Here is a 72,089-nt window from a genome sequence, read left to right as displayed (position 1 = left end):
TTAACTAAAACACAGGTTGAGCCACATGAATCTCTGCTCACCTTTGCAAAGAGTAAGAGAAACAAGCAAAAAACACCTTGGAAGAAAAATCTCTTTGACAACTGAATACTTTTCCTTCCACTGACATATACTTTATTTTATGGGTGACCAAAATCACATGCATCAAGCACTAAAAAGAAACGTGTGGGCTGCATCAAACTTAAAATTTTCTGCACAGCAAAGAAAACTACCTTTCAAATAAAAAAGCATCCTAGATATTAGGTGAAAATTTCAGGCAATAATATAATTTATGAGGGGTTGTGAAATGTGTACATACAGAAAACACTTCAAAGTGCAAAAAAATCCAATCTAATATTTGGCAATAAACCCGAATAGACAATTCTGCAAGGAAGACATAAAATTCAACAACAGGTAAGAGAAAAGGTCCTCAAGGCCCAGAGTGGTGGCTCACACCAGTAATCCTGGCACTTTGGGAGGCCGAGGCAGGTGAATCACCTGAGATCAGGAGTTTCGAGATCAGCTGGCCAATATGGTAAAACTCTGTCTCTACTAAAAATACAAAAATTAGCTGGGCATGATGGCGCATGCCTGTAATCTCAGCTACTCAGGGGGCTGAAGCAGGAGAAAGGTTTGAACCCGGGAGGCTGAGATTGCAGTGAGTCAGATCGCGCCACTGCACTCCAGCCTGGGCAACAAGAGTGAGACTCCGTCTCAAAAAGAAAGGGTCTGAGGACCCAGACTTGCCAGGGGCAGCTTTTGGTTGCGAGGCATTGGCTGAACCTCTGTCCAGTCCCAGGGGTGGACAAAAGGCCATGGGTCTCCCATCCTGCCGGGTTCTAGGGCCCTAGAGGTTGCAGAGCGCTCCCTGTGACCCGACCCCTGAGGTCGGCTCCTTTTCCCTGGGTAGCCCCAGTACATGCCCCGCCCTCCTCTGGACCTCAGCTTCACCATCCGCAAAAGGAAGCGGCCTGGCTGCAGCTGGGTGGGGGGTCCCTCAAGCTCTGTCCCTCCAGGGTAGGCTGTCTTGGCCCCACTGCAGAGGGGACCCAGAGAACCACGGAAAGCTGGGGGCTGGAGGGGCAGTCCCACAATGGCAGCAGGGCTTCCCTGACCTCGCAGTCGGCATCCGTCCTGTGAGAGCTTAAGGGCCTTGCTGGGGGCTCAGACACACGCGGTGCCTACCAGGGCTGCCTTGGTCACTGGGATCCCCAGAAGGCAGGCAGGGGCCCCGGGGACCACTGCTACCCCCACTCCATCCCCACCCCTTCCGCGAGGGGCCCTGCGGACTGAACCCAAACCCACCCCTTCCTGGGGAGAGGGACCCTCATCCGCCTGTGTGACACCTGCGGGAGGGGCTGTGCTGGCCTCTCCCAGGGATCCCTCACCCACAGCTGAGTGTCAACTCCCCCTTTCCCACCCCCAATCTGAGTCGCCGCCCTCATCCCTGCACCTTCCAGGATCAGGCCCTTGACTTACCCCTCACCATCTGCCCAGAGCAGCCCTGAGGGCCAGAAAGGCCCAGATCGCCCTTCTCTCCCTGTCCCATGGAGGCCCAATCAGTCCAATGAGACCCAGGTGCCCCTAGAGAAGGGAGCAGGTGGTCAGGGGGACACAGAGAAGAGTCAGGTAGGTGGGGGAGAAGGGCCAAGACACAGAGAGGGACCAGGCACAGGATCTGTGAATGGCCCTCCCTGAGTAGGGACCCCAAGGCCTGGCTGCTGGAGGCCTGGAGCGGAGCAGGGGCCCTCCGCGTCCCACAGGTTTCAGGGCTGAGGCTGATTGGAGCGACACCTGGCTGTGTGTCTGTCATTCACCTTCACTGCTTCATCCCTCCACACGCCCATGGGAAGGTCCTTTGGAGTGCCTGTTGTGTGCTGGGCTCAGTGCTACATACCATGGATGCAAAAATGAATGGGAGAAGCCCCCTCTGCTCACCAAGTTCCATGTGAGTATTCTTAACAGTGAGACCCCGAGAATTATGGACAAATTCATACATGAGTGTAAGGAATAGCTTTATTCTGGGAGAAAACCTGGTAGCTTTCATCACCTTTTTTTTTTTTTTTTCTGAGGAGTTTCGTTCTTGTCACCCAGGCTGGAGTGCCGTGGTGCCATCTCGGCTCACTGCAACCTTCACCTCCTGGGTTCAAGTGATTCTCCTGCCTCAGCCTCCCGAGTAGCTGGGATTACAGGCATCCATCAGCACGCCCAGCTAATTTTTGTATTTTTAGTAGAGACGGGATTTCACCATGTTGGACAGGCTGGTCTTGAACTCCTGACCTCAGGATATCCACCTGCCTCGGCCTCCCAAAGTGCTGGGATTACAGGCATGAGCCACCACACCTGGCCTCATCACATTTTCAAAAATGTCCATGGCCCATGAAAGGCTTAGCAACCTTAGACCTAGAGGGCTCTACACCCAGCTGTGTGAGCCTGGGCAGGCTACTGCAACTATTGTGTTCCTGTATGTGAACCACAAGCCCACTCCATGGAGTTATAAAGATGACATGGCCTGTAGTGCAGGCCTCACAGGGTGGAAATGAGGCTCAAGGGAAGAAAGGAATTAGAGGGTGCTCCTGCCTGGCTCTTCCTCAGAGGGATGATGGTGAGAACAATGGTGATAGCTACAGAAATCTGAGTCCTCAGGATGATCTATGAGGTAGGTGTGGTTTCCATCGCATTTTACAGATGAGAAAACAGTCTCGGGGGCCCAGGCTGCATGCCGGGTGACACACCTAGTGAGTGTGGAACTGAGCCTGAATCTAAAATCAGAGCTGTCTGGGGGCAGTGGGAGCACTGTGCCAGCTGGCTCAAGCCAGTCCCCTGTGGTACAAGGGCAAGGTGGCTGAGGCGTAACTGGGGGAGGAGAGGAGAATCTCACTGTCTTTGTCCCTGACCTGGCAGGTGGGGATCTTTAAGGTGGCCACCCAGGAATGAAACTTCCAGAGAGCCCAGATGAGGGTGCAGAGGCACAAGGCGAGTGAGCCTGTGGCATGGAGGGGCTGCTGGGGTTCAAAGGACAGGGATCCTCCCTCCCAGCTGGAGGCCTCCACACCAACACAGCAGGGGCTTCCTCCCCAGCCCTGCCCTCCTGTGGCCAAAGGCCCTGAAACACCTCCATTCGAGAGACCAGAGCAAGGGCCTGGGAGAGCTGGGCTCAGTGTGGATGTGGTGGATGTGGGAAAGGGTGGGCTGGGGGTCACATTACCTTGTGACTTGTTAAAATCCCACCATAGAGGTAACTAGGGGGTGCTTGGTGGCCCTGGAGGGATTCTGAGATTCTCATGTCCCACAGCTGAGTTTGTCTTTCCCCACCTTGTGAAGCTTGATCTCTCCTTTGTCCCCCTAGGAAGGAAGCCAAGAGCTCACCCTGATGCTCAGTCCCTCAAGCACACCTGAGTAGAGCACACAGAAACCAGGACTAGTCGAAGTAACGGGAGACTGAGTTTTCACATGAACATGGCATTTCCTATTCCTAGCAACATTATCTGAAGATAAATGTTAGATGTCATCAGGGACAGTTGGAGTGATATCCCCCAACTCTGCCTGCAGGCTTCTCCTTCTCAGTTTCCTACCAGACCTGGGTGTTGCATGTGGCCGTGCCAGGGTCTAAGTGCAAAGGAATGAGCCCTGCTCCACTCCCACCGTGTGTGCGTCCATCGAGTCAGTGGCTGGTCATGCTCACACCAGCCCCCGGCAGTGGGACTCTGTGCTGGGGTTCAGCACCTGGTGAGTGCTGAGCCTCACTACCCTCGCTGTGTGGGAGATCTCCAGCTAGGGTGACCGGCGCCAGGCTAACAACAAGGTTGTGTCTGAGTTCTGATGTGGCGGTGGACCTTGTCCATCTGCTATGGATTGGAGCATTTCTTTGGCTTGAGGTGGTCATGTTATTAAATACAATACAGTATCTTCCTGATTCTTCCCTGCTTTGACCAAGTGCTGAAGAATGACCCCAGCACTCGCAGATGTTGACCTACACTGTTCTATGTGGTGCCATACACTTCTCAGAATCTGTGAGCTGACCAGAAGCCTGTGGGCTTTCTATGTGTATTTCACAGTAATGACCATGCCGGTGTCTGTTCCCTGTACCTTTTGCTACCCTGGGTTATGTGACCACTGGGCCCACTTTATGATGATGGGCAATGCTCGGCACGTTTTTAGGCTGTCACAGTTCCAGGTGTACTCACAGATGCTAGAACTCCCTGGTGTGGGAACACCTTATCCCATGCCTGAGTGATGATACCGTTGAGTAACAGAGCATCAACACTGGAACCCATGTCTGGGTTCCTGTTTTCCTCCTCTATTCAGGTGTCAAAATCTGGGTTTATTCTTTTATGCACCATCTCCATCTAAGGAGTAGGAATATTAAACTGACCTTCAGGTACAGCTGTGGTGAGGGAGGAAAGAGGTGATTTATGTGAAGTATATGGCGGTGTTGGTTTTTTTTTTTTTTTAATTCGAAAAATGACATGATTGAGGTTTAAGGGTCACTATAGGACAGGAATTCAAGAAAAGTGACACTTGTACTGTGCTGTGCATGTGGGTTCACATTTCCTGGGGGAAACACACACACTGACAAACACATTCACAGTCACTACACATCAACTCACCCCTAGTTGCTTCCCAACCCTCCTGCACACAAACCCACACCATCTAAATGATAGGCTGTTTCCAGGGACTCTAGTGGATGGTCATAGTTCTTTACTGGGACTTCTGTTTCTCACACCACACCTCAGAGCCTCACTCCTATCAGGAAGCTGAAGCCAGGAAGGGTCTCTAGACAAAAGCAGGAGAGAGAGTCCCTGCTTTCTCATCACTTAGATTTGTTGTCAGCAAGGGGGCGCTCTTAGAATATGTCCAGTGTTTTTTTGGCTGTGAACTCCACCTGCAATGGGAGAAAGGAGAACACCCTGTGGATCGGATCATGGCTGTGTCCTGTTTGCACAGGTCTTTTATTCACTTGGTGACATTAGAGAACCAGATGGCAAAAAGTGGCCGAGGTGCTGGCCCCATCGTAAAGCACAGAGGATGCTTGTGGAAAAGGCAATGGGTTTTCATGGAATGTTTTGCAAGTCCCTGTTGACTGGAAAATACAAAATGTTTTCTCAAGAAGAAAAAGTTGCTGCTGAGAAATGTGCTCATTACCAGACAGGTTGTAAGTGATGCTGTCATTTTCGACTCCGTCATCCATCAGTCCTCAGTTGGTCATGGACTCTAACTAAAGGTCACTAAAGGTCACTAGAGTCCATGACCAACTGTGGCCTGATGAACGATGAATATCAAGTGCAAATGATATTCACTTGATATTCCCCCTCACCAAGAAAATTGTATTTGTCATCTATAATGTACACGGTCAGATTTTTTTATTTTACTTTTTTATTTTTATTTTAGACGGGGTCTCGCTGTATCACCCAGACTGGCATGCAGTGATGTAATCTTGGCTCACTGCAACCTCCACCTCCCGGGTTCAAGGGATTTGCCTGCCTCCGCCTCCCAAGTAGCTTGGACTACAGGCATGCACCATCACGCCCAGCTAATTTTTGTATTTTTAGTAGAGATGGAGTTTCACTATACTGGCCAGTCTGGTCTCAAATTCCTGACCTCAAATGGTCTGCCCACCTTGGCCTGTACTGGGATTACAGGCGTGAGCCACTGTGCTCAGCCATGATCAGATTTTCCTATCTTCATTTCGTTAATACAGAAAGAAGCCCCTGAAAAAACATTTCTTTTCCAGACAAGGAAATGCAACTTACCGTGATAGGTGGCACCTCCTCCTCTGGATTTATCACCTGCACACTCCTCCTGTAGGTCTAGGAGAACATAGAGTGACAGTTGGTGCATTGGTGCTGTTGAGGAATCCCACAAAAGGAGCCTTGGGGGATATGGACCAGGGCCGGAGTATATGGAGGTCGGTTGTTGACAAGCATGGACCGAGCTGCTGCTGGGCCATTCTCCTTGGTGGTGAAGGAAGGAAAATGAGAGCGTCAGAAAGAAATGAAGACAGAACCTTGGCTTTCTAGTGAGGGCGACTTCATCAGCATGAAATAGTCACCTGAAGAACTGGTCTGTAATCTCAGCGTTTTGAGAGACTGAGGCAGGTGGATCACTTGAGGTCAGGAGTTCGAGACCAGCCTGGCCAACATGATGAAACCCCGTCTCTACTAAAAATACAAAAATTAGCTGGGCATGTTGGTGTGCACCTTTAGTCCCAGCTATTCAGGAGGCTGAGGCAGGAGAATGGTGTGAACCTGGGAGGCGGAGGTTGCAGTGAGCCGAGATCGCGCCACTACACTCCAGCCTGGTGACAGAGTAGTACTCCATCTCAAAAAAAAAAAAAAAAAAAAAGAAAAAGAAATTGAATAATAATTAACTTTTCAAAACAAAAACAAAAAACACTACGTCCTGATGGTTTCACTGGTAAATTCTACCAAATTCTTAGCAAGAAAAATTGAGTCTTACTATGCAAGCAAGTAATCATAAAATCCTAAGTATTCCTTAGTTTTGTATTTTAAAAATTATGTTTACAAAAATGATACAGGAAGGTTTATAATATCCGTATTCATACTTGCCCAAACTGAAAGCAAATATCTAAACATTTAAGATGTCCTTTACTATTAAAAATGAACCAGCCAGGCGCGGTGGCTCATGTCTGTAATCCCAGCACTTTGGGAGGTCGAAGCGGGCGATCACAAGGTCAGGAGATCAAGACCGTCCTAACTAACACGGTGAAACCCCGTCTATACTAAAAATGCAAAAAAATTAGCCGAGATCGTGCCACTGCACTCCAGCCTGGGTGACAGAACTAGACTCCGTCTCAAAACAAAAAAAAACAACAACAAAAAACAGTGAACCAAGCCTGGGCAACATGGTGAAACCCCATCTCTACCCCCCACCCAAAAAAAAGAAAAATTAAGTGAGCATGATGGCACATGCCTTAGTCCCAGCTAGTCTCGACACTGAGATGGGAGGATCACCTGCCTCAGGGAGCTCAAGGCTGCAGTGAGCCATGATTGCACCACTGCACTCCCGGGTGACTGAGTGAGTCCCTGCTTCCAAAAAAGTGAACCAAACTTTAAGTCGTCAATATATTTTTACTTGTGTAGTTGTACCACTATTAATTGACTTAATACATTTAAATTGGCACACATAAAATAAATGAAGAACATGGTATAGCATTTATTGAGTTATGTCTCTAATATGGGGCACTGAATAAATAAACTGAAATAATTTACCCAAATGAACTTAATGATTGAATTTTCACACCACCTTCATGTTCACCAGGGAGAATTTTTTTCCCAGAGGCAGATTTTTTCACCCACTACTTGAGGTAGCAACTGATCTTTGAAGCCAATGTGGACAACTTCTTGCATCTTCATTTCAAGATGCTAGGAAATGTCTTACAATAAAGACAGCGCTTGACATCTTGCTGGCAGAGGACCACAGAGAAATTAGTAAAAACTTATTCACAGATCAAACTTTTGATCCCGTTTTTCACTGTCTGCTTTTCAATGCCACCTGAAACAGAGTTGGACTCTAGGAAGATCTTACAAGGTTGGTTGCACTTAGAGCCAGACTGACTGTGCAGGCAGATACATTTATTTAGATGAGACAATATAGAAAGGCAGCAGATCTAAGTCACCAAGAATGGCCTGGGTTCAAATCCTACTTAGAATCTGCACGTATCTGGGAGAGTGATACGAACCCATCTGTGCCTCAGTTTCCTATTCTGAAATGTGGAAATATTAGTATGGTCTATGCTATGGCGTACGGCTAAAATGGATGAAATACAGATAAAGCCTTAAGAAGACTCATACTTTGTAAATGTCCAAGAGTGTTCAATCATTCAATGTCTGGAAGAATAATCCAGATACTCAGTAGTGGCTGAATACAGTGAGGGAGCTTGCATGGCTCCTGGGCAGGGGAGGATGGAAAATGACTTCACCCTTTGTGTGGGCATGATGCTTTCCAGCTCATGGAAGAGATCTGTGATTTCTTGTGATCCCTGCATCAGCCCCGAGGGATGCGTAGAGCAGGGGCTACAACTTACATTTTCCAAATCAGCGAGTTAAAATGTAGACATTTTGAGTGACTTTCCCAGAGTTACCATGGTGAGGAGTAATAGATCTGGGAAAAGAATGTAGTTGCTTCCCTGGGTATAGAGACCCCTGAACACCTGAGTCCTCTAGATCATGCCCTGGACTCTGAACTGAGAGCTATTCTCACAAGATTTGTCAAATCCTGCTGCTCCAATATTTCTTTGGGATGGCTGATGCCCTGGAAGAGGTGGCAGGTGGCTTACTGCACTTTACCGACCTGCTCTATTGTCCCTGTGCTGTCACTTTTATTAGTTTTATGGCCCATACGACAAACATTTAAAGTCTCTTAGTTATGATGCATGGTCTGAGATTTTATCTAAATCCACTATTTCCACCCATCAGGTGATTCTCATCTGCTGGCCTGGAGCTGGCATGCCATACAAGAGGACACACAGCGTATAATGGAGCTGCTTACATGCTCCAGTCCTGCGCACACTCATGCATTGCTTCTGCTTTCCCAGCTCTGACAATCCCAATTCTGGCTTCCAAACCAATTCTGTACTTCCCTCTTAGTTCTCAGACTTGCCTGAACTGTTTTACATTTTAATCAATATTTTAGTGACCGTGACTGAGCTGTGACATTTCATACGCCACGGTATATTTTTATCCCTTTAAATATTTCTTAATAGCATTGAACTTTATTTTTCTGACTTTTGGGAACATTTCTGGGCTAGGTGTGCTGGCTCATAGGTATAATCCTAACATTTTTGGAGGGCGAAGCAGGAGGATTGCTTGAGGTCAGAAATTTGAGACTAGCCTGGGCAACATAGTGAGACCTCATCTCTACAAAAAAAGTTTTAATTAGCCAGGTGTGATGATGTGCTCTTCTAGCCCTAGCTACTTGGAAAGCTGAGGTGGGAGGGTCACTTGAGCCTAGGTGTTTGAGGGTGCAGTGAGCTCTGATCTGCCACTGCACTCCGGCCTGAACCTGTCTCTTAAAAATAAAAAGCATTACTGGGTTACAAGTATCTCCATTTTATTTCTTGTTAATCCTGAGGCTTAATTACTGTAATATACTAAAGGAAAGTTAAAAAAAGGTAGTATGCAAAGAAGCCCATATGCACCGTTTTATAAATTCTAGTTTTATATGCCATATAGCTAGAATTTACCTTGATCTACTGAGTCTTATTTTTTCAAACCTTGAAAAACTCAATCTATGCTTCTTAGAACCAGCCTTCTGTTATATAACTCAAGTATCAGTCCTATATTACAGCTAACTCAAAATTTTGTGATGATCAAATAAAATGCAAGAGTAGTCTATATACTACATAATGCTCAATACATTACAAAGGGTTGGGGGGGTGGTGGTTGGTGCCCCTAACCCTTGCATTGTTCAAGGGTCAACTGCACAGTATCTGGGGCCATGACAGCATTGCTGGGTGCCCCTCCCCTCCACACTTCCAGAGCACACATGCAACGTCTCTTATAGACCATGTCAGTGAGCCCCACTGCAGGTCCCAGAAACCCGATTCGAATGGTGTCAGACAAGGGGAGAAGTATTACCTTGAATAACATGGAATCCAGGCGTGGGGTGCTCAGGGCCACCTGAAGCCAGAGGCCCGGTCCCTTTTCTCTTTGCCCTATCTTTGACCTCACATTGACTGGCTTCCCTCATGGAGGCAGACAGCTCCGGCAGAGCAGGGCCTCGCTCTGGCACTCAATGCCATCCAATGAAGGAGGAGGCTGAGACTGGGATCCCAGGGGACATAGAGAGGTCTTCTCTGCGGACCACACAGAGGCCCATTCCTGATGACCAGGACCAGGACCCAGGCCTAACTGCCTTCCTTGGGGCACTACCAGACGATGGGTGGTGCAGGCCTCAGGCCTAGGACGGCAGCTGACACCATCCCCTCACCCATCCCCTAACCCCCAGACCAGGGACAGTGAAGATTCCTGAGTGAGTACCACCCAAGAACCAAACAAAAATTCCAGCAAGGAGAACATATTCAGCAGAACTCTGGGGAGATGTGGCAGGAAGCAAGTCCAAGGCCTCTGGTGTAAGGGATTACAGAAACCCAGAGGTCTCCCCATCCACCCTAAGGCCACCTGGGCTGCTCCTTAGGACCAATTGACTGAGGAAGAAGAGATCTGAGCCTGTTTACAGCTGTGTCTGCATGACGTGCTGATGACACCTGAAGGTGGCCAGCTGCAGCACTGCTGCCCCACTCAGGGTGCCCTGAACGACAACAGGGAAGGTCGGCTTTCCTGGGGTAGAAAACTGAGGGGGATATTTCACTGATCTAACTTGGTCTGGGTTGAGAGACTGCAAGAAATACAGACCACAGTGACTCATGAGGAGTTGCTGGAGGTTTGGCTGGATAATCAGGGACTCAGAAAGATCAACGATCAGATTTGAAAATTAAAGGAGCCAGGTACAGTGGCTCATGCCTGTAATCCCAGCACTTTGGGAGGCCGAGACGGGCGGATCACTTGAGACCAGGAGTTCAAGATCAGCCTGGTTAACATGGTGAAACCCTGTCTCTACTACAAATAACAAAAATTAGCTGGGCTTGGTGGTGCATACCTATAATCCCAGCTACTCGGGAGGCTGAGGCAGGAGAATTACTTGAACCTGGGAGGTGGAGACTGCAGTGAGCTGAGGTCACGCCATTGCACTCCAGCCTCCAGCCTGAGTGACAGAGCAAGACTCTATCTCGGAAAAAAAAAAAAAAAATGAGTAAAAGAAAAAGAAAAAGAAAATGACAAGAACGAGTGGGAAGAGGCATAGGGCTGGGCCTCTCAGAATGGACATTATGAGCAGACACTGACATTCCATATGAACGCTCACCACATGGCACGAGAACACTCTCTGCAGAGGAGGTTTCAATAATCAGGTGGACAAAATGACACATTCCATAGATGTCAGTCAACCTTGTGCCCCAGTCATCCCTGTGTTTGCCCAATGGACTCAGGGACAGAGGGCCAGTCATGGTGCCATGCATAGAGGCTGTGCATGAGCTCATCAGCATGGCTGCCATGGCTTAGATGTGGTTTGTCCCCTCCAAAAATCATGCTGAAATCCAATCCCCAATGTGACAATGTTGGGAGGTGAGGCCTGGTGGGAGGCATTTGGGTCATGGGGCCAGATCCCTTGGGAATAGATTAATGTCCTCCATTGGATTGGATTTGTTCCCTCAAGAGCAGGTAGTTACAAAAAAAGAGTCTGGCTTCCTCAGTTTTTCTCTCTTGCCTCCTCTCTCTCTCACCATGTTGTCACTTTGCCTGCTCCCCTTCCGTCTTCTGTCATGAGCTTAAGCAGCCTGGGCCGCTGACCAGATGCAGCTACCCACTCTTGAACATTCCAGCCACCAGAACTGGGGACCAAATAAACATCTTTTCCTTATAAGTTACTCAGCCTTGGGTATTTTGTTATAACAACAATAAATAAACTAAGACAGAAAATCTCCCTCTTTCCAAGGCTGACTTGGCCACCACTGACACCAAGTACCCAGTCTGCCAGGAGTAGAGACCAACATGGAGTCCCCTATATAGCACTAATGCTGGGACCAGCCAGACTCCTGCTGGCAGATTGATTCCATTGGCCTCTTCTACCATGGAAGGGGCATGAATGCTGGATGTGGATTTTCCATCCCTGCTTGTAGTGCTTCTTCCAGCATCACCATGTCTAAGTTCCTGTGATCCTTAGCCACCACGGTGGCATTTCCCACAGCATTGTGTCTAATCGGGGAACTCATTCCACTGTAAAAGAAGTGCAGCATGAAATTAACTGGTCTCACCATGTACCCATTGCCTGGAAGTGGCTGGCTTAAGTAAAAGTGGAGTGACTTGCTGAAGACTCAGTTATGGCATGAATTGAGAGACAGCACCCTGACATATGGGAGTTCTGTCTTAAGGATGCAGTCTGTGTTTTGAATCAAGACCACGATGTGACACAGTGTTTTAAGGGTGCCTGGGATTTGTTTTTAAACAGGTATGGCAAGACAGGCAGACACAGAAATGACTGGTATAAAGAAAAAAGCTTGTTATACTCACAGATTTCAAGAAAAGGGGACATACTGTGCCACACAGGGCCATACAGGGAGGCACCAGGGTGGTCAGGAGGCAGAAGGCAAGAGTCTCTATTGTGGTTTCCCTTGGGAAGGAACAGGGGAAGCAAAGCAAGCAGGTTTAGGCATGGCTAGTTTGAATAATTTTGGTGGGCTCTGGGGCACAGGGACAGACAACTAGATACCTAGTTGTCTGGTACCTGGAGTTGGAATGATGAGGGCAGGTGGATAGTGGCCCAGAGTGTGAGAGCCCAGTAAAGAAAGTGCTTCAGGCTATGAGCTCTGGATTGGTTGGTTTGCACATGAAAGGCACACTCTTTGCCATCTCTAGGAATTTGCTAACCCTGGGAGGGGTAGTGCCTATAGGGGTGCCCTGCAGTTCCCCCTTCCTGTGGTGGCTGAGGCGGATATGGCTTGGCTTCTGGGGTTAGAATAAGCAGTGACCTCATAGAGCAGTAATTCCCACTGCCCGGCTGCAGACCACTGGTCTGCTCCCTGGTTGAAAATTGCCAGAAAGGTCCCCCAACCAAAAGCAGTCACCACCTCACTCCTAGAACAAGAGTTACTCAGCTAGCTTGACCATAGGCACTTGTTCACCATGAGTGCTTCCTCCTGGGTCCTGGAATTTGGCCCTACATCTCAGGGCCTTTCTTTGGTCAACTTCCCTCTCATTCTATGTGTGAGCCTTGTGTCTCAAATCTCAGCAGCCTAAATATCACAACCTATGGTAGAATAGGTGGGAAATGAGGGTGGCCCCTGCAAGAGCAAAGCCATTACAGTTAGCCCAATTGTTAGAAATGCTCGTTCCCTGGTGCCACAAAGAAATAGCACTGGAACATAAATTTAGTTTTCTCAGCAAGGCAATTTTTACTTCTATTGAAGGGTGCGACTCATGAATAGAGTAATGGCAAGAGCACACCTGGACAGGGAAGGGAAAGGAGTTCTTATTCCTGACGCAGGTAGCCCCTACTGGTGTATATTTCCCCTATTGGCTAGAGTTGGACCACACAGTCTAAGCTAATTCTGATTGGCTATTTTAAAGAGAGCAGGGGTATGAGCCAGAGTGGCAAGGTGAGTAGTTTGGCAGAAAGGACAGTTAGGAACAGGTAACTCAAAGTGACTTAGGTCAGAGCAGGTGACCAGGGGTGACTCAGGTCAAAGCAGGTGACTGGGATGAGTCAGGATGGAGCAGGTGACCAGGGGAACAGATGTGAACTACTGATTGGGACTGGCAGGAAGGTTGTTTACTGAAACTAGAAGCAAGGGGGAGAAGAGAACTAAGAAGTTAAACTTTAAAATGGAGAATCAAAGAATAAAAGAGTTGAACATACAGACATACTGACATACTGATTCTTGGAAGAGAAACTTGGGGTCCACTATATTTAACACTTGGTTGCCAAAACCCCCTTATCACAGCAATAGGCTGCTGACTACCAAACATTCATCTCCTTTTCCATGATATATTCTTTTTTCTTTTTCTTTTGTCTTTTCTGTTTGTTTGTTTGTTGTGAGACAGGGTCTTGCTGTATCACACAGGCTGGACTGCAGAGGTACATTCATAGCTCACTGCAATCTCAAACTCCTGGGCTCGGTGATCCTTCTACCTCAGCCTCCCAAGTAACTGGGACTGCAGGTAGGCAGCACTATGCCCAGCTAATTAATATTCATGTAGAAATGGGGCCTCACTCTGTTGCCTAGGCCAGTGTCAAACTCCTGGCCTCCTCCAGCATTTACCTCCCAAAGCACTTGGATTATAGGCATGAGCCACCATTTCTGGCCTACGTTGTATACTGCCAAAGAAGGCATCTGTTTAGCCTAGGACTCAATTTTCCAGATCCCTAAAAGGGAAATGGGGGAAAGATGATCAATTCAGACTTAAATTCCCTGGCTGACACTTCTACAGATGAGCTCCTGCTGCATCTTCAGGCAACTGCCTCCCCACCTTGGAGCTGATCCTACGGAACTGCTCCAGCCCACCTACCTGCCCCTGGGCAATGACAGACCCTTCTGTGGACCAGCGCCTGCTCACACACTCTGGCAAGCATCTTGGCCACCTGCAGGCTGGAGGTCACAGCAAAGCCGAGGTCTTTTGGAAAAGTCTGAATTTCGGTCTTGCCTGGAGTCTCATTCCCAAGCTCTTAGTTCCTTCGCTGACCAGCTTCCCTCAGCATGAGTAAGTAGCTGCTTTCTGAATCTGCTACTTGTGAATGGCTTAACAGTTTTTTTTTTTTTTTAATCCTTTTCACAAGTTAACTACTCTTTACGGTTTAACAGCTCTGAAATGTTTCCTGCTTAAATTACTGGTGTGGTTCATCTCCTGACACCACCCTGATTGACAAATACCTCAGCATCAAAAGATGGTGTGGGAAAAGGGGTCATCTCTAAACTGTTGCTATAATTGACCTAAAACCCAAACCCAAATGAAAATATCTTCTTCCAAAGATAAGTGGAAGATGGGGAATGGGAGGTACCATCAGGGTGGTTGTTCAGGGTGTGTAGATGCCCTCACTCACCTGTGGCCCTGTGTACAAAGATAAAACCTAAAGAGAACTAGGGGTAGAGAGATCACTAATTCAAACATAAATTCCCAGGTATAGATAGAAATCAATTATCACCAGCTAAAGAGAGAAGTCCTCAGCCAAGCTTCCCACTTCTCCACAGTAAATAAGGCTCATAGTTTTGGAGTGATCTTTATCAAGATTTCTTGAGAAAACTGCCTTCTGGTAGGACACAGTCTAGTGTTTTGCATCTGGCTCTCTTGAGGCTTTTGGGCTCAGCCTTTCCACTCCATTCCACGTCGTCTGGGTTCGAATGGATGAAGCCTCCAGGCATTGCATCTTGCAGAATGCAGACAGCCAGCTGCCGCAGGGAACAACAGAGGGCCAGCGCTGTGACCAAACCCCAAATGTGGGTCAGCTTCACCCTAATTGGGTTAAAATGGGGATAGATATCAGCCAGTGAGAACACAGGCAGCTTTCTTTGGAATGGCCATTTCAGGGAGGGGCAAAGAGTGGCTGCAGATGGTCTCTCCTCTCCAGTGAGCAACGTGGACTACAAGGTCCGCAAGGATTTGTGAGATTTGATCTGAGGATAACTACCTTAGAGAAGCCTGCCCAGCAGGGTATAAAAGAAATCAAGAATTTCTGGTGGACCCAGAAGGTGCGACAGCTTGGGGCCAAATGAAAGTACTCTTGCAAATGCCTCAGGCCTAACTCTAGTTAAAAGTGATCAGACATTGGGAGGCCGAGACGGGCGGATCACGAGGTCAGGAGATGGAGACCATCCTGGCTAACACGGTGAAACCCCATCTCTACTAAAAAATACAAAAAACAAGAATTGTATTTCCTGAGATTTGACAAGATATGTCTTTAGAAACTGCTCTTAGTTAATACATGTTGAATTCAGTGAAAGAAAACAGCATGTCATGCATTATTTGTGTGTCTTATCTTGCTTTTAGCATTTAGGGCTCTATATGCATATCTTCCTGAAAGTGCTACTGGGCTTTCAAGTACTATTTTTGAGATTTTACAAAACGTATTTTTAAAACATGATCAACGTCAAAGCATGTTGAGTACAGTGAAAAACAGCACCTCAAGTAGTTTTTAACACAAAGCTTGCATATACCTACCAGGGCTAGGTATTTGCATTTTCTGTGTGAGCCTACATTGCTCACAGTTATTTCTTCTCATATTTGAAAAGATATATGTTTGAAAACTGCTCTTAGTCAATACACATTAAATGCAGTGAATAAAACAGCACATCATACATTATTTGTGGGCCATATCTTGCTTTTAGCATTCAGGGCTGTAGAAGCCTATCTCCCTGGAAGCACTAACTGGGCTGTGAATTTTTTAAAAATTATTTTTAGCTCATGCTAAACGTCTTTTTAAAAAGTGATCAATGTCAAAACATGTTGGATTCAATGAAAGAAAACCACATGATCTAGGTTTTTGGCACAAAGCTTGGATTGATTTATTAGGACTACATACTCACATGTTGTGTGTGAACCTACTCTGCTCAGAATTGTGTTGTCTGAGATTTAACAAGATGTTTCTTTAGAAACTGCTCTTCATTAACACATGTTGAATTTAGTGAAAGAAAAGAGCACGTCATAAATTATTTGTGTGCCATAAATTGCTTTTAGAATTTAGGGCTGTATATACACATTTTTATGGAAGCACTAACTGGACTCAGAAATGTTTTTTCTGGGCTTGTACAAAATGTGTTTTTGAAAAGTGATCAATGTCAAAACATGCTGAATTCAGTGAAAGAAAACAGCACATCATCTTTGCTTTTGCACAAACCTTGAGTTTACTTTTCAGCTCTGGAAGGTGCATGTTCTGCGTCAGCCTACTGTGGTCAGAATTGAGTTTTCTGAGATTTGACAAGATGTGTCTTTGAAAACTGCTCTTGATTAGTACATATTGAACTCAGTAAAAAAGCACATCTTACGTTATTTGTGCGCCATATCTTGCCTTTAACATTTAGGGATACATGTATATATCTTCCTGGAAGCACTAACTGGGCATTGATATGTTTTACTTTGAGATTCTACAAAAACTGTTTTTGAAAAGTTATCAACGACAAAACATGTTGAGTTCAGTGAAAAAAACCAGCACATCATCTAGTTTTCTAACATAAATCTTGTGTTCACCTTTTAGGGCTAGATATTCACATTTTCTGTATAAGCCTACTATGGTCATAATCGTGTTTTCTGAGATTTGACAAGATGTCCCTTTAAAAACTGCTCTTAGTTAATAGATGTTGAATTCAGTGAAAAAACAAAGCACATCATACATTATTTGTATGTCATATCTTGCTTTTAGCATTTAGTGGAGTATATGCATGTCTTCCTGGAAGTGCTAACTGGGCTCCAAAATGTTACTTTCTGAGCTTGTAGAAAATGTGTTATTTAAAAGTGATCAATTTCAAAATACCTTGAATTCAGTGAAAGAAAACAACACATCATCTAAGTTTTTGGGAGAAAGTTTGCATTTAACTTTTAGGGATAAATACTCTCATGTTCTTTGTGAGTCTACTGTGCTCAGAATTGTGTTTTCTGAGATTTGCCAAGATGTGTCTTCAAAAACTGCTCTTAGTTAATATACTTTGAATTCAGTGAAAGAAAATAGCACGTCATACATTATTTGTGTGCCATATCTTGCTTTTAGCATTTGTGGCTCTATATGCATATCTTCCTGGAAGCACGAACTGGGCTCTGAATATTGTGTTCCTCAGCTTGTACAAAACATATTCTTGAGAAGTGATCAATTGAAAAACATGCTGAGTTTAGTGAAAGAAAACAGCACACCATTTTGTTTTTTAACAAAAAGCTTGTGTTTACCTTGTAGGGCTACGTATTGACATATTTCTGTGTGAGCCTACGATGTTCAGAATTGTGTTTTCTGAGATTTGACAAGATGAGTCCTTGAAAACTGCTCTTAGTTAATGCATGTTGAGTTCAGTGAAAGAAAACAGCACATCATACATTATTTGTGTGCCATATCTTGCTTTTAGCATTTAGGATTGTATATATATATATCTTTCTGGAAGCACTAACTGGGCTTTAAAATGTTTTTTTTGCCAGGGAGCTTGCACAGAACGTGTTTTTGGAAGGTGATCAATGTCAAAACATGGTGAGTTCAACGAGAAAAACACAGCACATCATCTACATTTTTGGCGCAAAGCTTCATTTACCTTTCAGTGCTAGATACTCACATTTTCTGTGTGGGCCTACTATGCTCAAAATAGTTTTTTCTGAGATTTAAGAAGAGGTGTCTTTGAAAACTGCTATCAGTTTATGCATGTTTAATTTAGTGAAAAAAGACAGCACATCATACATAATTTGTGTGCCATAAATTGCTTTAAGTATTTAGGGCTGTCTACGCATATCTTCCTGGAAGCTCTAACTGGGCTCCCAAATGTTATTTTCTGAGTGTGTACAAAATGTATTTTTAAAAAGTGATCAATGTCAAAACATGTTAAATTCAGTGAAAGAAAACTGCATATCATCTAGGTTTTTGGCACAAAGCTTGCATGTATTTTTTATGCCTAGATACTCGCATGTTTTGTGTGGGTAAACTGTGCTCATAACTGTGTTTTCTGAGATTTGACAAGTTGTGCCTTTTAAAATTGCTCTTAGTTAATACTTGTTGAGTTCGGAGAAAGAAAACAGCACATCATACATTATCTGTGTGCCATATCTTGCTATTAGCATTTATGGCTGTATATGCATATCTTCCTGGAAGTGCTAACTGGGCTTTAAAATTTGTGTGTGTGTGTGTGTGTGTGCTTGTACAAACCATATTTTTGAAAAGTGATCAACGTCAAAACATGTATCGTTCAGGAAAGAAAACAAGGCAACATCTAGGTTTTTGACACAGAGCTTGCATTTACCTTTTAGGGCTAGACACTCGCATGTTCTGTGTGGGCCTGTTAGGCTCACAATTGACTTTTCTGAGATTAAAGAAGATGTGTCTTTCAAAACTGCTCTTAGTTAATACACGTTGAATTCAATAAAAGAAAATATTATGAGGTCAAGAGATTGAGACCATCCTGGCCAACATGGTGAAATCATGTTGTGTGCCATATCTTGCTTTTAGCATTTAGGGCTCTATATGCATATCTTCCTGGAAGCGCAAACTGGGCTCCAAATTTTTTTTTTTTCTGAGCTTCTACAAAACACTTTTTTTTTTTTTTCAAAAGGGATTAGTGTGAAAACACGTTTACTTCAGTGAAAGAAAACAGCACATCATCTCGGTTTTGGGCCAAACAGTGTGTTTACTTTTTAGGACAAGATACATTAACTGTGTGTGGTTACTATGCTCACAATTGTTTCTTCTGAGATTTGACAGGATGTGTCTTTGAAAACTGCTCTTAGTTAATGCATGTTGAATTCAGTGAAAGAAAACAACACATCATACATTATTTGTATGCCATATCTTGCTTTAAGTATTTAGAGCTGTATGTGTATATCTTCCTGGAAGCACTACCTGGGCTCCAAAATGCTGTTTTTTGACTGTGTACAAAATGTGTTTTTGAAAAATGATCAATGTCAAAACTTGTTGAATTCAGTGAAAGAAAACAGCACATCATCCAGGTTTTTGGCACAAAGCTTAAAATCTCTTGTGTTCATGAAGAAAACTGATGATAATTGTGTTACATATGCATTGCATGTCTTATTCCATGATGTACACTTTGAATCTAGTGTGGACCTAGATAGACTTGCCTCATTTTCCCATGGGAACATTGAGTTTCTTTTTCTTTTGTTTTTGGACAGAGTCTCACTCTGTCACCAGGCGGGAGTGCAGTGGCATGATCTTGGCTCACTGCAAACTCTGCCTCTTGGGTTCAAGTGATTCTCCTGCCTCAGCCTCCCTAGTACCTGTGCGCCACCACACCCAGCTAATTTTTGTATTTTTAGTAGAGACGAGGTTTCACCATGTTGGCCAGGATGGTTTCAATCTCTTGACCTCGTGATCCGCCTGCCTCGTCCTCCCAAAGTGCTGGGATTACAGGCGTGAGCCACTGCGTGTGGCCACAATTGAGTTGCTTAACACTATTATCTTTTATAAAAATCTCTGATGTTCATTCAAGGATTCCCAGGTGAATCCAGAATGGAGTGGTGCATTGAGAAAAGAACATCTTTTATTAACTAAAGTGGTTTTCAATTTAAAGTGTATTCATTAAAAGCCTTTCTTATAGCCTAGGTCTCTTGATCACATACACACATTACTGTCATGAATATTTAAACTTAATGTGTTTGCACACAGATTTAGTTAATAAAACAAGTTCATACTGGTGAAGGATCCTAGTGATTAATAAGCAAATCTTTTATGAGAAACAGAGCATGGCACTGAGATTCCTGAATGATTAAAAACATGTAATACTAAACCACGAAAACTTAGCAGAGAAAATAAGACATTATCATTAATTCAGCTCATTCTAGTGAATCACAATTATAAGACTTAGTATGTCTCTGAGGGGAGGTGGATGTGGGACTTCTTTTATGAAAAATAATCTTACAAAAGATATTTTAAATGTTATTATTATTTAAATCGTAAGAGATGAAACATTTATTTTCAGTTATTTCAAGTTGGGATTCTACTAGTTTACCTGTAGAAGTGGTGAGAACAATCTATAAACAGCATGTACAAGAAGAAGAATGAAGACCACTGCTGTGGAGGTAACTTTCTGTAAAGGAAGAGGGATTGTGAAAGTTGGCAGGAAAGGAAAAAGTTACCTAGGTGACTTAGAAATTAAAGACAAGGAATCTTGATGAAACTTACTTCAGATGGCTTTAGTATACTTCCAAATAAAAATACCAAATAAAAATCAAGTAGGGTTTGCCTAAAGGGAGTCCATTAATGCTGCACCTGCTTCAATTTCTTACACCTTTCCACCTCTGTTAACAACCCTACCATCTACCCAGACCACTGGGTAGGAAGCCTGGGGGTCATTTCATATTCTCTCCTATTCCTCACTCACATCAAATCACTCCCTATGTTGTATGTCTGTGAGTCCTCTCCATGCCCATATCTTTCAGGCCTTTTATCACCTCCATCCATGTGGCCATAATGTCCTAAGTGCTTCTCTGGTCCCAGTCTTCCCACATTCACCTGGGCAATGACGATTCTAAGCACAGGTGTGGTCATATGACTTCTCTGCCCCATACATCTCTATAGGCCCCACCCCTTGACCTGCGCAGGTGTATCTTTCCTGCTTCATCTCCTGCTGCTCCAATGACACCGAGCTGTTAGTTTCCTAAACACAGCCAACTGTCTCATGCTTTTAAGTCCCGATCAGATACATCTCAGAATGCACTGCATCTGATTTATCTTTCTGTAAGTCAGTTGTTAGCACAGAGCCAGGAATGTAGTAGCCATTTAATATTTTCAAGAAATAAAAAATAAAATGGATGCATTTCAGAAAAATATGTTTCCTAATCTCTGAAATGGGTGAGTGGATTGTGATGACATTTGAGATGAGTTCTAGATATCCTTGAGTTACATTAATGACTTTCATCGTGTTCCCCTTCTAGACAAGGAAGAGCTACACAAGGTGGGAAGTGAAACTCTATTTTTTTAGAGAGAGAGTTTCATTCTTGTTGCCCAGGTGGGAGTGCAGTGGCTAGATCTCGGCTCACTGCAATGTTTGCTTCCCGGGGTCAAGCAATTCTCCTGCCTCAGCCTCCAGAGTAGCTGGGATTACAAGTACTTGCCACCATGCCTGGCTAATTTTTGTATTTTTAGTAGAGACAGGGATTCGCCATGTTGGCCAGGCTGGTCTTGAACTCCTGACCTCAAGTTATTCATCTGCCTTGGCCTCCCAAAGTACTGGGATTATGGGTGTGAGCCAACGCACCCGGACGGGAAGTGAAACTCTTTATGATGGTGCCCTGTGTGACACAGCTACAGCTCAACTTCCCCAAGCTGTTGGTAACCCAGACCTCTCTGGTGGGGGGCTGGTGGTGCGGGGAGGAACCAGGGGGAGGACCCATGTTCTTGGTTCCTTGAACTCCTGTGACTCACGAACTTTTGATCTCCCTGAGTGGTCCCACAGGAGCTTTGGAGGGATATGTCCTCCTCCATCCTACCATCTTGGGAAGGGCTTTTATGGAAGGACGTTTTCTCATTTTTCTTCCTTTTACTTGAGGTTTTATTCTTGAGGTGGGAGACTCTCTAGCCACAGTCCTGTTTATTTTGTGTCTTCTATACTCTGCAAGGCTGAGATGATCCTGGACCTTCATAAGTCTCAGTAACTGGGTTTCTGCATCATTGCAGCTCCTGTAAGCACAGTTGTGTGGCCCTCTGGTGTTATGGCTGTGGCTGCTGCCTGGGTCAGGACCAGTAGGTGCCCTGACTAAGGGAGTGAGTGTGTTACTACATGCACAGTATATGAATGAGATAGCTAGAATTGTTTCCCAATCGTCATGAGCACAACAGGTGGCCCCATTATCGACCATGGGAAGGCTCCCCATCCTGAACTGACCTTGGTCTCCTTCTCCATGCAGCTCCGTGTCCACTGGGCTTTTCTTGTCCTCTGTCACCAACATGGGTATGTTTATTGTGTCACAAGCTGGCTGATGCTGTGTACCTCTGTTAGCCTCTAAGGAGGTATATCAGGTCATCCCAGTAGGCAAACAGATCTTCTCTTGCATATCTGAGGGTAGGGACACAGCTGCAGGTAATAAGAGCATCCAGCAGCGACTTCAAAAGCAGCCAATGTTATAGGTATAAATGGACAACCTTACCAGTTTCAAAGGAAGCATCCAGGTCATCCCCAGACCTCTGTAGACTTGTAGCCAATGTTGTTTCCATCATGTCTTGTCCTCTCTGCCAGCAGCCTGACATCAGCTATTGCTAGCCCATCGTCGCCATTTGCACACTGTTGTGCACATCGATCACTTCTTCTCTTTTCTGATCTAGATAAAGTACCTCCCAAACATTGGTGTGTCCTTGCATGTACTGTAGTCCCCACAGTCAGCTACCGCCACGTGGTACCCTTACAGATGTTGAATATGTCCCTTGCATGGCTGCTATGAGCCATGGAATATGATAATGTCAAGTCCCTTGGACTCCTTGAACTCCTCCATTCTGTCTTCCTGACTCCTCACAAGGCATCCAGTCCTCCGGCCATGAGGTGGCTGTTCATGCTAGCAGTATCCAACAGAGAGAAAGCCCATTAAGGAGAGGAGGAATGGGTTGAACACTAATCACTCTAGCTCAGCTGTATGAGGGAGCTGTAACAGTGGGACGGACATTAGGCTAAAAACCAAGCGACATGTTCAAGTTCTGTCTCATTTCCCAGGGTGTGTAGCTTGCAGGAGCTCAGAATTTCCAGAGCTCATGGTTATGGTGTTGTCAAATGCACAAAACGATCTCCATAGTTCTTATCTGCTTTGGGACACTTGCTGATGAGTGATCCAGAATTAGCAGAGGTTGACCAGGTTGTCTTACATGGTGCCTTTCGTGCTGTGAATGTGGAAGCAGACTAGAAGCACATGGACTTTCCATGTGCTCTTCACACTGATGAAGATGCCAAAGTCTGCATAACAATGCACCTACAACTACTTTGGTTTATGGTAGCACTGAGGCCACCTTATCATGCTAAACAGTATTTTGGACCTCTGTAGGCTCGGGCACTTCTAGCCAGGTACTCTAGAAGCTGGAGCTTCCTGTGCAGTGACTAATGATTCCATTGCTGAGGGATAAGCACAGTTCAGTAGGCCAGAGCATCAGCACTGAGGCCATACACCAGGTTTATATTTTGGCTTTTTCACGTAGGAACCTGTGACTGGGACACATTGATCTCTGCACCACAATCTCTTTATCTGTGGAGTGGGGATATTGGGCAAACCTCCAGGTATGACTGAGATGAGTGTTGAAAGAATGAATGTATGTTAAATGGGCAGTGGTGATAGGTGTTTATTGTTTGTACGAAGTTGACACTGACAATTGTGCTGTGTAAATGAGACATGTATGGGCAAACACACACACTGATCTCCACACGTGCACATATTCAGTTACTCTACTTAGACTCACACGCAGACGTCCCCTGAAACTCAAGCACATAATCCCACACTGCCTGACGGGAACCCAGCTGCTTCCAGGGATGGCAGAACATGGCCATTTTTTTGTATCCAGAATGTGAGTTTCTTTCACTGCCCCTCAAATCCTCTTTCTCACCAAGAAGCTGGAATCAGGCTAGCTCTCCAGACTAAAGCCAGAAAAAAGGCTTGACTTTTCTCATTATCTGGATTTTTTTTTTCCTTAGCAGTTGAGCGATGCTAGAATACAGATCATTGACTGCTTTTGAGGCCACCGGCAATAACAGAAAACTTGTATCACATTCACTGTATCTGTGGCAGAAGGAAATGACTTTGGAAGGACACTCTGTGTAGAATATTATCTCAAGAGCAATCAGCTGTGGAGTAGGAAAATTGGAGGATTGCAGCACCGTGAAAGGCCAGAAGAGAGATGGAAGGAGGCAGGTACCAGTCATGTCAAATGTTATTGCAGGTAAAAGTAAAATAAAATGTGTACAGATCCTACAGCATTGTTGATCTATTGTGTTGAAAAGCACACATTAGGAAAATTGTGTGTTAGCGATCATAGTACACTGTGTTTTCTTTTTCTTTCTGCCTGTCTTTTTTTTTTTTTTGAAGGAGTTTCACTCTGTCACCCAGGCTGGAGTGCAATGGCATGATTTCGGCTCATTGCAACATCCACCTTCCAGGTTCAAGTGATTCTCCTGCTTCAGCCTCCCAAGTAGCTGGTATTACAGTTGCTCGCCACCAAGCCCAGCTAATTTTTGTATTTTTAGTAGAGACGGGGTTTTGCCATGTTAGCCAGGCTGGTCCTGAATTCCTGACCTCAAGTGATCCACCTGCCTCAGCCTCCCAAAGTGAGAGAGAGAGAGAGAGAGAAAGAGAGAGAGAGAGAGAATATAAGGAAATTTCCTCAATCTGATAAAGAGTATCCACTAAGATTCTTCTGCTACAATTAAGCTTAATTCTGAACGACTGAATGATTTCCCCACTAAGATCCGGAACAACACAAGGACACCCGGTCTTATTCAACATCATATCATCAACTTAGCCAGTGGAATAAAGTGAGAAGCAGAAAAGAAAAGGTATAGATTGGAAAGAAAGAAATAAAACCACCTTTAAATTCAGATGACATGACTAAAAATTCTGTAAAATCAATTTTAAAGCTATTAGAATGAATAAGTGAGTTTAACAAGGTTGTAGGAAACAAGGTCAGTATTTTAAAAATTAGTTATATGTCTACACACTGGCAATGAACAGCTGAAAACTGAAATTTGAAAAACATTACTATTTATAGTAGCTCAAAAACATCCCCAGTGCATGGCACAGAGAGGGACAACAGAGAATGCCTGATAAATATTTATTGACTTACTGACTGAGACTAGAGAGGGTCGTAAGGGCCGTGTTGAAGTTCTTGTAGATGATTATAACAAGTTTAGGCTTTTCTCTGAAAGCAATGGGAAGTCAATAACTGTTTTTAAATTGCCGAGTAAAATTGCATCACTTGCTATGATATTGAACATTGTTCTAAGTCCTACAAGCAAGGGCAACTGGGATAACTGTGAGAAGGGTGTTTCAGAATGATTTTGTTTAACATAGATTACTATGTACTTGACTTTGTTCTAAGATTTTTATAAATGTTAAACTCGTGTACCATTCAGAACAACTCTAGAGGTAGATTCTGTTATTATCTGCACTTTGAAGAAGAGGAGACTGAGGGTGAGAGAGGACACATTTTGCAGGTCATGCAGCAGGAAGATATGAGGCTGAAAGGAGGAAGTGGCTGGATAGCATCAGCAAGACAGCATAGATCCAATGACCATCTCAGACTTTTCACCAAATTACTAGAGAGAAATCCTGAGGAGTCTGACCACCTGCTTTAAGTGGTTGGAGGAATGATGACTTTTGTTCAACAGTGTCACATAAAGGCAGAGAGAAGGGTATCTGGCACATAGCTGGTATAGAATTAAAGGAAAAGTGAATATATAATTACCATAGTATACCATAGTATCACTATATTTACAGAAGGGACCAATTAACTCTTTTGCTTTATGGCTTCATAGGCATATATTGTGTGCATTAAATTCACCAATTTTCAGTGTTTTGAATTCTTTGAACTTTAGTAAATATATATAGTCATAAAATCCTCATGGCAAGCAGGTTTTAGAGACAAATATCCAAATTTTCTTTGCAGTCAATCCCCACCCCAACTCCAACCACAGGCCATCTGTCATTACAGTTGAGGCTTTCCTAGAATTTCGTGTGAATGAAATTATGAAGCCTGGAGTTTTCTTTCTGTCTGGCAAATTTTATGTAGCATGATGTTGGACATTCATTCATGTTGCTGCAGGTATCAACAATTCAGTCGTTTTTACTGCCAAGTAGTATTCTATTACATGTACATATTACATTTTATTTTTCCATTTATAAGTTATTGGAAATTTAGATGATTCCCACTTTTAGGGCATTTTGAGTAACATGGTTATGGAAATTCATGGACAAAACTTCATGTATAAATATTTCACTTAAGTAGATAACTAGGAGTGGAATTGTTGGGTCATATGTAAGTGTATATTTAACTTTATAAGTAATGGTCAAACTCTTTTCGAAACTGGATGAGGATGAACTACGATCCTTCAGGATGAAATGAAGAAACACTGGATAGTAACTTGAAGCCATATGTAGAAATGAAGAACTCAGGTAAATGTAACTACATGAGTAAATACGAAGCCAGTATTACTGCATGTTCTAATCTGTAATACTTTCTTTTTTTAACTATCTGATTGAAAAGACAAATTCATAGAACAATAATTATAAGACTATGTTAATGGTCACACAATAATAAAGATGCATTTTGTGACAATAACAACATACAGTGGGGACAGAGCTGTATAGGAGCAGGGTTTTTATATGCTATTGAAGGTAAGATGGTTTCAATTCAAACTAACATGTTATAAATTTGGGATGTTAATATGATAGCCAATAAGAAAACAATTAAAAATATATAGAACATAAAGTTAGGGGAAAAGATTTACACTAAAAAGTTAATCAAACACACAAAAAAATCAAAATTAGAGGCAATAAGGAATAAAAATAAAAATAAGACATAAAAAACCAAGTAGTACAATGCCAGATATAAGTCCTTACTTATAAGCAATAGCTTTAAATGTAAATGGATTAAAGTGACCAATTAGAGTACAGAGACTGACAGAATGATTTAAAATATTATCTAACTATATGCTGTCTACAAGTCTACAAGTCTCACTTTAGATTGAAAGACATGAAAGCACTGAGAGTGAAAGGACAGAAAAAGATATTCCATGCAAATGGTAGCCAAAAGACAGCTGGAGTGGCTATACCAATGCTAGACAAAATGGACTTTATTTTTCTTCCCCCTGCCCCAACTTTCTTAAGGTATAATTTACAAATAAAAATTGTATATAGGTGTGGCTGGAAAGATGGCTGGGTAGAAACAGCTCCAGTCTGCAGCTCCCAGCAAGATCAAGGCAGAAGGCAGGTGATTTCTGCATTTCCAACTTAGGTACCTGGCTAATCTCATTGGGACTGGTTAAACAGTGCATGCAGCCCATAGAGGGCCAGCTGAAGCAGGGTGGGGCATGACCTTAACTGGGAAGTGCAAGGGGCCAGGGAACTCCCTCCCCTAGTGAAGGTAAGCCGTGAGGGACTGTGCCTTGAGAAATGGTGCACTCTGGTTCAGATACTATGCTTTTTCCACGGTCTTCACAACTTGCAGACCAGGAGATTCCCTTGGGTGCCAACACCACCAGGGCCCTGGGTTTCAAGCACAAAACTGGGCGGCTGTTTGGGCAGACACTGAGCAAGATGCAGGCGTTTTGTTTTTTTTTTTTTTTCGTGCCCCAGTGGTGCCTGGAATACTAGTGAGACAGAACCGTTCACTCTCCTGGAAAGGGGGCTGAAACCAGGGAGTCAAGTGGTCTAGCTCAGTGGATCCCACCTGCACAGAGCCAAGCAAGCTAAGATCTATTGGTTTGAAATTCTCACTGTCAGCACAGCAGTCTGAAGTCGACCTGGGATGCTTGAGCTTGGTGGGGGGGAGTAGGCAGTTTTCCCCTCACAGTGTAAACAAAGCCACCAGAAAGTTCAAACTGGGTGGAGCCCACTGCAGCTTGGCAGAGCTGCTGTAGCCAGACTTCGTCTCTAGATTTCTCCTCTCTGGGCACAGCATCTCTGAAAGACAGTCAGAAGCCCCAGTCAGGGCCTTATAGATAAAAGTTCCATCTCCCTGGGACAGAGCACCTGGGGGAAAGGAAAAGGGCGGATGTGGGCACAGCTTCAATAGACTTAAACTTTCCTGCCTGCTGGCTCTGAAGAGAGCAGCAGACCTCTTAGCACAGCGCTCTGCTAAGGGACAGACACCTCCCAGCAGGGGTCAATAGACACCACATACAGGAAAGCTCCAGGTGGCATCTGGCAGGTGCCCCTCTGGGATGAAGCTTCCAGAGGAAGGAACAGGCAGCAATCTTTGCTGTTCTGCAGCCACTGCTGGTGGTATCCAGGCAAACAGGGTCTGGAATGGACCTCCAGCAAACTCCAGCAGACCTGCAGCAGAGAGGCCTGACTGTTAGAAGGAAAACTAACAAACAGAAAGGAATGGCATCAACATCAACAAAAAGGACATCCACACAAAAACCCCATCCAAAGGTCACCAACATCAAAGACAAAAGGTAGATAAATCCACAAAGGTGAGGAAGAGCTATCACAAAAAGGCTAAAAATTCCAAAAACCAGAGCACCTCTTCTCCTTCAAAGGATCACAACTCCTTGCCAGCAAGGGAACAAAACTGGATGGAGAATGAGTTTGATGAATTGACAGAAGTAGGCTTCAGAAGGTGGGTAATAAGAAACTACTCTGAGCTAAAGGAGCATGTTCTAACCCAATGCAAGGAAGCTAAGAACCTTGAAAAAGAGTTGCTAACTAGAATAACGAGTTTAGAGAAGAACATAAATAACCTGATGGAAAAACACAGCAAGAGAACTTTGTGAAGAATACACAAGTATCAACAGCTGAACTGATCAAGAGGAAGAAAGGATATCAGAGATTGAAGATCAACTTAATGAAATAAAGCATGAAGACAAGATTAGAGAAAAAAGAATGAAAAGGAATGAACGAAGCCTCCAAGAAATAGGGGACCATGTGAAAAGACAAAAACTATGCTTGATTGGTGTACCTGAAAGTGACAGGGAGAATGGAATCAAGTTGGAAAACACTCTTCAAGATATTATCCAGGAGAACGTCCCCAACCTAGCAAGACAGGCCAACATTCAAATTCAGGAAATACAGAGAAAACCACAAAGATAGTCCTGGAGAAGAGCAACCCCAAGACAAATAATTGTCAGATTCACCAAGGTTGAAATGAAAGAAAAAATGTTGAGGGTAGCCAGAGAGAAAGGTCAGGTTACTCACAAACGGAAGCCCATCAGACTAACAGCAGATCTCTCTGCAGAAACCCTACAAGCCAGGAGAGAGTGGGGGACAATATTCAACATTCTTAAAGAAAAGAATTTTCAACCCAGAATTTCGTATCCGGCCAAACTAAGCTTCATAAGCGAAGGAGAAATAAAATCCTTTACAGACAAGCAAACGCTGAGAGGTTTTGTCACCACCAACCCTGCCTTACAGTGCTTCCTGAAGGAAGCACTAAATATGGAATGGAAAAACCGGTACTAGCCACTGCAAAAACATACCAAATTGTAAAGTCCATCGACACTATGAAGAAACTGCAACAATTAACAGGCAAAATAACCAGCTAGTATCATAATAACAGGATCAAATTCACATATAACAATATTAACCTTAAATGTAAATGGGCTAAATGCCCCAATTAAAAAACACAGACTGGCAAATTGGATAAAGAGTCAAGACCCATCAGTGTGCTGTATTCAGGAGACCCATCTCATGTGCAAAGACACACATAGGTTCAAAATAAAGGGATGGAAGAATATTTACCAAGCAAATGGAAAGCAAAAAATGATAGGAGTTGCAATCCTAGTCTCTGATAAAACAGCCTTTAAGTCAACAGAGATCAAAAAAGACAAAGGAGGGCATTACATAATGGTAAAGGGATCAATGCAACAAGAAGAGCTAACTATCCTAAATATATATGCACCCAATACAGGAGCAACCACATTCACAAAGCAAATTCTTAGAGACCTACAAAGAGACTTGGACTCTCACGCAATAATAGTGGGAGACTTTAACACCACACTGCCAATATTAGACCACTGAGACAGAAAATTATCAAGGATATTTAGGGATTGAACTCAGCTCTGGAACAAGCAGACCTAATATACATCTACAGAACTCTCCACCCGAAATCAACAGAACATACATTCTTCTCAGCACTACGTCACACTTATTCTAAAACTGATCACATAATTGGAAGTAAAACACTCCTCAGCAAATGCAAAAGAATAAAAATCATAAAAAACAGTCTCTCAGACTGCAGTGCAATCAAATTAGAGCTCAGGATTAAGAAATTCACTCAAAACTGCACAAAACTGAAGAACCTGCTCCTGAATGACTACTGGGTAAATAACAAAATTAAAGTAGAAATAAATAAGTTTTTTGAAACCAATGAGAACAAAGACACATTGTACCAGAATCTCTGGGACATAGCTAAAGCAGTATTTACAGGGAAATTTATAGCACTAAATGCCCACAGGAGAAAGCAGGAAGTATATAAAATCAACACCCTAACATCACAATTAAAGGAACTAGAGAAGCAAGAGCAAACAAATTCAAAAGCTAGCAGAAGACAAGAAATAACTAAGATCAGAGCAGAACTGAGGGAGAAAGAGACATGAAAAAATTCTTCAAAAAATTAGTGAATCCAGGAGCTAGTTTTTGAAAAGATTAACAAAATATACCACTAGCCAGACTAATAAAAAAGAGAGAAGAATCAAATAGACACAACGAAAATGAAAATCAGAGATCACCACTGATCCCACAGAAATACAAACTACCATCAGAGAATACTATAGACACCTCTATGCAAATAGACTAGAAAATCTAGAAGAAGTGGATAAATTCCTGGACACATACACCCTCCTAAGACTAAATCAGGAAGAAGTCAAATCCCTGAATAGACCAGTAATAAGTTCTGAAATTGAGGCAGTAATTAATAGCCTACCAATCAAAAAAGCCCAGGACCAGACAGATTCAAGGCTGAATTCTACTAGAGGTACAAAGAGGAGCTGGTACCATTCCTTCTGAAACTATTCCAAACAATAGAAAAAGAAGGACTCCTCCCTAACTCATTTTATGAGGCCAACATCATCCTGATACCAAAACCTCGCAGAGACACAACAAAAAAAGAAAATCTCAGGCCAACATCCCTGCTGAACATCGATGTGAAAATACTCAATAAAATACTGGAAAACCAAATCCAGCAGCACATCAAAAAGCTTATCCACCATGATCAAGTCGGCTTGATCCCTGGTGGATCCCTGGGATTCAAGGCTGGTTCAATATAAGCAAATCGATAAACATAATACATCACATAAACAGAACTGATGACAAAAACCACATGATTATCTCAATAGGTGTAGAAAAGGCCTTTGATAAAATTCAACACCCCATTCATGCTCAAACTCTCAATAAACTAGGTATTGATGGAACATATCTCAAAATAATAAGAGCTATTTATGACAAACCCATAAACAATATCATACTGAAGGGCAAAAGTTGGAAGCATTCCCTTTGAAAACTTGCATAAGACAAGGATGCCCTCTATTAAGCATAGTATTGGAAGTTCTGGCCAGGGCAATCAGGCAAGAGAAAGTAATAAAGGGTATTCAAATAGGAAGAGAGGAAATCAAATTGTCTCTATTTGCAGAGGACATGATTCCTTATTTAGAAAACCCCATTGTCTCAGGCCAAAATCTCCTCAAGCTGATAAGCAATTTCAGCAAAGGCTCAGAATACAAAATTAATGTGCAAAAATCACAAGCATTCCTGTACGCCAATAATAGACAAACAGAGAGCCAAATCATGAGTGAACTCCCATTTACAATTGCTACAAAGAGAATAAAATACCTGGGAATCCAACTTACAAGGGATGTGAAGGACCTCTTCGAGGAGAACTACAAACCACTGCTCCACTGCTCAAGGAAATAAGAAAGGACACAAACAAATGGAAAAACATTCCATGCTTAAGGATAGGAAGAATCAATATTGTGGAAATGGCCATACCAAAGTAATTTATAGATTCAATGCTGTCCCCATTGAGCTACTATTGACTTTCTTCACAGAATTAGAAACAACTACTTTAAATTTCATATGGAACCAGAAAAGAGTCTGCATAGCCAAGACAATCCTAAGCAAAAAGAACAAAGCTGGAGGCATCATGCTATCCGACTTCAAACTATACTACAAGGCTACAGTAACCAAAAAAGCATGGTACTGGTACCAAAACAGAGATATAGATGAATGGAACAGAACAGAGGCCTCAGAAATAACACCACACAACTACAACCATCTGATCTTTGACAAACCTGACAAAAACAAGCAACGGGGAAAGGATTCCCTATTTAATAAATGGTGTTGGAAAAACTGGCTAGCCGTATGCAGAAAACTGAAATGGGACCCCTTCCTCATACCTTACACAAAATTTAACTCAAGATGGGTTAATGGCTTAAACATAAGACCTAAAACCATAAAAACCCTAGAAGAAAACCTAGGCAGTACCATTCAGGACATAGGCAAAGGCAAACACTTCATGACTAAAACACCAAAAGCAATGGCAACAAAAGCCAGAATTGACAAACGGGATCTAATTAAACTAAAGAGCTTCTGCATAGCAAAAGAGACTATCATCAGAGTGAACAGAAAACCTACAGAATGGGAGAACGTTTTTGCAATCTATCCATCTGACAAAGGGCTAATACCGATAATCTACAAAGAACTTAAAGAAATGTACAAGAAAAAAACAACCCCATCAAAAAGTGGGTGAAGGATATGAACAGACACTTCTCAAAAGAAGACATTTATGCAGCCAATAAACATGTGAAAAAAAGCTCATCATCACTGCTCATTAGAGAAATGCAAATTAAAACCACAATGAGATACCATGCCAGTTAGAATGGCAATTATTAAAAAGTCAAAAAATAACAGATGCTGGAGAGGATGTGGAGAAATATGAATGCTTTTACACTATTGGTGGGAGCATAAATTCATTCAACCATTGTGGAAGACAGTGTGGTGATTCCTCAAGGATCTAGAACCAGAAATACCATTTGACCCAGCAATCCCATTACTGGGTATATACCCAAAGGATTATAAATCATTCTACTATAAAGACACATGCATACGTATTCCAACACTGTTCACAATAGCTTGGAACCCACCCACACAATAGCTTGGAACCCACAAAAGACTTGGAACCCACCCAAATGCCCATCAGTGATAGACTGGATAAAGAAAATGTGGCACATATACACCATGGAGTACTATGCAGCCATAAAAATGGCTGAGTTCATCCATAAAAAATGGATGAGTTCATGTCCTTTGCAGGGACATGGATGAAGCTGAAAACCATCATTCTCAGCAAACTAACACAGGAACAGAAAACCAAATATCACATGTTCTCACTCATAAGTGAGAGTTGAACAATGAGAACATATGGACACAGGGAGGGGAACATCACACACCAGGGCCTGTTGGGAGGTGGGGGGACAGGGTAGGGATAGCATTAGGAGAAATACCTAATATAGATGATGGGTTGATGGGTGCAACAAACCACCATGACACTGTATACCTATGTAACAAACCTGTACATTCTGCACATGTATCCCAGAACTTAAAGTAAAATTAAAAAAAATTATATATACATATTTATAGTATATGGCATACTGTTTTGATATACAAATTATAAATACATTAAATATATACATTACATATATGTGTGTGTATATATACACACACATATATAACTCATCCACATATATATACACACACACACACACACACACACACACACACACCCCTTGTGAAATTATTAAATCAAGCAGGTTGGCATATCCATCACCTTACATACATATCATTATTTTGGTGTGGTGAGAACATTTAAAATCTATTCTCTTAGCAATTTTCAAGTATATAATACATTATTATTAGCAACAGTATAACCTTGCTGTACAATAGATTTCCGGAACTTATTCGTCTTGTCTAACTGAAGCTTTGTACCCTTTGACCAACATCTCCCCTTCTCTCCCCTGCCTGCCCCCTGACCCTCACAACCACCGTTCTACTCTCTGCTTCTGTAAGTTCAGTTATTTTAGTGACTATTAAGCCCCAAGACATTACTGCACACGACTGTAGACTTTACAAACACTATACACTTAGGCTGGCTACACTACATTTATCAGAAGCTTTTTTTCAATTACAAACTTAGCTTACTGTAACTTTTTTATTGTGTGAACTTTTAATTTTTAATTTTTTTAACTTTTGATTCTTTTGTAATAATACTTAGCTTAAAACACAAGCACATTGTATAGCTGTACAAAAATATTTTCTTTTTTATATCCTTATTCTGTAAGCTTTTTTCCATTTAAATTTTATTTTTAACTTTCAAATTTTTTTCGTTGAAAACTAAGACTCAAACACACACACATTAGCCTAGGCTTACAGAGGGTCAGGGTAATCAATATCACTGTCTCCCAGCTCTACATCTTGTGCCACTGGAAGGTCTTCAAGGGCAATAACATGCATGGAGCTGTCATCTCCTGTGATGATGATGCTTGCTTCTGGAATACCTCCTGAAGGACCTGCCTGAGGATTTTTTACAATTAATTTTAAAACATAAGTAGAAGTAAACCCCAAATAACAATAAATAGTATAGTAAATACATAAACCAGTAATGCAGTAATTTATTATTGAGCATTATGTACAGTACATAATTGCATGAGCTAGACTTTTGCTATGATGGACAGAATAGTACGTTTGTTAACATCAGCATCACCAGAAACATGTGAGTAATGCATTGCACTACAATATTAAGACAGCTATGATGTCACTAGGTGATACAAAATTTTCAGCTCCACTAAAATCTTGTGCATCCGCTGTCATACATAACAGTCCGTCATTGGGCAAAATGTCATAATGTGTCAAATGACTGTGCATCACATTGTCTGTATTCATTCATCCATTAGTGGACACTTTGGTTGATTCTATCTCTCAGCTAGTGTGAATAATGTTGTATTGAACATGGGCATTCAGATATCTCTTTGAAATACTGATTTTATCTTCTTTGGCTATATGCCCAGTAATGGGATTGCTGGATCATGTGATGGTTTTATTTTCAATTTTTTGGGGAAACTTCACATTATTTTCCATAATGGCTGTATTAATTTACATTCCCACCAACAGTGTGCATGGGTTCCCTTTTGCCCACATCCTCGCCAACACTATGTTTCATCTTTTTGATAATGGTCATTTTAATGAGTGTGAGATGATACTGTTGTTTAATTTGCATTTCCCTAGTGACTTGTGATGTTGGGCATTTTTCCATATACCTGTTGATCATTTGTATTAGACAAAACATACTTTAAAGCAAAACTCTTACAATAGAAATAAAGGACATTATATATTAATAAAAGGGCCAATTCATCAATGAGATATAACAATTATAAATATATACACACCAAATAAAGGAGTCCCAAAACATGAGGCAAACAGTGAACAAACTGAAGTAAGAAATTGACAGTTCTACAATAACAGTTGCTGATTTCAATATTCTACCTTCAGTAATGGGTAGAACAGCCAGACAGAAGGTCAATAAGGAAATAGAGGACTCGAACAACATTAAAAACCAGCTAGACCTAACAGACCTCTCTAGAACGTGCCACCCAACAACTTCAGAATACACATTTTTTCCAGTGCACATGGAATATTTTCCAGAATGAGGCATGTTAGGCTACAAAAGAAGTTTCAACAAATTAATAAAGATCAAAATTATATGAATTATATTCTCCAAACACAATGAAAGGAGGTAGAAATCGATACCAGAAGCAAAACTGGTTAATTAAAAAAGCATGCAGACAGTAAACAACACACTCTTAAACCAACGATGGGTCAAAGAAAGAAATTACAGGGGAATAAGTCATTCTGGGAACGAATGAAAATGAAAACATAAAATACCAAAAGATATGGAAAGCTTATGGAACGACTGTGAGTATGCTCCACAGAGGGAGTATAGGTGTCATGAGCATGCAGGATGGGAGAGAAAGTGTGTATGCATTTCCATAGACGCTGTGCGTGACTCCACATTTCTCTGTTGAGAGAATGCACTAGAATACATGTGTCTCAGTAGGTGGGGAAAAGGGCCAAGAGAAGGGCGTCCGCAGGCTCATTTGTGATAAAAGAGTGTGTGTATGTTGGCCGCGGGGCAGAGCATGGATGAGAGAGACTGAGATGAGGTATGAGAGTGTGTGTGAGAGAGACTGGAGGAGAGACTGTAAAAGTGTATACAAGAGCCTGTGACAAAGGGTGTGTGTGTGTGTGTGTGTGTGTGTGTGTGTGTGTGTGTGTGAAAAAGAGTGGGTGTGTCTCTTTAAGGGAGAAAAGGCTAGAGACAAAGGAAATGTGTTTTTGAGAAAGTGAATTCCTTTATTTAATAGTTGTGTGTGTCACAGAGAAAGAGGTCTCCCATGGGAAGGGTCCCAGCCATGTCCCATCAAATCTAAACTGCTCTTGCCCTGTCCCCAAACCTCAGCCCCCAGGGCTCCATCTGGCCCCATCCACATAACTGGCTGTACCACAGACCTCAAAGTTAGGAAAAGGTCTTTTCGACTTCCTTCAATCCCTAGCTCCCTAGAGCTATGCTGCACCATTTGGTAAGAACTAGTGGCATGTAGTTTCTTAAATTAAAATGAATTAGGATTACAAATTCAGTTCTTAATTATGCTAAGAGAACTAGGACAGATGCAGAAAGAAAAACAATATTGCATGATCTCACATGTGAAATCTAAACCTACAAAAGTCAGTTATACAGAAATAGAGAATAAAACAGTGCTGACAGGGCAGGAGGTGGGGAGAGGGAATGGGGAGATGTAGGTCAGAGGATACAAAGCAGCAGCTATGGATGATGAACAAGTCTAGAGATCTAATGCACAGCAAGAGCACTACAGGGAATACAAGACCAACAAGTCTAGAGATCTAACGCACAACAGGAGTACTAGAGGGAATATGGCTGCACTGCATTTGAGATGCCTGCTAAATCTTAGCGCTCTTGCCACAACACCCCACCCCACCAATGAAAAGGTGGTAACTGTAAGATGACAGATACTTTAACTTGATTCACTATAGTAACTATTTCACTATATGTATCCCATAACATAATTTAAATACACACGATAGCATTTATTTAAAAAACTTCAGCTCCTCCTCTGCACTATCCACATTTCAAGTGCTGAACCGAGATGTGTAGCTAGTTACAACAATTTGTGTGGCACAGAGAATGTGTTTCCATATTTCTCAACATTAGATTGGATACCATGTCAGAGACCTTTACTTCTCTGTAAAAAAAATAAAAAAAAAAAATTAAAATTAAAATCCCTGACGCTCTCCACCCTACCCCATATATACTCCACTTCAGCAGAAGAGCTCCAGAGACCTTCAGCATCAGAGCCAGGGCTGGAATACTGTTGGCTGGGGGGATTTTCTGACTTTAGCTCCTCTGGACAAAGATGCTCAATTCATAAACACACACACACACACACACACACGCATGCACCCCTCCCCTCCATTCCAGACATGGTCCAGAGCTGTCCACGCAGAGTCTGATGACGCAAAGCTCAGGAGATGTTTTCTATTAAAACAGCGAATGAAAGAAAGAATGGAAAAAATAGGGTAATTACACGTACGAATGCATTCACCTTGAAATCATCATCCACTTGTGGTGGGGTGATTGATTGCCAGTGAGGTAGGCATCTTGGGGCCCCATCTTTTAACGTGTAATAGGGAAAACATGCCATTACTTGCCAGATCCTATTGAGAGCAACTGTGGTCAGAACCCTCCAGAAAGAGGAAGAGGAGATGCAGGGTCCTTGGTGCAGTAACATGCTTCTTAGGTACTAAGAGAAAAGAAAGAAGCAACTGAGGAAATGGTACGGTTTCTAGGCCCTTACTGATGTGGTGACTGTTCTCTGGCTACTTACCTTGTCTCTTTCTGTTTCAATCACCTCTTAAAGGCCCCACCTCTCAACACTGCCACACTGGAGATCGAGGCCAGCACGTGAAATGTGGGGGACACATCCATACAATCAGGACACAGTGTTCATTTCAGCGACAAGTATGCAAAATAAACATAGTAATTTCAGTTTTTGTTTGAAAGATAAAGAATGATCTCTTTTTCTTCCTTTTGCTTTCGCAGAGGAAGGCATTGCAACAAAAAAGAAGCCTTAAAAGAAAATCCATGGCTGGGTGTAGTAGCTCACGCCTGTAATCCTGCTGTAAAGCAGATCACGAGATCAGGAGATCAAGACCATCCTGGCCAACATGGTGAAACCCCGTCTCTACTAAAAATACAAAAATTAGCTGGTTGTGGTGGCACATGCCTGTAGTCCTAGCTGCTTGAGAGGCTAAGGCAGAAGAAGTGCTTGAACCCGGGAGGCGGAGGCTGCAGTGAGCTGAGATCGCGCCACTGCACTCCAGCCTGGGCGACAGAGCGAGACTCTGTCTCAAGAAAAAAAAAAAAAAAAAAAAATCCATTACAAAGGGAGGAATAAAACTAAAGTGTCACCTACACTTAAAGCAGTGAGAAAACTGCTGCATGAAACAAGACAAAACAACAAAAAACCTTAACAAAATTAGAGTAAAATCTTCAAGATGCAAGATGCTTTCATGTCCTGGGCCATGGGGTCTTCCCACATGGCCTTAAGTACTTTTGGAAGATTGATCTCTAAAAACTGAATAAAAACAAGAAGAAGTGGTCATTAGGAAACAAAGGCAGCAGTGCAGTTTCTCAGTAGGGGGCACCTTGGAAACCCACGGGGAGTGTGTGCTTGTCACAGGGATTGGGGCCACTGTTGGCATTGAGATGCTGTAGGTGGCAGGCACAAGAAGTCCTGAAAAGTGTGAGGAGTTCCAGGGATCAGCAAATTTCTTCTTCTTCTTCTTTTTATTTTCTTTTTTTAAAATTTGAGACAGGGTCTCACTCTTTTGCCCAGGCCAGAGTGCAGTGGTGCAAACACAGCTCACTGTAGCCTCAACTGCCAGGGCTCCAGTGATCCTCCTGAGTAGCTGGGACCACAGACGCCTGGCTACTTTCAAAAATTTTTTGTAGTGACAAGGTTTTGTCATGTTGCCCAGGCTGGCCTCAAACTCCTGGGCTCAAGTGATCCTCCCACCTCGGTCTCCCAAAGTGCTGGGATTCCAGGCGTGAGCCCCCAGACAGTAAATATTTTATGCTTGTGGACGGTATTGTAAGTTCTCTGTCACAACCATCTTAATGTTGTCACTGTGGCGTAGTACAGCCCTAAGAAACACACCAACAAAACTTCATTTACCAAAACGGGCAGCCTATCAATGAGTCGTATTTGCAGACCCCTGAGTTCGGGCATTCTGTGATGCTCTGGGTCGGCTCCGCTTCAGCGTGGTAAGAGGCACGCGACAAAAACTGGCATGAAAGGAGCTGTTGGAACCAAGGGGCAGGAAACGACTGCCCTAGAGGATCAGCTAGAAGATGGACGGGCATTCTGGGAAGAGAGCAGACAAATTCTGGAGGAAATAAAGGATTTTCGTTTTAAGGGGATGAGAGGCAAGGGAAGAAGCTGAGAGGGTCTGTGGGTCTGAAATGTGGTCTCTAGGTGGGAAAATGTGTGAGATAAAATGCAAGACTGAAAGCAGGAGGCGAGGGTCCGCTGCACCAATGTGCACAGCTGCACAGGCCGCGGGGGCATCTGTGGCTGTGGGTGGAGAGAAAATGCTGGCGCACACATCTGAGAGGGGAGGTATGGGTGGGAGTGGGAGGGTATGTAAGACAGCGTGGGTGGCAGGTGAGGTGCTCATATGTGCAACTGTGCGTTCTGCGAGTGAGGTCTCGGACAGAGGAACTGCGTTCAGTGCTCAGGGGCGAGAGTCCCCACGCAAGAGCCTGGGGTGCCAACCAGAAACACCCACACCCAGGCAGGGCCCTGCGACCTCTGGCGCCATCTGCTGGTTGACAGACGCCACTACCTGAGAAAGGTCCCTTCAGTCCCCTCATTGATCAGCTGTAGACCCTAAACGGAGCCACTACCCAGGAGCCCCTCCCGCCAACCCACGTCAGCAGAAAAGCCCTGTGGGCGGGCGTGTGTCCACTTCTGCTCTTCTGGACAAAGATGCCCAGGTCGGAAACACACACCTGACCCTCCCACCATTCCGATACAGCCCCACCTGCACAGCTCAGAGCACCACCATTGACCCTCTCTGCGGCCCTCGGGACATATTTGCTATTGAAAGAACAAAATAAAGTATATTTATCAGGATTAAATAAGCAAGTCATTAATGAAGGAATTCATTCATTTAACATTCAGTTATGGAGGGCTCACTGCAAACCAGGTTCTCAGTATTTTGAGGGCCTAGGAGGAGGAAACTCTCTTTAAATGTCAGCTTTTACTGAGAAATATTGCGGATAGAATATGTTGGAAAAAAAAGAAATGTAGAGATTCTGGGTTTGGTGTTACTGTGTTTATCTGACACTGTAAAGAAAGAAAGATGCAGAAGAAATAGAGTTTTATTTCAGACCCTACGCATGTGGTGTGCTGCTGTTCTAGGTGGTTTACTTAGATTGTCTCCATTTTGATGAATGAGGAAATTGAGGAGAGAACTAACACCCTCTGTTTTTTGTTGTTGTTGTTTGTTTTTTGTTTTTGTTTTTTGGATGGAGTCTCGCTCTATCGCCCAGGCTGGAGTGCAGTGGCACAATGTTGGCTCACTGCAGTCCCCACCTCCCAGGTTCAAGCAATTCTCCTGTCTCAGCCTCCTAAGTAGTTGGGACTACAGGTGTGCGCCGCCATGCCCGGCTAATTTTTTGGTTTTTTTAGTAGAGATGCCTGTAATCCCAGCTTCTTGGGAGGCTGAGGCATGAGAATTGCTTGAACTGGGAGACAGAGGTTACAGTGAGCTGAGATGGTGCCACTGCACTCCAGCATCTGGGTGATACAGCGAGACTTTGTTTTTTAAAAAAAAAAAAAAAGTTATTTAAAAGTTGAAAATGAAGCTGTGCTTCTAAAAATTAAGTGGGCATTAATCACTTAAATTAAAATTAACCTAGTAGCCTCTTCCATGATATCTGTAGATTCATTATTCCTTTTGCTCAAGATCTCAGTCTCTCCGAGTCATCTGATCCCCAAGGAATCATATTTAAAGAGGACCAGAACTAGGCCTCCCTTTAAAAAAGTATGTAGAAAGAGAAAAGTTATTTAATCCATGATAAAATGTGAGATGGGAAAAATAGCAAGATGACATTAGAACAATTTGAATTTTGAAAGAAAACTACAAATATCTCAGTAGGGGATTTTTATACATAGAAGGGGATTAAAAGGAAAAGACTCAAGGCTGGTTCAAGGGAAAGAAAGGTACCATTTACTTCAATGTGACTGATTCTACTTGAAAACATAAGCAGCAGAGAAAACGTTCCCTGTTCTTCGACTCTGGCTTGTATCCTAACACTATGAAGTGCCTAATACCCAGATTTCAATGGTAATTTTTCACAATTTAAATTATTCCTGTGATTTATCAAAAATTTTTAGAATAAAATTTGAACAAATGGAAGTAAATAAAAACTCCCTAAAATAGTCTGATGTATATGAATTTATAGAACTTTGTAAAATTGCAAATGCAATCACACTGATAATCTATTTTAGGATTCTAAGCAAAGCTTGATGTGTATAATATATATCAGCAAAACCATTGCTACTAACAAACGCTGGAAAAATCCCTAAAATAGGCTTGTGATATTAGTAGGTTGGGTCTAACCTAAAGTGACGGCAATTTAATCTTATCTTCTTTTTCAAGGTAAATATTATCAGAATGAAGGGTTTTACTAAGAATATTGTGGACTGCAGATTTATCACCAATAAAAACCTCATTCCCTGCTATAATTAAATAAACACCTGATTAGGTTAAAGGGGGTGGCAGGGTGTGACCATGGAGGATTAGAGGGAATGTCAGGGTGTCATCATGGAGGGTGGGGCAATCTTGCCAATAAAAGGCCCTCCTATGCCGCTTCCCCACCATACCTGAGCTCCTGGTGGAAGACGATGGAGTACAAAGGAGCTTTCAGCAGAAGAGGTGAGTCCACACCTGTGTGCTTTGTTTTTCCTTCTCAGATGTCTAGAATTGGGGTTATAACATAGGGGGATGAATGAAAGAAGTTAGTAATTAATGCATTCAACAAAGGCTGTCTGAGTACTGCCTCGGAGTTGAAATCAGTCACCCTGGATCCCCTCACTCTAGGAGTGGTGGCAGTCAGTTTGGTATTCAGTCCCAAGGCTGCAGGAAGGATGCAGTTCTTATTCTCATTAATGAATCTCTTGCTTGGGCTCCCCTCGGAGGAGACGAAATGACCCAAGCCTGCTGCTCCTCACATGGGTGCTGCTGGCACAGCCTCAACTGCTGCAGGCTCATCTGCTGGCACAGCTGCTGGGTCACCAGGAGAATCGACTCTTCCTCCACCTCAGCTCAGAGCACAGGGACGATTTGGGACGTGTCTTTCCCAATAGAACTTCAAATCTCTGAAGACAAGGGCATGTGCTGGAGTGTTGGTACTCACGGCCTTGATCTAGGGACTACAAAGCTGGAACACAGTAACTCTATGCATGGAAAGTTGTCACTTGTTACACACTAAGAGGCTGTCAGTTCATGAAAATTCACTTCCATGTGTATTTTTGTTTTCCCTGACAGTGACCACGGATGAACTCTTAAAAGAAGCAACCAGATGTCCCATCTGCACAGCTTACTTAGAAAAGCCAATGTCCTTGGAGTGTGAATGCGTCTTCTGCCTCAGCTGCACCAATTCACTGCAGAAAGAGCCCCAAGGGGAAGGTGTCTTGTGTCCCTTCTGCCTGGTGGCTTCTCAGAAAAACAACATCAGGCTCAATCGGCAGCTGGGGAGTCTGGTTTCCCACATTAAGGAACTGGAGCCCAAGCTGAAAAAGATTCTGAAGATGAACCCAAGAATGCGGAAGTTCCAAGGTAAGGAGTCTGTATACCCTGCCCCTTCCCACTACCAAAAGAGGAAAAAGTACTGTTGCAATTGGCTCTCCGTACCGTATGGGAATTAGCTGATGTCTGGCACCTGAAACTGAAATGTTCCTCTGGCATCAGTGATTCTCAGCCCTGACAACACGTAGAAACACCTGGTTTTATTTTTTGCTCTCCAACAAAAAATACCCGTGTCTATGTCATGGCTTAGACAAGGGATTCTCAAAACTTAAAAGAAATGTGTACACATTTATGAGATACACGTGCAATTTGGTTACATTTCCACTGACACTGTAAGAGTTCCCTTTTCTTCACATCCTCACTGGCATTTGTTTTATTTTGTGCTTTTGATAATAGCCACTTTAACCAGGTGAAATGATATCTTATTGTGGTTTTTATTTGCATTTATCTGAGTGTTGTTGAGAATTTTTTAATACTCCTATTGGACATTCATATGCCTTCTCTCAAGAGATGTCTTGAAATTCTTTGCCCGCTTTTTTTTTGTTTTTGTTTTTGTTTTTGAGACGGAGTCTCGCTCTGTCGCCCAGGCTGGAGTGCAGTGGCCGGATCTCAGCTCACTGCAAGCTCCGCCTTCCGGGTCTACGCCATTCTCCTGCCTCAGCCTCCGGAGTAGCTGGGACTACAGGCGCCCGCCACCTCGCCCGGCTAGTTTTTTGTATTTTGTAGTAGAGACGGGGTTTCACCGTGTTAGCCAGGCTGGTCTGGATCTCCTGACCTCGTGATCCGCCCGTCTCGGCCTCCCAAAGTGCTGGGATTACAGGCTTGAGCCACCGTGCCCGGCCCTCTTTGCCCGCTTTTTAATGAGAATGTTTGATTTTCTGCTGCTGTTTGAGTCTGTTGTATATTATTCATATTAATTTTGTCAGATGAATAGTTTACAAATCTTTTGTCTCATTCTACAGGTCTTTTGAAATAACCCCATTTGACCAAAAAAAAAAAAATACAATATTTTAAAAAACCCAGAAAGCCTATGTGACTACATATTCAAATTTTGGGAGTTCCAGGGACAGGCAAAGGCATAGAAACCTATTTAACAAAATAATAGCTGATACCTTATTTTAATGTACAAAATCTACATTGGTGGTCACATCTGTCTTTAGGCTTGAAGGATAACAGGTTCTGTAGATTTACTTTTTCCAGAATGGTCTAGACAATAAATTTTCCTAGACCAGATCCCACCCCTTCCTTTCTTCCTCTTCCATTAAAGTTGGTGACTTCACTTTTCAACTACATACGCAATGCTGTAAAGTGCTCATTCTAATAACTTTTAAATACCTTTATCTCATCTCTTAAATTTAAGTCCATTAACACTGTCTTGCTTAAGGCCCCAACTCCCCCATAGGATGAAGAGCATCCTTACGTCTAGGTCCTTATCTTCCTCTTGGCCTTAGATTCTCCTAACATCCAGGCATGGGACCTCTGTCATCCATTATCAGCTGCAGAGATATCCCATCTCCTGTCAAAACCGTGAACAAAAGTCACTGGTTACAAATATGGAGAACAAAAGCCTGGATTCATGCCCTAGACACTATTTAAATTGGACTAATAAAATGTGAAAAAAGAAACATATTTAATATAGCAAACTTGCATTGTCTTTATTATCACTCATTTTTCACTCATCAGTATAGTAGAAAGAGGGTTGTGGTGTCTGTCTTGAGGTCTCCAAGCAGAAGAAATACATGACATAAACACACACACAGCGTAATGTAGAATAAGAACTTCTACTATAAGTAAGAGCCAGGTATTACAACGAGTATATCTGTGAGAATTTCAACTACTCAGGGAAGTTGCCTCGAGAAAAGTTCTGACTTCAGGAAAAAAAGCAGAATGGCAGAAACCAAAGTCGATGAGATATTTGGGACTTGGCAGTAGAGGAGTGAAATGGGCTTGGCTTCTGTGCATTTGCTCAGCTGCTTGTTTTTCTTTTCACAGTGGAGGTGACCTTGGATGTTGACACAGCTCACAACCTCCTCCTCATTTCTGAAGACCTCAGGAGCGTCCGATGTGGGAGGATCCATCAGAATCGGCCAAACAGTGCTGAGAGATTCAACTTGGCGGGTGCTGTCCTGGGCTCCCCTGGTTTCACCTCTGGCCGCCACTACTGGGAGGTGGACCTAGGAACAAGCACAGAATGGAATCTGGGAGTCTGCAGAGAATCTGCCAGCCGCAAAGGGAACATCCAAATGACCACAGAGCATGGATTCTGGATTGTGAGTTTGAGGGCTGAGGGCTTCCACTTTGCTAACACAAGCCCTCCAACACCCCTCTGGGTGAACCCCAATTTACAGCGAATGGGGATTTTTATGGATAGAGGCATGGGAGACATCTCCTTTTACCACCTTGGAGATGGATCCCACATCTATACATTCACGAAAGTTTTTCCTGAGGAGCCACTGCGCCCATATTTTGCTCCTTCCACCCTCCCAGATCAGGGTGTCCTGAGTGTCTGTCCTGTGATAAACCCAGGCACTGCCCATCCTCTAGTCCATCCTGGGGAGGGCAAATAAACCCCCACTGCATAGAAACAGGTTCGGGAAATTAAATTATTTGGTGGGTAGACCTAGGAAGTTTCTGTTGGGTATATATATTTTACAAAATCATGGCACAAAAATATAGACCATTCCATGATGTAGTTAACTTCATAGATTCATTAGGATAAAAGCTGAGTTTTAAATATTGATTATTGTCACCATCAAACGTGTGAGTTTTGTGTTTATATTTTGTTTCCTAATGATATGTATTGTATTCTTAAATTCCAAATGCTTTACCTTTTATTTCTGTAAGTTCAGCTTGATGTATTACGGAGTTTATAAGTTAAATAAATATTTGGCTGTAACCAAATGGATTATGTGAGTTTCTAAATAATAAGGGTGCAATACTTTTTATTCCTAGAGCAATGTGTGTGGGGGTGGGGTGGGGGGGTGGGTAGGGGTGTGTGTGTGTGTGTGTGTGTATTTGAACAAGACAAATGTGGATAAATACCTGTGTCCTATCCAGCACTGAATGACTTTCCACCGCCACAGCTCCATGGAGCTAACATTGTCTTGGACGTGAGCTTGTCTACATTAACAATGGTGAATTCCCCCACTGTAGAATGTACTGTTTTGTCTCCAGTGCACTCCTGGTAATACCTGACTCTCTCAGCCGATCCTTCCTCCTTCCATTTCCCCTGTGGGGTCCTCCGTGCTGTGCTCCTCTGGCTGGCACAGCTCTGGTCACTGTGGAGATGCGTGCTGGGGGCCAGGCAGTCATGCTCTTATCACAAGTCAGTTCCCTGCAGGAGGGATCTACTGAAACTAGTGCTGGTTTTTTCAAGTGTTCTTTGCATATTAAATCATTGGCAACTTTTACATACTTTTAAATTTTTTTTAAGAGCCTTATTCTGTCACCCAGGCTGGAGTGCAGTGGTGTGATCTCAGCTAACTGCAGCCTTGACCTCCCCAGGTGCAGGCGATCCTCCTACCTCAGCCTCCCTGTAGCCCCAGCTGGCACTACAGGTGTGCACCACCATGCCCGGCTAATTTCTCCTCCCCCTTTTTTTTTTTTAAATAGAAACGGGGTTTCACCGTGTTCCCCACACTGGTCTCAAACTCCTGGGTTCAAGCAATCTGCCCACCTTGGCCTCCCCAAATGTTGGGATTACAGATGTGAGCCACTGCTCCCGGCCTTGTATCCCATTTTTAAGAATCGTTGAAGACGGTCAAGGGTCTGGCTTGTCAGCATTGTGAGCTGATTCAGAAAAGGCCCTGCCTCCCCGCCACGTGAATGTGCTGGGGATATATGCAATATGCCTTGATTGAAAAGTACACTTGCAGCAAAGTCAGGAAGATTCCAGGATACATATACCTATCCTGACCGGCATAGGTAAGTTTCCCAGACTCTAATTCCAGAATTCATGTGGTTTCAGAGAAACTAGTGGAGGAAAAGGTACGAGCAGGAGGAAAAGGAAGAAGCCAAGAAAAAGTGAAATTTTAGGTAAAAACCCAAGTTTTTAAAATAAAATAAAATAAATAAATAAATAAATAAATAAATAAATAAATAAATAAATTTTAGAGACAGGGTCTCACTATGTTGCCCAGGCTGGGCTGGAACTCCTAGTGTCAAGCTATTCTCCCACCTCAGCCTCCCCAGTAGTTGGGGTTAAAAGTGCCAGCTACCACATCCTGCCTCAAATATTCTTTTTTTTTTTTTTTTTTTTTTTTTGAGACAGCTTTTTGAGACTTCTTTGACCCATATGTTACTAAATCTCTAAACATTTTCAGAGGAGTGTCGTTTAATATTTTTGAAATTTTCTGTCTTTCTGCTATAGACGGCTATTCTGATCTATTGTGATCTGAAAGCATCCTTTGTATGATTTATATTCTTTTCTTGTGTTTTATGGCCCAGAATATGGTCTATATTGAATATTCCTTGAGGGCAGACCAGGCACTGGGCCTCAATCTCGGGCGCCATCTGCTGGTTGTTAGAACAAACTGCCCGAGAAAGGCTCCCTCAAATCCCCTCATTGCTGGGTTCCCCACATGGTAAACTGAATGAACACCAAGGAGCTCCTCTTGCTCCACGCACTCCAGCAGAAAAGCCCTGCGGGTGGGCATTTGTCAGCTTCTCCTCTGGACAAAGATGCCCAGGTCAGAAACACATCCCTGAGACCCTCCCAGCATCTAGATAGCAGCCCAGGCTGTGACATCTCACCCTCAGGCCAGATCCAAGCAGTGAAATATATAATCTAATCTCTTCCCCAACCCACCCCCTTGAGTCCCGGTTTTCCTTCTCCCATTCTCAACTCTTCCACCCCTGAATGATCTAAAACCATAAGGAAATCTTTTTTGAATATATATATATATATAAAAAAATAAAGAGGGCCATCTCATTTCATGTAGGTTGTAATATAAGGAAAATAGTAAGATTGTAAAAATATATTTTACTTTTGATATGGTTATTAACAAAAAGAAATGAAAAAATAACGCCAGGAACTTGAATAGCCCACTGATTATCTGGGAACATTATTTCTGTTTGTTTTTAAATCAAACTTCTAAACACAGATCTTAATCCCAGCACTTTGGGAGGCCAAGGCGGGTGGATCACAAGGTCAGGGGTTCAAGACCAGCCTGGCCAACATGGTGAAACCCCGTCTCTACTAAAAATACAAAAATTAGCCAGGTGTGGTGCCGGGTGCCTGTAGTCCCAGCTACTTAGGAGGCTGAGGGAAGAGAATCGCTTGAACCTGGGAGGTGGAGGTTTCAGTGAGCCAAGATCGCACCATTGCACTCCAGCCTGGGTGACAGAGTGAGACTCCGTCTCAAAAAAAAAAAAAAAAAAAAAAAAGCATGAAGAAAAAGCCCATTTGAAGAAATCATTATGGTCTAGTGAGGGTGATTTTAGGAAAGACTTATGATTAGGTTGAATTAATTTCCTTGATCTAAAATAAATATGAAGGCTGGGCATGGTGGCTCATGCCTGTAATCCCAGTACTTTGGGAGGTCCAGGTGAGAGGATCACTTGAGGTCAGGAGTTGGAGACCAGCTTGGGCAGTATAGTGAGACCTCCGTCTCTAATTAACTAATTAATTAATTAATTATGAGGTGGTTTTACTTTGTGAGTAAAAAGTACTGAAAACTAGCTCCATTCATTGCATAAGGGCTAATAGTGGTGCCAAATATTTGGCTTTGAAAGTTTTCTGGTCGAATTCTAAATTTTGTCATATGCAAACATGATATTCAAAAGCTAATCCAGAAGAAGGGGTATGTCTATATTAATCAAAATACAACCACTTGCAGGATAAATTGCTGTCCTTTGCACGTGGTGCTTCTCTATATCTCCATATCTTCAGTAAAAAACTCATTGATTCCAGATTTAAATCAATATCTGACTGAGTGGGTAAAGTGGGAGAGAGGACTTTCTATGTAAAAGCCCCGTATAGGTGGGTCCCATTCCATATCTCAGCTCCCTTCAGAAGCAGCTGGAGCAACAGAAGCATCTTGTGGAAGTGAGTTCAATGTTATTCCTTTCTCACTTCTCAGCTTTCTACAAAAGACAAATATAAGACAGCAACATCCAGGGAATGAAGTAATTAATGCTGCAAGTATGGTGTGAGGCCAAGTCCATGCCAGCACAGTGGGAACACTTAGGGACACGGGATCCCCTGCCCAGTAGCTGAAGGCAGGACTAGATTCTCAATACACAGGCTGGGGGGTCTGACAGATTATTTCAATCAAATCATAGCTTGGGCTACTCTAGGAGATGATAACTTGAGCTTCCCTCATTGACTTAACCCTTCAGCTGCTGCTGTGGGTCTGTGCCCAGCCTGGTGGGATCAGATGAAGAGTTGGAGGGGCTCTGAGTCTAGGCTAGGGATGTCTCAGACAAAATAATGTAATTCATATATGTAGCTATGTATTTCCTGATAGCCAAGTTAAAAAATGCAACAAGAAACAAGATAAATTAATTTTAATATCCAAAGGATTATCATTTTAACATGTAAATCAATTTTCACCTTATTAATGAGACATTTTTCTGATCATGTCTTCAAAATCTGGGGCATATTTCACACTCAAAGCATGTCTCACTGTAGATAAGCCTCATTGCAGGTGACAAGAGCCACATGTGGTTGTCAGCTCCTGTATTGTCCAGTTCCATTCCCTTTCACAATCTCAACTCCAAGCCAAGTGACAGATCACACCCTTTATTTCAACTAGAATTTCAAATTCAGAAGACCAGGGCCATTCACATATATTCGTATACATACGAGAGAGAGAGTCCTTAGCCCTTGCCTTGTGCTAGGGATGGTATATAATATCTCTATGAATGCGAAGATGAAATAGCCCCAGTTCTTTCATCTCCTGGATCTCCATTACTATTATGTATGTTTCACTCCGGCAGCAGCAGCAAAGGCTGCACACTTTCAAGAAGCAAGCAGATGTCCTATCCGTCTTGTAATGTGGCTACATCTTCTGCCTCCATTGCTTCAACTTACTGAAGACAGAATCTCAAAAGGAGAGTTTATTGTGCACTTTCTGCTAGTTTCTCAAAAGAATTAGATCAAGACAAATCAACACCTGGCGAAGCTGATTTCCAAGATCAAGGAACTGGAACCCAGCTGAAAGCTATTCTATGCCTGACCTCAAGGATGCCGAAGTTCCAAGGTTAGGTAACTGGAGCCCGCCCCACGAAGGCCCCAGAAAAACCAACAGTGAAAAATGCTCTCCATTAAATATAGGAGTCAGCTGAATTTTGGCACCTAATGTTCTTACGCTCTTTAAGCAACACTAGTTCTCTTTCCTGAGTAAGGATTAGAACCACCTGGATTTTTCGAAGAAAGTTTAATGTTTAAGTGATGCCCTGTACCTGTGCTGTCCAACATGATAGCCACTGTCACCACTTAACAACTTGAAATGTGGCTAGAGCCACATATGGAAAGAGAATATTTTTGATCAAGTTAAATACAAAAATTATTAAAATTATTCACCTGTTTCTTTTTATGTTTGATAATGTGGCTACTAGAAACTTTAATATTATACACATGGTTGGCATTATGTTTCTATTGGGAACACTATGCTGGATCATGGCTTTTCAAACTTTTATGCATCAGATTCCTGGGGGACTTGTTAAAATGCTAATTCTGATTCTGCAGCTCTAGGCTGGCCCGCAAATCTACATTTCTCTCCCAGGTGCCCAGATGATGCTGTTGCAGCTGGTTCCCAGCCACACACTGAATAGCAAGGGCCTGGTATCAGCTGCATCTGAGCTTCTTTCTGGCTGTGAGGCTCATTACCCTGCAATGTTTAGAAGCACTCTGGTGATTTTTAATAACCCACAATGAGTCTTGGCAACCATTATGATGAATGAATTTATTCCAGGGCTAATGCCCCCAAGCAAACAGTGATAAAAGTGCATGTGGTTATTGATCCTATAGATGTAGATTTGGTTGTTCTGGCCCAGAGCACTACATCATGTGCTAACCACATGTAGCAGGCACTAAAGGAAATAATGCCCGATTCAATATCACAACTTAACTCTGAGTAATTTTTGTGACCCAATATGGTGGAATGTATATATTTAAAGTGAATTATCAGAACTCAGCTGCCTGTGTAATGTGCTAAAGTCAGCATGCCAGCCTATACCTACCAGATTCCTGCACACAGACTCATTCGAATGTGCAAAGTCTTCAGGCATCTCTCTCTGTTCCTAGTGTCTATTACAATGTGTCATAGAATTAATGGTGGCTGCTTTGGGTTTGAATGCAATAGATGCACTGCCCACTTGCTGAGAGGTTGATTTTTTTCTTCCACAGTAGATATGACCTTGGATGTTGACACAGCTGATGAGATCCTTGTCATTTCTGATGACCTGCAGAGTGTCCAACGTGAGCATATGGAACAGAAGCTGAAAGAGCATGCTGAGATTGACCTTCAGAGTTTGGGCTCCTCTCAGTTCACTTCCAGTTGCCATTATTAGGAGGAAGATTTGGGAACAAGCACAGAATCAGACCTAAGAGCTTGCAAAGAATCTCTTCACCAGCGACGAGAGATCAAACTGTCTACAGAACTTGAATTTTGGACACTGAGTTTGAGAAAGGCAAGGTGCTTCTCAGCCAGCACTCTGCTTCTGACTGCACCGTGGGTGGATCCCTGGTTACACAAAGAAGGGATTTTGCTGGATACTGGCGTTGCAAACAGTATTTGTTGTTACCTTAGTGATGGATCTCGTATCTTTTTTTTGAGATGGAGTCTGGCGCTGTTGCCCAGGCTGGAGTGCAATGGTGTGATCTCAGCTCACTGCAACCTCTGCCTCCCAAGTTCAAGCGATTCTCCCGCCTCAGCCTCCCAAGTAGCTGGGACTACAGGCATGTGCTACCACACCTGGCTAGTTTTTTTTTTTTTTTTTTTTTTTTTTTTAGTAGAGACGGGGTCTTGATCTCCCAACCTCGTGATCCACCCGCCTCGGCCTCCCAAAGTGCTGGGGTTGCAGGTGTGAGCCACTGTGCCTGGCAATGGATCTCATATCTTTACATCAACCACTGTCTCTGCTTCCCAGCCACTGTGCCCATTCTTTTCTTCTCCAAATCCAAATAATGGTGAGCAACGCTCCTTGAGTATCTTATCCTGTTTGTGAATCTGAGCATCTCACTCCACCAGCATAACCCAGGATAGACCAATAAAACCAGGCAAACAAATAGCTTTCATCGAAAAGTACCTTGTACTCATATCTACAACCTTTTCTCTTAGCATGCATGTTCTACAAAGTAATCACAGATAAATTACAGGCCATTTTATTAATCATGAGCAGAAATAAATTAATTAGAAAATAAGTGACATTAAATATATCATAGTCATCTTCTTTTGGTCTTACGTTTCTATTTCTGTTTCTACAACTGTGTCCTAAACTCCCAGATCAATTTCTAAATGTTTTATTTCTGTAAGATCAACTTAGTGTGTTATGGAAGTTATGAATTAAATAAATATTTGGATGTGACAGAATGGATTTTGTGATTTTCTACATTGCAGAGAAACAATACCTCTTACTTACAGTGAAAGTGCCTGAGTGTTTAAACATAGAGAAAATTGATAAATACTAGCATATCCCAAATTGAAAAGATAACTTTTCACTACCACGGCATAGGATATCTAACATTTTCTTGCACATGTGCTCATCTAGGTGAATGATACTTCGCTTTCCACAGTGAAAGTCCCTGACAACTACTATTCTACTTTGTCCCTGTGAATTTGACCATTCTAGGTACCTCACAGGAGTGAAATACAGTATTTTTCCTTTTGTGACTGACTTATTTTACTTAGCATAATGTCTTAAAGGTTCATCCATGTTATAGCATATGACAGAATTTATTTCCTTATTGAGGCTGATTAATATTACATTGTATGTATATGTCACATTTTATTGTCTATTCATAGCTGATGGACAATTGGTTAGCTTTCCTTTTTTTTTTTTTTTTTGGCTGTTGTGAATAATACTGCTATGAATGTGAGTGTACAAATAAATACCTATTTGAGTCCTTGTTTTCAATTCTTTTGGAGATATATCCAGATGTAGAATTGCTGAATCATATGATAATTCCATTTTTAATTTTTTGAGGACCCACTATACTGCTTTAAACAGAAGCTTAACAAATTTACATTTCCACCAGCAATACACAGGGTTCCAATTTCTCCACACCCCCCCAACATTTGCTAATTTTTTCTTTCTTTTTTTAAAAGTAGCTATCTTAATGGGTATGAAGTGATATCTTAATGGGTATGAAGTGATACCTCGGTGTGATTTTCACTTGTATTTCTCTAATTAGTGATGTTGAGCACTAATCTAGTTAGTTGAGCATTCATCTAGGTGAATGATATTTAAGGATGAATTTCAGGATGGATTTTTCTATTTCCTCAAAAATTATCATTGAAATTAAAATAGAGATTGCATTGAATCTATAGATCATTTTGGGTACTACCTACGTCTTAACAATACGAAAGCTTCCACTCCACTAACATAGCTGTCTTTCCATTTACTTGTATTGTCTTTAATTTCTTTCAGCAACATTTTGTAGTTATTAGCATACAAGTCTATTGCCTCATTAGTCAAGTTTATTCCTAAGTATTTTATTCTTTTTGATACTGTTGTCAATGGAAATGTGTTTTTAATTTCCTTTTTAGATTTTTCATTGTTGGGAAATAAAAACACAGTGGACTTTTATGTGTTGATTTTGTATATAGCAATTTTACTGAATTCATTTATTAGTTCTAACAGGGTTTTTTGGTCTATGGATTCTTTAGAGTTTTCTACACCTAAGATTGTGATACCTACAAACAAATAATTTTACTTTTTCCTTTCCAGTTTGGATGGCTTTTATATCTTTTACTTGCCTAATTGACCTCACTAGGACTTCCAGTACTATGTTAAATAGAAGTGGTGAAAGCTGGCATCTTGTCTTGTTCCTGATCTTAGAGGAAACACTTTTAGTCTTTCACTATTAAGTATGATGCGGGCTGTGGATTTTTAAATATAAATCTTTTATCACTTTTCAGCCTTTTGGCTAAGATCAAGTGAATATATGGCTTTTATTGCATTAATTCATATGATAACTTTTTCCTTCTTTCTGTTAATGTGGTATATTATAATGATTGATCTAAATATGTTGAACCATTTTTGCATTCCAGGAATAAACCCCAATTGGTCTTAGAGTATGATCTTGTTAACATGCGACAGGATATTCTGTTTACTAGTGTTTTGTTAATAATCTCTTCATCAATATTCTTAAGAGATATTGGTGTATAGTTTCCTCTTCTTGTAGGGTCTCTGTCTGGTTTTCATAGCAGGGTAATGATGGCTTTATAAAATGAGTTAGGAAGTGTTCCCTTCTCTTCAACTATTTTTGGAAGAGTTTAAGGGTTGGCATCAATTCTTAAATGTTTGGTAAAATTCATCACTCTACCTTTCTGGTCCAGGACTTTTTTTATTGGGAGATTTTTTTTTTTAAATTTGTTCAATATTCTTACTAGTTATAAGTATATTCAGATTTTCTCTTTCTTTCTTTCTTTCTTTCTTTCTTTCTTTCTTTCTTTCTTTCTTTCTTTCTTTCTTTCTTTCTTTTTTTTTTTTTTTTTGACGGGGTCTTGCTCTGTAGCCTAGGCTGGAGTGCAGTGGCATGATCTTGGCTCACTGCAACATCCACCTCCTGGGTTCATGCCATTCTCCTGCCTCAGCCTCCCGAGTAGCTGGGACTACAGGTGCCTGTCACCACGCCCGGCTAATTTTTTGTATTTTTAGTAGAGATGGAGTTTCACTGTGCTAGCCAGGATGGTCTTGATCTCCTGACCTTGGGATCTGCCCACCTCAGCCTCCCAAAGTGCTGGATTACAGGCGTGAGCCACCGCACCCAGCCCAGATTTTCTGTTTTTTGATGATTACGTCTTACTGAGTTTTGTATTTCTAGAAATTTTTCCATTTCATCTAATTTATCCAATTTCTTGGCATACAGTTGTTCATGGTCTCTCCTATAATCCTTTTTCATTTCTGTAAAATCAGCAGTAACGTCCCCAATTTCATTTCTGACTTTAGTAATTTGAGCTTTCTCTCTTTTTTTATTAGTCATTCTAGCAAAAAGCTTGTCAATTTTGTCAATTTTTCAAATAACCAACTCTTGGTTTTGTTGATTTTATTTTCTTTCTTTCTTTCTTTCTTTCTTTCTTTCTTTCTTTCTTTCTTTCTTTCTTTCTTTCTTTCTTTCTTTCTTTCTTTCTTCTTTCTTTTTCTTTCTTTTCTTTTCTTTTCTTTTCCAGGGTCTCACTCTGTCACACAGGCTGGAGTGCAGTGCTGTGATCTCAGCTCACTGCAGCCTTGACCTTCCAGGCTCAAGAAACCCTTCCACCTCAGTCTCCTGAGTAGCTGGGACTACAGGTGTGTGCCACCATGTCTGGCTAATTTTTGTATTTTTTTTTTTTCTGTAGAGAATGAGTTTCACCATGTTGCCCAGGCTGGGCTCGAACTCCTCGACTCAAGCAGTCCACCCACCTCAGCCTTCCAAAGTTCCGCGATTATAGGTATGAGCCATTGTGCCCAACCAGATTTCTCTAATACTTTTCTATTCTCTATTTTATCTCTGTTTTAAATTTTAATGTTTTGTTCCCTCTGCTAGCTCTGGTTTTAGTTTGTTAATTTTTTAGTTCCTTAACATATACAGTTGGGTTATTGATTGGAAATCTTTTTTATTTTATAATGTAAGCATTTATAGCTATAAACTTCTTTCTTAGCACTGCTTTTGCTGGATTCCATACATCTGGTATGTTGTGATTTTGTTTTCATTTGTCTCAAGAGATTTTCTAATTTTTTCCCTTCCTCCTCCCCCTTCCCTTCCCTTCCCTTCCCTTCCCTTCCCTTCCCTTCCCTTCCCTTCCCTTCCCTTCCCTTCCCTTCCCTCCCCTTCCCTCCCCTCCCCTCCCCTCCCCTCCCCTTCTTTCTTTCTCTCTCTCTCTCTTTCTTTCTTTCTTTCTTTCTTTCTTTCTTTCTTTCTTTCTTTCTTTCTTTCTTTCTTTCTCTCTTTCTTTCTCTCTTTCCTTCTCTCTTTCTTACTCTCTCTCAATGGAGTCTTACTCTGTCACCAGGCTGTAGTGCAGTGGCACGATCTTGGCTCACTGCAACCTCCGCCTCCTGGGTTCAAGCGATTCTCCTTCCTCAGCCTCTTGAGTAGCTGGGACTACAGGCGTGCACCACCACACCTGGCTACTTTTTGTATTTTTAGTAGAGATGGGGTTTCACCATGCTGACCAGGATGGTCTTGATGTCTTGACCTCGTGATCCGCCCTCCTCAGCCTCCCAAAGTGCTGGGATTAAAGGTCTGAGCCACTGTATCCAGCCTAATTTTTCTTATAATTTCTTTTTTGGCCCATTAGTCACTTTAGAATGTGTTAATTTCCATGTATCTGTGAATTTTCCATTTTTCCTTCTGCTGTTGATTTCTGGTTTTATTCCATTGGATGTATAATACAGGGCCCATGTTTGCCTAATTTATATAATACCCTGTTTATATCTAGTCTCATATATTTTCTCTTTATCCATAGTAAAGTCGAGAATTTGATATTCTTGTCTCTGGTTAGGCCTTCCCTGGAGCATTCAAAGCCTTTTCTTCACTGTCTGGAAAGGAAAAGCTGGACAGACCCATGGCTTAATTCTCATTCATCCATAAAGTTATTTAGGCCAAGAGTTTTCCCAGTGAGCTCTGTTTTGGCCCCGTGAGTGAACCATATGCTAAAAGTTGCACATGGAGCAGAGGCAACGGGGATAAAAGCCCAGTTCTGGGCTCAGTAATTATTGGCTATATAAAAATAACATGGTTTGACAGAAGAAATAAGACCTAGTATTAGATAGATCAATAGGGTGACTATAGTTTGCTATAATCTATTGTACATTTCAAAATAGCTGGAAGAGAGAATTCAAATGGTTCTAGTAAAAAGAAAGGACAAATATTTAAGGTGATGGATATCCCAAGTATACTGATTTGATGTTTACAAATTATATGAATGTGTGAAATTATCAAGTGTACCCTGAAACTATGTACATCTATTATGCATTAGTAAAAACAAAACAAAACAAAACCCTGTATGTCATTCATTAATTGAGTTCACCTTTACTAGGAGATTCTGCATATTGAAAGAACACAGAGAATATTGATTCAAATCAGGTCCACGGGACACTGAGGGCTGTCTGCTGCTCTCCACTGAGGCTGTTGTTTTCAGCAGGGAGTGTCTATAAATGTCCTATAGGCATTCACCTGACTAGTGAAACAGATGCGGAGGAAAGGGGAGGTCTCTAGGCCTCCAGGATGTAAAGGCAGAGTCCCATGCACCTGGATTCTGAGAGGAACAGGAGGTCTGATGACACAGGGGTGGCAGAGGTGACCTTGCCTCCCCACCCCAACCCTCAGTAGGTTCAACAGCAGGTCTGCCCATTATAAATGGACAGTTACCTGGAGCTCTTTTCTTTTTCCCCTAATACTAATTATTCCATGTAACACCACCACCAAACTTTGCCTATGTCTTTAACAAAAAAAACTACTATACTGTAGTGATAAAACCATAAATCTTATAGTTTTAGTATATGCCAATGGAAAAAGATTATAGAAGACACAGTGCTATAGACTGAATGTTTGTATCCCCCCCAAATTTATATGTTGAAAGCCTCACCTCCCATGTGATGGTTTTAGGAGGTGGGACCTTTGGTAGGTGATTGGATCACAAGTCTGGGGCCTTATGAATGGGATTAGTGCCCTTATAAAAAAGACCCCAGACAGCTCTCTCACCCCTTTCCCTATGTGAGGACATAAAGAGAAGCCACCATACCTAATAAGCTTCTTGGTTCATAGATGTCCTCACCGGACACTAAATCTGCCAGTGCCTTGATCTGGGACTTCCTAGCCTCCAGAACTATGAGAAATACGGTTTTGTTGTTTATAAGTCACCAAGTATATGGTCTCTTGTTATAGCAGCGTGAATAAGCTAAGACAACCAGGTTGTTCTTTGTGTTGCCTCCAGACTCTCAGAATCTGTATGCTTCCCCAAAGCATCTGGACTTTCTATGTGCTTTTTACACATCTCCAAGCATGGCTAAAATTTAAAAGTCCGAAAATACCAATTGATGGAGAGGCTGGGGAACAACCAATCTCTCTTCCATGGCTGGCGTGAGCATCAGATGGGCATTCCATTTGGAAAACTCTTGGTCAGTATCCACTAAAGGTGGACAAAACCACCCCTGCCCCCTTGTGAATCCTCTGATGGAGGAACAGCCAAAAGAAATGCACGCATAGATTAATGACAAATGACCAATGGGAGGCAGCATCTGCTAGGGCTATGCACACAGGCTCTGAAGAGAGTCAGACAACTAGATGTTGATTCAGGCTTTTACACTTGCTGTATGGATGACTTTGCACCAAGCACAGCCCCAATTTCCTCATCTGCTGAATAGGGAGAATAATTGTATCTCTTTCAGAGGGTCATGGTAAGGATGACACAATAGTGTTGCTGTAACAGCACAGTACTTGGGCCACAAAAAAGCATTCCGTTCTGAGTAGATATTGTAATTATTTCCATAACCCATCTTATGATTATTATTAGCCTCGACAAAAGTATATTAAAACGAACAAAAGGGAGGAAATAACTAGCCGATCTTGGGGAAAAAGGCAATGCTTGAGGGAGGAGGTGATATTCTAACGTGATTTTCAAATAAATCATACAACTAACGTAAACTATTTGCAGAAAATCACAGAGATCAATGTGAAGATCAAGTATCAGTTTGGATCATCCAGAAGACATAAACTACAAGGTGTTTTAAACAGGGCATGCATAATATAAAGAATGATTAAGCTATGATAGGAGCGTAACCACAAGATATAAAGAGAACTGCAGGGAGAGTACCCAAGGAAAGAAATGCTCTTGGAGGGCTCTCTCCCCAACGATGGGCTTCAGACTTCACAGGAGAGGGTGTGGTTGGAGCCCACTGGATGGGAAGAAGCTTTACGGGTTTCCAGGGCCAGATCCGGTCCACACTCACTGGGCTGCAGGAAACAACCTTCCAGGGTGCAGGTGAGATGCAGCCAGTAGGCAGACACACAGGAGTAGTCAACACACCACTATGAACAGGAAGTCTGGAGTGTGCAGTGTCCTTATTGGGAGGGCTGGAGAAGCTGGCCACCAGCCCAGGCAGGGGCTGTGAGGTTGTCCAGGGACCATGAATTATCTGCAGGTGGCTTGGGCAGAGCACAGTCAGGATGATGTCCCAGCATGCAGATGTGGCCTCCCTGAGTTGTGAGCGTCTGCACGTAGGGCCCATTTCCATGCATGGCTTCTTGAACCCTTGCCTTGACCGCCCTGCAGTGCCTCCATCTGATTTTGTCTAAACATGTGGAACCTGCCCTCAGTACCAGGACTGTGGAATCAAATGCAGACTCCTTTCTGGTCTACGGGGTCCTGGCTCACTCAAATGGCAGTTCTCCCCTTTCCAGCATGTTCATTCACACGTTCTATCCTTTTCTTTGCTCTGCAAGTTGGATTCCTTTGTTCAGCTCCTTCCCATACCACCCTCCTTCCAAGCCCACAGTTTAGCTGCTAGTCAGCATTGATTTGCTCAAGTCTTTACTTAGTGCCTAGATTCCCACTCACGGTAGATTCCAAGGAGGGAAATGTGGGTCTCATTCACTGCTGGGTCCTTAGTTCTGAAACTAGCACTGCCACATTAACAGATGCTCACAAAATTATTTTTTTTCTTTTCTTTTTAATAAGCTTTTCATCTTCAAATGATCTTTTTAATTTTAATTTTTAAATTTTTAGTTTCTATGGATACATAGTAGATGTATATATTATTGGGTACATGAAATATTTTGATACAGGCATGCAATGCATAAGAATCACATCAGAGTAAATGAGGTATCCATCACCTCAAGCATTTATCCTTTCTTTGTGTTACTAGAATTCCAATTATACTCTTTTAGTTATTTTACAATTTACCGTAAATTATTGTTGACCATAGTCACTCTATTGTCCTATCAAATACTAGATTTTATTCATTTTAACTATATTTTTGTGCCAGTCAACCATCCCCACTTCCTCCTCCCTGTGACTAGCCTTCCCAGTCTCTGGTAACCATCAATCTAGTCTATCTCCATAATTTCAATTGTTTCAATTTTCAGCTCCCACAAATGAATGAGAACGTGCAACGTTTGTCTTTCTGTGCCCGGTTTATTTCCCTTAAGATAATGTCCTCCAGGGCCGTTGATGTTGTTGCAGTTCAGCCGGATAGCTGAATTATGTTAATGGATAACTTCTCCATTAACAGGAAAATGAAAAAAATCATTTTATTTATAAGGTTGATGGAAATACCCAGAGAAAATTAAAGAAAATGTAGTAATATTTGCTCAGGTGTTTTAAGTGTGCTTTACTTGGGGTTACTACCCTATAAACATCTTGTCCTATCGATATTTTTTCCTCCTAACACTCAACACATTTCTTGTATGGCTTATGAAGTACATTTTCTAGGTGTGACTATGAGAAGCATGCCTTTATATTCTCCTTGAAAGGTTGAGGACTGTTAATTGACTGTGGGGTGGAAATTATATCTGAGAAGGATTTTAGCAAACATTTTGATTTCACTTATGAAACAAGTCCTTGCATCATATAAGTAGACCTTATTTTTACTGGTTGTTGTTTTGTTTGTTTATTTGCTTGTTTTTTGAGATGCAATCTCGCTCTGTCACCAGGCACTGGTGCAATCTTGCCTCACTACAACCTCCGCCTCCTGAGTTCAAGTGATTCTCCTGCCTCAGCCTCCCGAGTAGCTGGGACTACAGTCACGTGCCACCACGCCCAGCTAATTTTTGTATTTTTAGTAGAGACAGGGTTTCACCATGTTGGCCAGGATGGTCTCAATCTCTTGACCTCGTGATCCACTGGCTTTGGCCTCCCAAAGTGCTGGGATTACAGGCATGAGCCACCGTGCCTGGCCACCGGTTGTTCTTAGTTAAGATGTTCACCTGACATGTAATGAAACTGTTAATCTATCTGATTTTCTTAGATGAGCCTGTGAGTTACTATGGGTATCGCTACTTAGTTTTTAAATTTTCTTTCTCCTAAACTGAAAAGCAGGGGTATATTTTCTGCTGATGAGATATTAATTATGATCATTGCTAGACAGTCAAGACTTAATTCTTTTTCTTTTTTTGAGACAGGGTCTCTCTCTGTCACCCAGGCTGGAGTGCGGTGGCACAATCACAGCTCACTGCAGCTTCCAACTCATGGGCACAAGGGACTTTCCCACCTCAGCCTCCTGAGTAGCTGGGACTACAGGTTCTTGCCACCATGCCTGGCTAGTTAATTTTTTTTTTTTTTTTTTGGTAGAGATAGGATCTCCCTACATTGCCCACACTGGTCTTGATCTCCTGAGCTCAAGCAATCCTCACACCTTGGCCTCTCAAAGTTCTGGGATTATAGGCATGAGCCACACCACATTAGATCACGACTTAATTCTTAATCCTATTTTGTTACCTTCAATATCACCTGAAATTGAAACAAACACTCAGGCACAGACATACAAACAAAAAAGCCTGGCTTTTGTTTTGTTTTGTTTTTTAGTGGCAGGGTCTCAGTCTGTCACCCAGGCTGGAATACAGTGGCGTTATCAGAGCTCACGGCAACCTTGAACTCCTGGGCTCAAGCAGTCTTCTTGTCTTGTCCTCACAAAATGCTGAGATTACAGGCATGAGCCACCATGCCCAGCTTTTTTTAAAAAATGCCTTTTTTGGGTAAAAGCCAAATAAGACAGCCAAAGTCATGTATCACTACTGTGCTATGAAAATGAGTCTCAGTATTGCTTTAATATAAACATTCCTATGCAGAATTAAGTAATGCAAAGGGCCCTGTTCCAAAGCCAAAAGGAATCTGACTTTTGCATTATTTTTTAAAAATAATTAAGATTGGAGTTATTTTTAAATTCTTATTCTAAAAATAGAGAAGAGAAATTGCCTAAAAAATACAGCAGTGGATAAAAGAAGAGAGATTGAAATTTGAAATGGATTTTGGAAGTTAAGTGTGGATTAAAGGAGAGAGATCAGTTTATAAGGGATTATCTCTGGGCCTAATTGTCTGAGGACATGCAGCCTTGTAGGAAATGGGTAGGACAGAGAGGCTGTGTTAGAATGCCTGTGCAGGAGGAGAGTGGAAGGTTCTGGAAGACAAGGGAGGTTGCTTGTGTTTCTTTTGAATCCCCACTAAATGTAATTTTTCTTGTGGAGACATTGGTATATGGACACAGTGCTCAGCAGAGTGCTGACGTCTGGGGGAAATGGTCAAAAACTGAAAACTTACCTTGGCAGTCTGAGGACAAAGCCACAAAACCATAAATTGTTTGGGGGCTTTCTTCAGCTTCACATCTACCAGAGCTTCTTACCTTTAGAGTTTTCTTATCTACCAAAGGACAAGGTTGCAGTGGTTATCATTGCCGTGAAAGCTCCCCAAATCTAATTTGCTCTTATTCTTCCCCCAGTCTTTCTCCTGCAATTAAAAATGATGAGCTGTTTCTGGATTCCGAGTCAGGAAGTTTTCATTTCTGTATAATTCTGCCACTGATGTATTTTGCAGTTTTCTCTGGGTATATGCCATTAAAGGAAATTTGGACTGCAATTTGGCTGCTTCTTAGGGGAGCAGACAGAGTATCATACCATTTTGTTTTTTCTAGTTGCAGCTTTTCATTTATGAAAGCAAAGCTTTGAGTTTGTGCAGTTCTGACATAATTCTTGCTCTTCTGCAGACACATGAGGTGAGCAGTACTGTAGAGCAAGTTTTGGAATATATTTGGAATATATTTGGTCTAGCAGTGAAAAATGACCAGTGCTATGATGACATCTGGGTTTCTCGTGTGACCTGGGATAGTTCCTTTTGTGCTGTCAATCCCAGATTTGTTGCCATAATCACACAAGTGAGTGTGGGAGGAGTGTTCCTTGTGCTTCCTCTGCACTAGATAAGAAATTTGACCTTCCATTCTGTTAGACACCTTCTGGTAATCTCTCTATTTTTTTTCAAAATTGATTGACTTTAGAGATTGACCACTCACCAAGTATTGTTGGATTGATGGGGCCATTAAATTCTGATGTAGGTAAGGTTGAGTTCCACATGACTTGCTAAACTCATTCGTTTTTCTCTAGCAGGAAATCATTAGACAATGATGACATCTGTTCTGGGTGTACCCTCTATGGATGAAAAAGATTACCATAATGATGTTGTGAGCACAGGTAGGCAGAGGAATTGTACAATTTAATCCAGAATCATCCATTTTTCATAAAAGAGGAATGCAGTTTTAAAACAGTTCCGTTTGTGCTCCAAAGTAAAGTTGTAAAAACAATTATATTTTTAATTGGGTGGAAATTTGTGAGATAATGTTCTCTTTCTTATGAAGTCATGAAGGTTGAGACTTCTCGTTCTTTTCCAATAGCAAATGAGATGAGAGCACAAGAAAGTATTTCAAAACAAATACAGATTTCAAGTCTGAACACAGGATTCAGCATAGGATTTACTAAACAGTATTAACAAGTGGCAGAAATAAATGGTCTTTACTGAAAGTGGTTCTGTGGGTTCTTCAACCTCAGTGGGCTTCCAAGCCTTCCTCCTTCCTTCCTTTATCCTCCCAGAGAGCCTGCTCCAAGATGGGAGATTAGATAGGAATTCTGAGCATTTGCTGACCAATCATGAATACTGCAGATCAAAATCTGCACTTATTTTATTAGCAAATTCTGGAATTGCGAGTAATGAAGAAAAAAAAAAAAGCTATGAAGAGGGCTTAGAAACAGTTGTTTTTCTAGTTAGCTGATGTGATTTGGATTAGTGTCCCTGTCCAAATCTCGTGTCCAATTGTGATCCCCAGTGTTGGAGGAGAGACCTGGTGGGAGGAGATTGGATGGTGGGGTGGATTTCCCCCTTGCTGTTCTTGCGATAGTGAGTTCTCACGAGATCTGGTTGTTTAAAAGTGTGTAGCACCTCCCCCTTCTCTCTCTTTCTCCTGCTCCTGCCATGTGGGACAACCCTGCTTCCCTTTTACCTTCCACCATATTGTAAGTTTCCTGAGGCCTCCCCAGCCATGCTTCCTGTACAGCCTGTAGAATCATGAGCCTATTAAACCTCTTTTCTTTATAAATTACCCAGTCTGGGGTAGCTCCTTATAGCAATGTCAGAATAGACTGATACATTAGCTTTTAGGAGAAATATGAGTTTGGCGAGTCCTGAGCTCCCATGACAAGGACTCAGTGCTGGTGAGGATGCAGATGTTAAGTTGCACGACAGCTGTTTCCACTCTGCTTAAAAACACTCAGCTCCCTCCTGAGCCTGAGCTCCATATATTAAGGGTACATCTCATCATCATGGACCATGTGATTCTGAGAGTGGTTACAGTGAAGTGAATTTCTGTTCAAGGATTGTTTCCCATTGAATTTTTTTTCTTTTAATTCTCCTTTTATTTTGGAAAATCTTGACCATACAAAAGTGGAAATAGTATAATGAGCCCCCACGTACCATTAATCAGCTTCAACACTATCAAGTCCAGTGTTTCCTTTCTCTGCCACTTCCAATTCAATTACTCTGAAGTAAATCCCACACATATCACTTCATTCATAATTAAGTTATGTACCCCTAGAAGGCAAATTCTTTCCTTTTATTTATCAATTTGAAAATAATGAATCTGTTTCCAAGTATCCTACAAAGATGATTACTGAGTTTTTTAAAGAATTATTTTGAACCCATTAGACATATCTGATGCCGTTAGTGTCCTTGTGGATGTGCAAACTGTCCATCTTTTGCCAACAGGAGCCTTTTCATGTTGCTTGAGTTCTTCTGACATGGCCCTAGTAATCCTGGTGAGCTTCCTTAATCTTTGATAAGACCATGTTGATGTGACCATGTTCCCACATTATTTGAACATTTCCTGACCCAGTTCTGGAATCAACCACCTCTCCAAAGAGCCTGAAGTTCCTTTTAGAGAGAAATGGTATGTAGACACAATCAACATGATCTTCCTCCCATGCCCAACACCTCAGTTCTCAGTAACACCAACATAATTACTCATTTGCTTTATCCACCAATACACACACAACCATCTCCAAATAACAGCAACAGTCTAGTAATAACATGTTTATTGAAAACCCTAACACTGTTATGTTCTTTTCATTCTCAGGGTATATTCCACTAGAGATTTACTGCCCTATGTTTTGAAGTCACCTAGAAGAGTTCTTAGTGTGGTCATATGACTACATCAAGAGTTTTTCACTTTTGATGGTTAGGGACTGCTTCTTAAAACTTATTTTACAACTGATTTTACTATCTTAAAATACAGAGTTCCGAAGTCACATTTACACAAACAAGGCATATTTGAAGTCCAGTTTTCATCCTTGATCCTCCTACTCTAGGCTCCTCCTTCTCCTAAAGGAAAGCATTTTCATTCCTTACCCTTTTCAACATATGGGTATGAACACACGTGTGGCCCCTTCCAGAAGTCCTCAGTGATGTCACATGTTCCCATGACACCTGTATTGTACTCTCATCAGTCATCACATGGAATTTATCTTCTCTAAGTATTATTTGGGCTCCTCCACGAGACTGTGAGCATCTGACCACTGGAGGGTCGCTTCCCATTATATCCCTATTATCAAGCACAAGGTCAGGCATAGAGTAAGACTCAAACACGTTTTGGAATATATGACCGGTATGAACTAGAAACCAGTAAGCTGACGTTTTCATTTTGAGTCTATAAATCTAATTTTGTAGTGGTTTTGTGTATGGTTCAAGGCTCAAATTGTAAAACTTAACATTATGTGACCAAAGCAAGATATACCCAGAACCTCAATTTCCTCACCTTCAAAATGGGGCAGAGTTTCTGACTTACTGGTCTACTCTCAGGATTTTAATGAGCTCATGCATAAACAGTCCTTTATATAAGGTAAGTGCTGGATAAATGTTGGCTACTGTAATAAAATAAGCCTCTAAGATACTTGGTCAGCACAGGCACTACCCAAGAGTACGCACTGTAGAGAAACTGACAAAATTGTGTATCTAAAACTGGCCAGATGAAAGAGACACTACTAAGGGGCCCTTCTGCCTGACACGGTGCTAGGCACTCACACTATCCCGACCTGAGAAACTGATCTGGGACCCAGAGGAACTTACCAAGCCTCCAGCATCTTGTGTAGCCCTATTCGTGGGACCACTTGGATACCCCACCCCCTTGTCTTTATAGGGAGCAGAACACACATGATATATGTTAGCAAACAAAGTCCAGGAAGTATATTTTTGCCTGAGGCAATATCTGAAAATTGTAGGCTCCAGCCTCCAAAGTGAGTCTTCCTCTCAGTACCTCTCTTCTAGACACATGGAGACCTTTCTTCCCAGCATGAAGTTGAACCACTTAATGAATGAAGTCCTGGACCTGCTTAACCACGCTCCCTATAATCTCTGAATAATCTCCCTTTTCCACAACCTCAGGCATAATCTCATCTTCTGTTTCTATTACAATTTCAAATTCTGGAAAAAGGAAGTTGTGGTCTGGAGTTGTAAAGTTCATATGATCTGGTTGTGCATAAGCCTGCTTATGTCCCAATCTCCGGTCTAGGGTCTGATGCGCCTTGCCGCAGTAATACGCTTTGTGGCATCTAGAGCAAGTTTTGGGGCCTAAACAGCCACAAAACCTGCAGAGATGAGCACCAGACTTAAGTTGGAGATACACCGATTCTCCTGTTTCTGGGGGAGGATTCTCAGAAGGTGGCTCATATGAATAAAAATCATTTTTCCTGGGTAGCTGATTCCTAGAAACTCGTAGGCTGGCATAGCACGGCGGCTTGCGGCAGCAGAAGCGGAAGATGCCGCAGTGGAAGGAGTAGGCGTGGCCTGCCGGGGGCTCACACACCTGCCGCAGGAAGGAGAGTGGGCGGCCGCACAGCGCGCAGGCCAGCTGGGCGGCGCCCAGTCACGCCGGCCGCCCGCCCGCCCCCCTGCTGGGGAACTGCTCGCTGCGCGGCAGCCAAGCCGGCGCCGACTCAGCAAAGGCCAGCTCCACAGATCCCGCCCGGGCGGCAGCCATGTGGGGCGTGGGCTGGCGTGGGGAGCAGCCCATAGGTAGGTCTCCCATTGAATTTTGATGTGTTTTTCTTTGGAAAACTTTCAACTCTGTTGTATTTTTCTCTCCAAGATACTCCAAGTATATTTTCACCTGTGAGGCAATATCTGAAAATTGTAGGCTACAGCCTCCAAAGTGAGTCTTCCTCTCAGTACCTCTCTTTTAGTCATTGAGCCCTTTCTTTAAACTCTGATTTTTACTTTCTTGACTGAGTTGTTACAACATGACACAATAAAACCATCTTGTTACAGAAATTGGGAAAAGGATGTTTTGGGGAACAGGTTTGATACGTTTCCCATGCACCTTCTTATTGGCAATGTTGATGATCAAAATGCAAGAAACTTTTAATTAAGTTGAATTTTATTTTCCACTCGGATTCTTTAATACTTCTGCTGAAGGAATTGCTAAGAGGCCAATTAGTACAGTAGACTATTATAAGTGAACTTGATGATTTTGGAGTAGGCTTTGAACTTAATGACAATAGCATTCCATTATTTTTTAGTTAATTCATTCAATGAGAGCAAAGGACATTTAGAAACTTGGTATTTTCATGTTGAGCTTTATGGTGAACAGCTAAGACAGCCACAGCTTCTCAATCAAGATCAGACACTAGAACGCCATTATCTGTTTTGGAGTTAAGTTTTTATTCCCCTGTTAATAGACTGAAGGATAAATTTAAGGCACTTTTTTCTTAAAAGAAATGGAGCAATTTAGTTAAAACAATCAAAATAAACTTTTGAATGGCTAATCTTCATCTGAGATCAGACAGTTCCCTTCAACTTCCAAATTCACAAAGGCTCTGTGAGTGTGTCTTTGCATTTGCAAAAAGCCATGGGAAACTTTGAGTTTCACTTTTACCATCTAACGGAGACCTGTGTGCAGTTCTTATCTAACTGGATCTTATTATTTGGTTTATATTTCTATTAAGCGACTGCCACTTCATGTACATGTATACATATGTACATATATATTTAATTGCCTTTCAGAATTAGTATAGACTATATTACTTTACAAATTATTATGTGTACCTGAAGTGTTGCTTTTTGGAGGAGTCTCAAGGATTTTTCTCAGACTATCATACTGTTTGTGTGGCTTTGCTCATTAAATATTTATTTGTTTTGGAGGAAGTGACATTGGTGTAAACTAAGTCCTGTGACAACCATTAGAAATAAGGTTACTGCTTGGGGTTATTTTTTTTACTGTGGCAAAATTTGGTGGAATTGTAACACTTGTGGATTAGACTAGAATCCGGCTTATCTTCTGTACCCAAGACCTGTTGTTAATTACTTGGGTGATGTCAGGCAAATTACCTGAGATCTTTATGCCTGTCCAACACTTGTGAATGCGCACTTTACAGGCTGAGTATGAACTTTTTACCCTTATTTTAGTTAAAATATCATGAATTTTATCTTCTTTTTCTGCAAACAGCCCTCCATTCTGAATCTTTGCTGCATGAGGAGACACTGCCCCCTACAGGAACTAGATAGTATAATATCTGCCCCTGGTGTGTCCGGAATTGGTTCCTTCTGGTGGGCTCTTGGTCTTGCTGACTTCAAGAATAAAGCTGTGGACCCTGGCGGTGAGTGTTACACTTCTAAAAGACAATGTGTCCAGAGTTTGTTCCTTCAGATGTTCAGATGTGTCTGGAGTTTCTTCCTTTGGGTGGGTTCGTGGTCTCGCTGATTTCAGGAGTGAAGCCGCAGACCTTTGCAGTGAGTGTTACAGCTCTTAAAGGTAGTGTGGACCCCAAGAGTGAGCAGCAGCAAGATTTATTGTGAGGAATGAAAGAACAAAGCTTCCACAGCGTGGAAGGTAACCCGAGCAGATTGCCATTGCTGGCTCCCAGGTGGCCAGCTTTTATTCCCTTATTTGGCTGCACACATGTCCTGCTGATTGGTCCATTTTACAGGGTGCCAATTGGTCCATTTTACAGAGTGCTGATTAGCTCATTTTACAGAGTGCTGATTGGTGAGTTTATAAATCTTTAGCTAGACACAGTGCTAATTGGTGCATTTTTACAGAGTGCTGATTGGTGCGTTTACAAACCTTTAGCTAGACACAGAGTGCTGATTGGTGCATTTACAATCCTCTAGTTAGAAAAGTTCTCCACGTTCCCCACTCCACCCAGAAAGTCCAGCTGGCTTCACCTCTCACTGGGATCAGGAGGTGCTGGCTGCCTGGGGTCAGGGATAGGAAGCTTGGGCTGAGCCTGAGGGGTCCTGGAGGCTGAGACTAACTCTTTATTTTCTAAAAGAAATGGCAAATACAACCATTATTTGTTGTTTTTCTCCTTTATTATGTAAGCATTGAATGTTCATAGTAGAAAGTGTGGAAATTGCAGATGCACTAAATGAACTAAATGGAACCATTCCGTAAAAATAATCCCCAAACCCAGGGGCCCTGACCATTTGTATGTGAGTAGGCCTCCTTCATGTCTTATGTCTACATGAGCTCCCTCCTCATTATCCCATAGGAAAGAGAGAATGAGTCCTTAAAAAGTTGTTCACGGGGTAAGGGTTTCTGTCAACTTCATTTTGAGTTGCAAAGGGGAGTTTAGAGAAGACGCTTGGGCCTTAAAGGACCTCCATTAACATGAATATTGGGACCTAAAGCGGTGTCCCAGGAAACCAGGAAAACAAGTGGTAAAGAAATCGGACTCAGACTTCGCAATTATTCCTTGGAAGATGACCTCACACTTACAAGCATGGATGGGGATGTATACAGTGTTTTTACAGTTACTTAAAAGAAGAATCTCACATTGACATTGTGGAGGTTTCAGTTAAAGGATTAATTTAAAAATGTCCTAATGCCACATGAATCCCTCGCCGTGGTCAAGAGTTTCCTGATTCAAGGCTTCTGTTTCTCCCTCCGCTTAGACGAAAGAAAAGATGTGAAGCCCTGGAAAACTGGCTTTGAAGATGCCAAACTCGCTTTAGAGAAGAGAAAGGCATTGATGTTGGAGATGCTTGTGAAGAATTTGAGTTAAAAAATTGTTTTCTAACCGAATACCGCATGTTCTCACTTATAAGTGGGAGCTAAACATGGAGCGTCCGTGGACATAAACATGGGAACAATGGATACTGCAGACTACTAGAGTGCGGAGGGAGGGAGGGAAGGAGGGGGATGGGGGTTGAAAAAGCACCAGTTGGGTACTAGGCTCACTACCTGGGTGCCATGTACCCATGTCACAATCTGCACATATGCCCCCTGTATCTAAAATAAAAGTTGAAATTAAAAATAAATAAATAAATACAAGATTGGCTGTCTCTGTAAAAAAACTAAATTGTTTTCCGGCTGGGTGCAGTGGCTCACGCCTGTAATCCCAGCGCTTTGGGAGGCCGAGGCAGGTGGATCATCTGAGGTCAGGAGTTCGAGACCAGCCTGGCCAACATGATGAAACCCCATCTTTACTAAAAATACAAAAATTGGCTGGTGTGGTGGCATGTGCCTGTAATCCCAGCTACTTGGGAAGCTGAGGCAGGAGACTTGCTTGACCCCAGGAGGTGGAGGTTGCAGCAAGCTGAGGTCACTACACTGCACTCCAGCCTGGGCAAGAGAGTGAAACTCTGCCTCAAAAAAAAAAAAAAAAAAAAGGTTTCTAATGTGAAAGGAACCAGCAATACTCATAAAATATATCATATAGATAGATAGTTGCATCTAAACTGATATTATAAGTACATATTTGTTTTTCCCTAAAAGCTTATATAATCAGGACAACCCCAGCATTTCTGTTCACTCACTGGGACATTTTTTTTTTTTTTTTTTTGCATTGGGAAAATTGACTTGGGCATTAGTGGTATGTATATTCCAATGTAATTCCCATTGACTTGGACATTAGTGGTATGTATATTCATATTTTTAAAAACCTGGAGTATTTTATACATGCTCTTTGATAATCTATTTTTTAACAATATATTTTAGATATGTTAGTATACTTTTATGATGATCCATTTCCACTTAATGAATAGTAAATATATTTTTTCTTATGATTTTAACGTTTTCTTTTTTCTAGCTTACTTTATTGTAAGAATACAGTATATAATACATATAACATACAAAATATGTGTTAATCGATTATTTATATTATCAATAGGCTTCGAGTCAATAGTAGGCTATTAGCTGTTACGTTTCCAAAAATGTAGTCAAAAGTTATATGAGGATTTTCAGCTGCACGGGGTGTCGGTGCTCCAGCCCCTGCACTGTGCTAGGTCAATCTTATATCTATGTCATAGCTTCTATGATCTACACAGTATAAGAATATCTCGTATTGTGGTTTTGTTTTTGCTTTTGTTTTAAGAGACAGGGTGTTGCTCTGTCACACAATCTGAAGTGCGGTGGCACCATCATAGCTCACTGAAACCCCAAACTCCTGGGCTGAAGTGATCTTCCCACTTCAGCCTCCTGAGTAGCTAGAACTACGAGGGTGTGCCACCATGCCTGAATAATTAAAAAAAAATTTTTTTTTTTTGTAGAGACAGGGTCTTGCCGTGTTGCCCAGGCTGTTCTCAGACTCCTGGCCTCAAGTAATCTTCCTACCTCGGCCTCCCAAAGCACTGGGATTACAGGTGTGAACCATCCATGCCTGGCCCAATAATTGTATACTCAAAATTATTGAATGCTTTTCTTATTTCTTTTATCTCCTCTGTGTGTGTGTGTGTGTGTGTGTGTGTGTGTGTAAGCCACATGTTATGAAAAGCTTCAGCATAGTCTACTGGGCCTAGAGTTCTAGCCCTGGCTTGGCTCTGCAGCTTCACATGTCATGGGCTGCCCCCACCTCCTCACTGGCTGATGTCTTTCCACTCCATATGCTTTTCTGTCACTCTGCCCTTTTCTGTCACTCCTCCTGTCCCTGCTTCCCCTCTAGGCCAAGAGCCCCCAGGGGTATCACTTATGCACCACTGTATCCCCAGTGCCTGCTGCAGGCCTGGCATCTGGGAGGTGCTTATTCAATGGTTTTTGAATGAATACATGTGAATGATGAGGCCTGAGAAAGAAAATCAGCCCCGACATCCAGAAATGGCTCTGATGACCAAAAATAGGCCATTATCGTTGTCGCTTTAT

General features: G+C 42.3%; 2 protein-coding genes and 1 long non-coding RNA gene across 3 annotated transcripts; 1 reads left to right on the top strand and 2 right to left on the bottom strand.

Annotated features, from left to right (window-relative positions):
- Nucleotides 1-41,433: 41,433 nt before the first annotated feature.
- On the top strand, nt 41,434-45,724 carry LOC105497667 (ret finger protein-like 2). The gene is made up of 3 exons (XM_011768934.2): nt 41,434-41,960; nt 42,573-42,863; nt 44,826-45,724. Exons 1-3 carry the CDS (start codon nt 41,834-41,836, stop codon nt 45,398-45,400), a joined length of 993 nt encoding a protein of 330 aa, XP_011767236.1. The 5' UTR covers nt 41,434-41,833; the 3' UTR covers nt 45,401-45,724.
- Nucleotides 44,893-65,407, bottom strand: LOC105497668 (uncharacterized). Its single transcript, XR_011608876.1, has 4 exons — nt 65,366-65,407; nt 62,985-63,120; nt 62,322-62,425; nt 44,893-45,007 (listed from the first exon to the last, which is right to left on the bottom strand). It is a non-coding gene; the product is annotated as an uncharacterized lncRNA (long non-coding RNA).
- Nucleotides 65,408-66,320: 913 nt separating this feature from the next.
- On the bottom strand, nt 66,321-66,992 carry LOC105497665 (programmed cell death protein 2-like). Its single transcript, XM_024797930.2, has 2 exons — nt 66,900-66,992; nt 66,321-66,818 (listed from the first exon to the last, which is right to left on the bottom strand). The coding sequence occupies exons 1-2, from the start codon at nt 66,990-66,992 to the stop codon at nt 66,321-66,323; spliced, it is 591 nt and encodes a 196-aa protein (XP_024653698.2).
- Nucleotides 66,993-72,089: the final 5,097 nt, after the last annotated feature.

The sequence above is a fragment of the Macaca nemestrina genome, chromosome 10, assembly GCF_043159975.1.
Source record: "Macaca nemestrina isolate mMacNem1 chromosome 10, mMacNem.hap1, whole genome shotgun sequence".
NCBI classification, from domain to species: domain Eukaryota; kingdom Metazoa; phylum Chordata; class Mammalia; order Primates; family Cercopithecidae; genus Macaca; species Macaca nemestrina.
Note: the sequence above shows the minus strand (reverse complement) of the source record. Positions and strands in the feature narration are given on the sequence as shown.

What these genes read in the sequence shown, in the direction of transcription:
- LOC105497667 (XM_011768934.2), top strand. Translation starts at nt 41,834, where the DNA reads ATGTCAGGGTGTCATCATGGAGGGTGGGGCAATCTTGCCAATAAAAGG. An exon ending in AGGAGCTTTCAGCAGAAGAG is followed by an intron (nt 41,961 to 42,572) that starts GTGAGTCCACAC and finishes TTTCCCTGACAG; the next exon opens with TGACCACGGATGAACTCTTA. An exon ending in AAGAATGCGGAAGTTCCAAG is followed by an intron (nt 42,864 to 44,825) that starts GTAAGGAGTCTG and finishes TTCTTTTCACAG; the next exon opens with TGGAGGTGACCTTGGATGTT.
- LOC105497665 (XM_024797930.2), bottom strand. Translation starts at nt 66,992, where the DNA reads ATGGCTGCCGCCCGGGCGGGATCTGTGGAGCTGGCCTTTGCTGAGTCG. An exon ending in AGCAGTTCCCCAGCAGGGGG is followed by an intron (nt 66,819 to 66,899) that starts GCGGGCGGGCGG and finishes TTCCTGCGGCAG; the next exon opens with GTGTGTGAGCCCCCGGCAGG.